The sequence below is a fragment of the Ornithodoros turicata genome, unplaced genomic scaffold (genome assembly GCF_037126465.1).
Source record: "Ornithodoros turicata isolate Travis unplaced genomic scaffold, ASM3712646v1 Chromosome11, whole genome shotgun sequence".
In the NCBI taxonomy this organism is placed as follows: domain Eukaryota; kingdom Metazoa; phylum Arthropoda; class Arachnida; order Ixodida; family Argasidae; genus Ornithodoros; species Ornithodoros turicata.
In genome coordinates, this window is record NW_026999295.1 from 1,094,093 (window position 1) to 1,166,181 (window position 72,089).

The 72,089-nt window shown below is 46.2% G+C and overlaps 1 protein-coding gene across 1 annotated transcript; it reads left to right on the forward strand.

The window, feature by feature from the left end:
• Window positions 1-36,255: 36,255 nt before the first annotated feature.
• On the forward strand, window positions 36,256-38,167 carry LOC135371441 (uncharacterized). Its single transcript, XM_064605496.1, has 4 exons — window positions 36,256-36,455; window positions 36,549-36,722; window positions 36,784-37,006; window positions 37,091-38,167. The coding sequence occupies exons 1-4, from the start codon at window positions 36,256-36,258 to the stop codon at window positions 38,165-38,167; spliced, it is 1,674 nt and encodes a 557-aa protein (XP_064461566.1).
• Window positions 38,168-72,089: the final 33,922 nt, after the last annotated feature.

Here is a 72,089-nt window from a genome sequence, read left to right on the forward strand (position 1 = left end):
AAGCAGAACCACATTTACTTTTCAAACCACGACCAATCAAACAGGCACCGTTCTGCGTACGCTCCTTCTCTACTTCTTATGTTTCTGACTTGTTTAATTTGTACTGCTCACATGTAAAGGGAAATCTTGTGCGATTATTTGATCACATATTCGTCCTGTAGAGCTACATAACTGACCTACTCCATTCCTGTTTCATTCGTAGGCGTGGCATCTCGTCTCTGAAGAGTAGACGCCGCAACGCGTGCGGGGCGCTAGCCGCGGCGCTCACAAGGACAACTGCGCTTCAACATGTTAAAAAGACGCTGAAAGTATACTTACTATACGTCGTCGTCTGACTACTAGGTGAAACTTTCGGAAATCCATGATATAGGCGCGTGATGATGATACCAATGTGTCTTCGTTTGGGGATAGAGAGGAACTCTTATGCTGACTTCTTTTATGTCCGAACCGTTTTGTTGCGAACCGGTTACCGTTATTATTTTTTACGGTTCTGCTCGGGTTCGGGTTCAACAGTGTAATGAAAATTTCGGTTCGGGTTTGGGTTCGGTTCCGGCAAAAATAACGGTTCGGGTACGGTTTTCGGTTCGGGTTCGGGTTCGGTTCGACACCCTGCTTCAGATAACTTTTTCGCCAAATTTTTCGCTGCGCTCATCGCAGTACGGGCTATGTAAGGCTTTGCACAATGCAATAGTGGCAATGCTAGCTTACGCAAAGAACTAAAGAAGCCATTCCCAGTTTGAAAGAGAGGTCATTTGTATGGCACTAAATCACCAAGTCCCGATCCATAATGGATCTCTGGCGCTTCTTTAAGATACATTTTTGAAGTGTAGAACTAGAGCTGTACGACCTGGTCCTCTAAAATGAAGTGGACGACCTGTCTCATCATACAACTTAATCGAAATTGACGTGATTTCGTTCTGTAACAGCTTCAAATATTGCACGTTATGGAAGCTGTAATGAATCTGGGGATCATCTTTATGTAAATATGGGACGAGTTTCAAAATGGGAAACTTTTTTGCACCTATATGAGATGATTCGATAATGTCACAATAAATCATGAAATTATGAAACAATGGTTTAAGATTGAGTGGTGTGGTTCCGGTGGTGGTGTTTGCAATAGACTGAATTGGTGCGAAACCCAACATATTACTCAAATATTCAGAAAGATCTATAGTTACTCCATCAAGTGGAGTGAAAGTAAACAGCTGTGTATCTTCATTGTACGTTAGTATAGCATTGCTGCCTATCACACCTCTGATAGCTTGTAGAAGCGAACGTGGTGTCTCGTAATAATTTGGTGGAATTTGGACTTCTTCCCTTGCAAGTATTACTTTTTCTAGAACAACACCAAAACTGAATGTAAATGGATCTCCAATGTATTGTGTTGTATTTTCTAACAGTTTACTGGAGTTTAATTTGAGGAGTCTCTTGAGTTGTTCAGGGATAACAAAGAGACGTGGAACCAATAATGTATAGGTATTGTTTTGAAATAGTATCTTTCCATCGATTTCATATCTTTTAAAGAAGCGATTTAGTGTGACAGTGATAGGGCGACCTGGTATGAATATGATTGGAGCATATTGTGTAATGATAGTCACCTCTTCCTTTAAAAGCATCTTTGAGATAGCTTCCTCTCCCATGTACATGTTCTGATGTGGAACTTTAGCACCTGCAACTTTCAAACCCTGTATAGTGGACACACCCATGGCTTGTTGCAGTTCTTCATCCAAAAACTTAATAGAACGAATTATATGAGGTAGTTGGAATGTGTACCTTCCATCAACATAACCAAATGCGATGTTGAATTCTTTTAAAAAATCTTGCAGCGCGTGTTCCAAAGTCGATATCACAACAACTTTCTTACGCAGCTCAATAATGCTTCTGGAGGTAATATGTATAGTAGCATCGTTAGTCCGTGGAACGTTGTAGAATACATTAGAGATGGAAAGTTCATGCAGGCCGACTTCATATTCTTCATTCACTTGTAGTGGTGCACTCAGAGTGATTGTAAAGTCATTGAGACTGTTGTTCGGGTGCATATCCATGCAATCATTGGATAGGAGATACATGTAAAAATCAGAACTTCGCGACATCTTGGGCTGGAACCCAGGAATTAAATGAGTCATCGTAACCTAGCCATTTCACTTTATAATGTGTGACACCGTTTATTTTCTTTCGACTTACTATGCGTTCAATCGGGTATGGGTCGTCTTGCGATTTCACTACTCGTTGCAATTCATTGGCATAGTAAGTTGCATCGTCTTCGACCCCATCTGGTCCAGCTATGTAAAACACTGGTGGATCCGAGTTCTTGTATCGTGTGATCGTGTAGACAACTAAGGACCAGTGCCCAATGTACCCCTTGTCAAAAATTGATCTACTTGTGAGTACGCACACCTGATCACCGATATTCAATGTAATCTTGTTTGGTTTGTTGTCATTTTTACTGTGAAGTCTATTGAATAGTTCAATCTCGTTATTTTTATCGACGTCGTTCGGGGCCATCTTGATAGTCGAGTGATATGATGAATTGTAGTCGGCGATGATCTTTGGGAGAACAGCAATGTACTTGTGATGACCTTTACTGGCAAAATAACGATAAAGTCTAGCTTTAATAGTCCTGATTGCCCTCTCGATTAAAGCACATTTGTATATCGATCTAGAGCTATACATGTGTATTGAGTGACGTTTACACCATGCTTTCACATGTTTGTTATAGAACTCTCTCCCTCTATCTACCTGCAGGAGATTTGGATAGACTTTATGGCTCCTATACAACTTGATCAATCCTTTCTTCACATCTTCACCACGCTTGGTCTTAATGGGTGTAGCCATGAGTCGTCTTGATAAGCAGTCTATCACAATGAGTATGAAGGAAAATCCTTTATTTTGTTTCTTGTACTGCAGGAATGAAATCAGGTCTGCTTGATGAAGATCGTCGATGTGCAGTGAGATGGTCTTTCTTCTCTTAAATCTACGTCTTCCTTCTTTGTAAAGTGTGTAGACATCATCTCGCTGTAGTTCTTCGATTGCCTGTTTCTTAGAGTTATTTCGACCTCTGCAGTATCGGGCAACCCCCCCCCCCCCAAACCAGCGTTTGGATCCCTATAACTCATTCTTCTTCTGTGATATATTCATCTGATGATGATGATGAAAGCAACTTTGTTCTTTGGGGCGATTTATACGTTTCCCAGAGTATACGTTTCCTTGCTTTCCTCTTCTGACGTATTTTGTGTGGCTGCAAAAACTTTGCCACTTTTCGGTACCAGGGAGGCTTCCCTTTCTTGTGTCCGGACAGATGCAACACCAATTCTTTTATATTAGAACCAGCGATTGTTTGGTTGTTATGAATGATTTCTCCCTTATTATTCCAAGTCAAGCTCCTAGGTAGCACTGAGACTACACGTCTTACTTTTTTAATGTTGACATTAGAAGGAAGCGAATTGTAATCAAATGAGCGTCCCATTGGAAGTGACTCATCAGTTTTTTCTTCCTGTACTGTGGATGCTGGCTCTGTTTCATTAGATGGTTTCTGATAATTTTTTATAATGTAGTACATAGCAGTTAACATTCGTTTTACTTTAATATCATCGCTTTCGTTAGATTCCAGAATTGATTCGATAGGAGTCAATACCTCAACCTTTGTAGCCATTTTTTAGACACCTACCGTCTTTGCTAGAGCACGACCTGCGACACCACCGAGCACACTGGTTAATCCCGTGAGTAATAAGGGGATTAGTGGCACTAATCCACCCCACTGACGATAGAGGAAGGATCTTAGTCTTTTTGGTGATTTGTGCAGCGTTTTATATGCAATGTATCGAATGGTGTGTTTATACTTTTCCAGCTCTTTGAACAATCTGGGCGGTAGCTTAATATTACCATTCAATATATTCTTACAGACTTCAGAAAGAGCTTCTATGCTATGAGGTGGCGCCTCCTTTAAAATCTCATCGCGCTCTTTAGGTGTACATGTTGCAAGGACTTTTAGAAAAGTTAAATGATGATGCAGAGTTTTCATTTTGGCAAGAAAACAAACTGTCGAACGTTTCCAGTAATGCCTGTTCGCAGACGAAATTGAGACTGCGTCAGAGGGTGTAGGTCAATCACTAGATAACCAAATGGTTTCTCTGTTGCCTGCTCAAATGCACTGATAAATATGGTAATTGAGCTTTGCCGAAGATCTGGCGTCCTAAAAGTTCCAGCTGCGTGTGTGACCTTAAATTATTAAATAATATTATATATGTGCTATTGTGAGATAATGTTCTATAGTTGACGTCGTTGTGAAATAAGTACTGACAAAGAAAAACAATGGATGCGTTCTTATGATGTGATGCTCTCGTATAGAGATGAACCATTTCTTGCATCACATTCTTCTCAGTCATGAGATCGTCGACTATAATCAAAGTAGACACGCTCTCATCCCATGTCTTTGGTAGCTCTTTCTGGAATGTAACATCATTTGCGAATTCATTTTGCCAGGTCGCATCATATTTGCTAACATAAAAGATTTGCTCTGGGACTACAGTGAATACTGTAAGATTTCTTAAAATGTTACGAACGAGATAGGTTTTACCCGACATGGAAGGACCGCAAATAATAACCCTTGCAGGGTGGATAAAAGCAAATCGACCTGCGTCAGACATCACGATGCAAAAGTAAATGAGACAAAGAATAAGTGATGGTGTGAGAAATGGATTTATTGTACATCTCACCAATTGATTTGATCGTCTTGACTTTTTGCGGAACGACGCTTCATTTCTATAAGACGCTCGTGTGCGAGGAACCTCCTCACAGCTTCTGCTTTTGCTTCATATATTTCTTGTTTAAGTCGCCATTTTTTCTCGTCTGCAGTCTCCCGCTCATCATCATATTCCTTTCCAAAACATCGAGTGAAAAGCTTCCATGCAGCTCCCATTTTGTGTAGAAAGTTGATAGGTGAGTTGATCGTTGGTAAATGACGATTAAAACTCCCCGCTCGGGGATGTATTAAAAGATGTGGAAAGGGAATAAGATGTATTTTGCATGTTCATGCATGTTCAAACGCGAGAAGGAAACCCCTCTCTACGCGCGGCCGCGAAACGCGCGGGGGCGGTCTTGGCTCGCGCTCCTCCTTGGGCGGAAAGTATCCTGCTCCAAATATCCTCCGATATTAGACGATAGCGATCGTCGAATCTATCCAGGTCGATTTAATCCTCCTACGTCTACTACTCGCACTTCTGTGCAAATCACGTCAGGCAGTGAAGCAAAACCTTGTCTAAGCAAAACAGAATAAGTTTGGTTCAAACTTGAATAACCATTATGTGTAAGAAAGCGCAAGAGGTAGCGTGAAAACGTATACCAAGTCAGTTTTGTAACTCTGCATTTGAATCAGCTCGTCAAATCACTTGGGAAAGAAGGCAGAAAGAATGCGACGTTTCGTTAAGGTTTCCCAAAAACATGCGCACCAGTGACACACGGATGTCGCAACATTAGCGTGTAACTTGTAAACTACATTCGTACACGCGCTACACACATAGAAGGTGTTAGCTGTAAGAGAACTGCAACACAGATGTCGTGTGCTTGCATGACTCTGATATTTCTGCAGCGCAGGACACTCGCTGCTTGCTCTTCCGGCCTCGCAACCGGTAAACGTGAAATTCACCTTCACGAAATGTGGTTGATCAAATACGCCGGAAGCTCGCAAATAATACGCGACAACTATAGCCTTCTCTTTGGACAACCCGGTTGTTCCTGCCAGAAGTATATGAGCAGCGTTCAATACTCTTTCGCCTTCAACGCATCGGGAATTAACAATGGAGTTCAGAAATCTCAAAATCGAAACTAAGCGACAACCTGGATACACCCGTCATGTTGGAGTTTACTTGCGCCACCTACAGGTCATGAAAAAGGCGAATTGCGAAACTTTGACCCTAGCATGACATTTCGGAAGACGATACAAAACTGTAAGAAACGAACATTATTTGCCGCAAGTCGTGACTTTGAGGAAAAGGTACGAATTCCATTAGGCACTTCCGTGGCGAAAACCCTTCAAGCTCACCTCTTACGTGCCGGTTGCAGTACTGTCGCACCCTCTCTCTCTCCCCCCCCCCCTCTAGGCCACAGCGCCTAACCTCCTTACTGCAATCCTCCCAGCTCGCAGATAAGTTGTTCAGCCTATACTGCTGCTGCATCTACTATGATAACAATAACTTGATTCACGTCTCGTCCTCATTCTTCATCTCGTGGTGTGGACGCAGACTTCAACTACATGCACCACTCCTCGTCTGAGGAGGAGGACTGGTGTCTTGCGGAGGAAGATGGTGTACCACGGGGCGGCATCCCTCGAGCGAGTCAGTTGGGTGGTCAAAATGCTGGAGTTCCCCAACACATGCTGCTGTAGTGGATCGGGACTCATGCAGAGGAACACAATCATTTGGACAGTCCGGACAGTCAAGGACATCCCGGGAAAACAGGAAGTTCATTTTTTCCAACTGCTACGCATGCTTACAGGCTGTGTGGAATGTTTCAGCTCACAAAATGCCGTGGTTTACGATACTCCGAATCTAAGACTACACTCGTAGAAATGAACTTCACCGCATAGCAGCTCCTAGCCAACCATCATCTCGAATGATATCGTTACCTGCCCTGATTTGTTGAAAACGGGAGGCGTACACCTTTTTTGTGACAACAGCATAAGTGTCACAAAAAAGGTGTGCGCCTCCCCATTTCAGCAAATCAGGGCAGATAACGATATCATTCGAGATAATGGTTGGCTAGGAGCGTGCTATGCGGTGAAGTTCATTTTTAAGAGTGTGCATCTCTGAAGACATCCGGTTTCGTTTTTCTCCCTCGCATACTTCTTGCCCCAAGGATAATCCATGTACGTCATTCGTCACGTGAGAATGACGTTCTCAATAGACACAGTAGGGCGCAGGAGTGCACCGTTGCTGGGAATGCAGAGATGAGTTTTCTTTTTTTCTTTTTTTTTCTGTGAGTGTACTGAACCGTAGGCCGCGTCGTGGTACCATGTGTATACATTGACACTACTCTGCATTTTACTTCTTGCATAAAGTGTGATTGCTACTCAAAAGTATCATAATGGGCAAATGCTAGCACGCAGCAACCAACTATCGCGCAAACAGGCATGCGCCAGTCACGTGCGCTTCTGCTCTTATGCACGTCACGCGAGAGCACGGTGCGGCCTTTACTCTGGACCAACTGTGGCATCGAAAATAATCGATTTTAGATAGCGCGATACCATTTCTTCTGAAATATTTTGCACTATATTTGTGAGGAATCATAAGACAGTGTTTCCCAGACTCAGATTTGTGCCCGTTCTCAAAAAAAGTAACTAAATACAGTTACCCGTTACTTCAGAAAAAAGTAACTAAATACGTTACTCGTTACCAACATAGAAAAGTAACGAGTTCTCGTTACTCACAGGCAACGAGTTACTTTTACGTTACCTCCGCATAGTTAAAAGTACTGTAACGCAGCACCCATCAAATGTCATTTAGTGTGGCTATTCGATAGTCCAAGCCAGCAGGACAAAAACTGCGCAAGTTTCATTCCAATCGACGGTGCAATTAATTAGAAAATCACAATTAAACATTATATGAGCAACACTGTACTAGGTATTCGAAATCAATCCGTACTCCTGCCACATACGGCGGCAACCACATTGCATGCGTATAACACTGGGCCCGACATAACCATCCACCACAATCCACCGTAAATCCGTCCCTGCAATCCACACAACGATCCACATCTGAGGATAAACGGATAAGCGAACTGAAATGAAATGCTGAGCCGTAAAAAATGTGTCAGACGTTCAAGAAGGCAGACAGCGTCGGGGTTTGTTTGTTCACAGAGATTCACAGAGAGAGTTAGAAGCCGCGAACAGAAGAAGCGCGCAGGCGCAGCAGAGAAGTACGGAGAGCCACCATCGAACAGCGGCCAGCGCTGGGTTACTTCGCAAAAAACACCGTTAACAGGGGTTTCAGAATGCATAGGTAAACAGGGAAACTAATAGTATGATTACTAAAATAACGAAGTTCCGATATAATAGTGTGTAATAGTGTGTACAGGGGGTTGTTTGACACCAAGCGTCGCACCGCTCCACTACGCCGCATTTTTCATGGCAAATTAAACAATATTTATAGCGCGTTGTCGGTCGTATGGTTCCGCATATGGTATTTAGAAGCAACAAAGTCTCTAGTCACATCACCGGCTTATCATGCTTGTCTACTGCTTTACGGTACCTTTAAAGGAGCCAACAAACATGTCGCTTCAATGCAGCACTGAGACGGGACGAAGGGTGGTTAAAACAAGGAGACAAACGTATCTGCAAACTCTCAACTGACAGGAATTTATTTGCGCAAACAAATTTAAACAATCAAGAAGGAAAATAGGTAGCGCACTAGCTACACAAAATTCTATGCCCCTAGTGTGTTCCACGTGGGCCCGCAAGGTCAACCCCACACTCCACGTTTAGAAACTCTTTTTCTAGGTCAGTCAGCACAAGGGACGGAGCACTGATACAATGTGTCCGTTTTCTGTGAATACAGAAGGCTTCAATAATCTCGCGTACAGTCTTATCAGAGTTATTGCACAAAACAGATGTTTTATGTTACTTTCACCAACTCCCCCCCCCCTTCCTCCCTTTGGCCAACAAACATGCCGTCACTTGTCTTCAACTCTTCCCAAAAATAGACGAGGGGTCGCGTCATAATTTAGGGCTCTCAGAAGCTTAGCAAAGACAAGAAAAGACTAGAAGTCGAAAAAATGGCTAGGAAGCAGGCGAGCTGGTGAAGATGATGCATAATGCAAAACCCCGAGACCAGGGAACACGAAAGGACAGACACAACACGAAGTCTCAAACACAGCTAAGAAGTCGAAACGTGTTTTTTGTAGCCATAGCACAATTGGTGCCCATTCTTGGGAAGGAGTGATGGTCGGAGATTACGGAAACAAGAGAAAAGACAACAACACATCCAGCGAGCGACCGCAACTACTATGAGTCACACGTGGTCGGGGATCGCGCAGGTCAGATCTGCACGCATTGCGCCACACGAAGTACCCAAATATGCTCCCCCGCGCCGAACAAAAGGAACCAGTAACATCGGTAACTAGTTACCATTAACTGATTCCGTTACCAGTAACTGACTCCGTCACTATTACCATATCTTAAAAAGTAACTGAATCGTTACTTCGTTACCAAAAAAAGAAACCGTTACCAAGTAACGAGTTAGGCACAACTCTGCCCAGACTCAAGTTTTCGACGTGACTGTCACTTTAAGTGAAAGACAGTGGGTTTGGGTAAACCGAGTAAACATACCTTGACAGTGGATATGCCGCCATGCGAGGCGATACGATCCCCATCATAAAGGTGTTAGGTAATGTGACACCCAAAAATTGTGTAACCATCACAGTAACATTGCAGATGTGTACAAGGTTTTACGAAACAATAATTTCTGAAATAAAGAGGAATTACGAATTGAACAAGAGAACAAGACTTTGACCGGTGGCCCTGCAAAGCAGCGACAGTCCGGGAAAACCGGAAGTTGATTTTTTCCAACTGCCACGGAGGCTTACATGCTCTGTGGAAAGTCTCAGCTCACAAAATGGCGTGGTTTTCGAGACACCGAATAAAAAGTACTCCTCTGAAGGCATCCAGTTTCGTTTTTCTCCCTCCCATACTCCTTGCCGCAAGGATCCCCTATGTACGTCAGCCATCACGTGAGCATGACGTCCCCAAGGCACAAAGTGGAGTGGAGGGCTACGCCGTTGCTAGGAATGCAGAGAGGTGTTTTTTGTATGGGTGTACTGAACCGAAGGCTGCGTCGTGATACCTGTGTTTACATTGACGCCGCTCTGCATTTTACTCTGCATAACGTGTGATTGCTACTCAAAATCATCATGAGCAAATGCTAGCACTCAACAACCAAATATTGCGCAAACAGGCTTGCGCAAGTCACGTGCGGCATTGCTCGTATGCACGTCACGCGAGAGTTCGCTGCGGCCTTTACTCAGGACCAACTGCGGCATTGAAAAAAATTGATTATAAATCGTGCGATATGATTTCTTCTGAAATATTTTGCACAGCGGTTGTGAGGAGTATTAGAAATCATAAGGCGGTGTTTCTCAGACCTGTGTTTTCGACCGGGCTGTCACTTTAAGCGTCTCTGACACAATAGACATCCAAAGATGCAGTCGTTTTTTTTTTATTTGTTACCTTTACTTAGTTTTCATACCTTGTATGTATTCAATAATTTCCTTTACGCAGCAGGGCATCGCATGAAGTCTCAACAGAAGGTATGGGTGAATGTAAATGTACTGCTCAGCTGCTCTGATAACATTTCACGAGATCTAGTTCTTGCCACACTTGATGACTGTACCTCTCCAGTGACTGTATGCGTACAAACATCAAACGGGCCACGGGTTCCTCGGGAACGTAAACCCCAGTGTGCGTGTCCTCGCAAGGCATCATGGAATTTTCGCATTTGGAATTGAACGCATCTTGGAAGTCTTCTATTACTGTAACATCTCATACGTCATTATCTGGCCTTACTGCCATGTAACCTATTTCACTGCAACTGGTGTTACGTTCACCAGCAACGGTGACGTAATGGATATTGTTCTACTTGCTATTTCCAGTACATCTACAATGGCATCCACCTCGGCAAGTTGGATGCGATAGAGCTCTCGCAAATGAACGGTTATACTGCCTGGAGATCCTCCGACAACAACATGACAATTCTAGAGATCCATCTCACATATCCCGCTTCACTGAACGCAAGCATCTTCCCAACGGTGAGTCGTCAGAGTAGTAACTCTCGCAAAGACAAAAGACAGGAATGTAGGACTGACAAAGGACTCCCCAATGCTTTCAACGAACGGCCAACGTCTAGGCCACGGCGCATTAAACATAAGTCCAGTCGGGTCGCTCTCCTATGTTTCTGCCACGAGAGTGGTACATTGGTGCTCCATAACGTTTCAGATGTTTTCGCCTGCCCTGGCTTAGAATGGCGTTTGGGTTGGCATGACACCTGCATAATATCTGGGAGTCTGTTAACTGCCGGATCCGACTGTTAATCGCCGTCTCCCACCGTCAAACCAGCCATGACTGTATCAAAAAAAGAAAGAAAAGAAAACAAAGAAATAATGACACTAGTTCCAAGTGCCACGAAATTGATAAACTAGTACAGTAGATCATACGCTATCGTAATGCTGAACAAAATCCACAGCCCACGAAACATATGCCGTAGTCTACGCCGTCAATATTTATGTCTGTCGGACGCAGAGCGATTGAGGCCCGGGGGCATGGCACGCCAGTGCGCTTTCCCTTTTGCCTACTTGCGATGTGCGAAACACTCGCCTGCGGCAGCGTGTAGCAGTACTTCCGAATACAGAATTACGCTATAGACCCTATAGCTCACCCGTACCCCCGGTATGAAATATATCGTGCACAGCAATCAGCACTCTGGTATCTCAGCAACAGCTCGACCATCCGTACACATTGTAAACAATCAGCCTGCGTCAATCACACCTTAGAGAAGGCCTTAGTCTTGTAATACAATACTGGACTACGGGGCTCTATGCCGCATCTTGATGTGCCTCCAATTTTAGCACATAAATATCTGGAGATTCCCGACAACGGTGGAAGACGCGATGATGTGTCGCGAAGTATGTTAGATACATGGTAAGCCCCAGGTGTGATATTTGTAGCGATTATATTCTTTCATGTCCTCTAACAGATGGGACAAGCAAATGTTACTGCAGACGGAAACTTGAGACCTGGCGGACGCCTTGTTGTCGTTGGCGAATACACCTCAGGCAGGTAAACACAAAGTAACATCAATGTGGGGAACGTGCACATTTTTGACTGTGTAGTCCAGTGAATATGGACATAAAAATGCACCGTTTACAAGCACTGCATGAGGCACTCCTCTTCTTTACCTGTCTGCCTTTTAGCGTTGTCATGTTCTCAGCCTGGATTCCATTAAATGTCAGCTACGCCGATATCGCCAATACCCGAAACGGTTGTGGTATGCTGAACGCCCACATCCAACTCTCCCTAAAAAGCACCATCATTCTCCCAGTTCGGTAGAGTACAGAGTAAGAAAGAAGACTAGCAAGAAACGCATAGTTCATTTCGAAATACACGTAGACGCAGCTAATGTTTTATAAGGTAGGTGCACCCGAACGCGCAGTGTGACGTGTGCGCGTCTTCGTACTTGTCAATGGATTCCAGCTACGGCTTTTCGTGGCTTCACGTATGTGTGCTTGAAGATGGCGTACACCAGGACACATTCGTGAACCAAGCTCTGTGCGATGTTGTGACTGGAATTCGTAGATCGTGTCCTAGGAAATTTACTGACATTTCGAGAGCCGTCTTGGCAACAAAATGCGGACAACGTTTTATCCTTGCAGAAAAAAAGGGTCATGTGTATATGATAAACCCCATAATGCTACGAGGCAAGTTTTACGCACGATTTATCAATGTGTAACACCTTCGACAACGACGAGCGAAGTAAACCTCAAATGACGTTTAAACTATTTGTGGGATTCTGTGTGTTTTCGGAAAGCTTCCTTTGAATCACGCACTCCCATGTCATGCTGCGTCGTCTAGCACGCTAGAAGCTACTGCACGTCATGTCTAACATCTGGATTTTGTCTTTGATCAAGACCGTGGAACGAAACACGAAAGCTCCAAAAGCCATGTTGTGGCACAATGCACGCAGACGCAAAAGAAATGTCGGAGAACATATTGCGTCTTAGCAATATTGTTTCGTGGGTCTGAAGAGTTACGGCACAGCATAAGTCCAAGAAATCAAATCAGCGGGTGCACCTTTTACCTCTCTAGAGTGCTATTTCAAATCAAAACTCAGCTCATAGGTTGTAAAAGTGATAAGGGCAACTGATGTGACTCTCATCCAGAGGTGGGGAAATTACTTATATATCGTAATGCATTACCATTACTCATTACTTGCATAAAAACTAATGCATTACACTACTCATTACTTTTTCCATGCTAGCAATGCATTAGTAATGCGATTACTTTAACAAAGTAATGGCACTCTGGCATTTCATTTACGTTTTAGGGCATAAGCCTCAAAGATGCTATGCATAAGTTTTCTTCTTTGCTTTTTTCTGATAGGGAATAGCTGCCCTAATATCCCCCAAATTGCTGCCACTACATCCCCGCGGAAGCGACGCTGATGGGCAAAAACTATAGATAAAATTTACTGCGGCATAGTAGGAGTTGATACTCAAAGTTGTCATCCGCTAGCCTTGCCCACTTCGGCCACAGGAGATCGTTTGCAGTACTGAACACTCGTTCAGCGTAAGTGCATGATGGAATTTCCATGGTGTAGTGCACGGGCAGTCTCTAATCAGAGTTGTGCCTAACTCGTTACAAGTAACTCGTTACTTGGTAACGGTTACTTTTTTTGGTAACGAAGCAACGATTCAGTTACTTTTTAAAATATGGTAATAGTAACGGAATCAGTTACAAAAACTGGTAACTCGTTACCGACGTTACTCGTTCCCTTTGTTCAGCGTGGGGGAGCATATTTGGGCCCTCCGTGTGGCGCAATGCGTGCAGATCTGATCTGCGCGACCCCCGACCATGTGTGACTCATAGTATTTGCGGTCCCTCGCTGGATGTGTTGTTGTCTTTTCTCTTGTTTCCGTAATCTCCGACCATCACTCCTTCCCAAGAATGGGCACCAATTGTGCTATGGCTACAAAAAACACGTTTCGACTTCTGAGCTGTGTTTGAGACTTCGTGTTGTGTCTGTCCTTTCGTGTTCCCTGGTCTCGGGGTTTTACATTATGCATCATCTTCACCAGCTCGCCTGCTAGCCATTTTTTCGACTTCTAGTCTTTTCTTGTCTTTGCTAAGCTTCTGAGCGCCCTAAATTATGACGCAATCCCTCGTCTGTTTTTGGGAACCGTTAGTGATCAATGGCACGAAAACCGGTGTATTTTCTTGTGTTTTCATAATCTCCGATCACCCCCACTTAGGAAATAAGGAAGAAAGTCCAGACAAGTTGATATAGAATCATGGTAAGGGGCCGAGAGACACACGAGGAACACGATGGACGGACGACAAATTCTCAGACGCAGCAAAAGGTTTATTACAATAACCCAGACTATATACCCAAGGCGCGACACAGAGGGGGATCACTAATCACGTTGCACCGTGTGGCGATCAGCTTCTTTTGGAGTGCAATTCCTCATTAATAAAGAGTTGAAGACAAGTGACGGCCTGTTTGTTGGCTCCACTAACTATGCGGCGGTAACGTAAAAGTAACTTGTTTCCTGTGAGTAACGAGAGCTCGTTACTTTTCTATGTTGGTAACGAGTTACGTATTTAGTTAGTGTTTTCTGAGGTAACGGGTAACGGTATTTAGTTACTTTTTCTTCTTTTTTTTTGTGTATGGCGCACAAGTCTGAGTCTCTTGATTTTCGGGAACCCATCTAGTGATTCTGGGCCACGATCCTTATGACTTGCACCGAACCGTAAAATGTCTCCCATCGCAACTAACTGGCTCGATATCATGCTCGATATACGCACTAAATTCGACCTAAGAATGGGACAAGTCTTCACCCTCCGGCTCCATGATGCCTTTTGGCTATGCCCAGCCCTACAATTCTGTCCTGGCAGAAAAACGACCTCTGACAGCAGAAGAGAAACTAACACAGTACCATACCAAAACAGCGAATCAGCACAGCAATTGTCACTTATTACCCTCATAGAGGCTATGTTTCTATTTCGTTGATTATCATTCACTCCAAATGGGTACAGGGGAAAACAGGCGATATCATCTTGTGGACCCTTGTGACAGACACCGCCGACTGTTGAAGTCTTGTGGGATTCCCGAGACCGGGCCCTACCCTTTCTTTGTTGCCATGAGCTCATAGTTACAGGCGAATTGAAAAAAAAAAAATATATTCTCAGTCTTGACGTGGCGCAATGAACATTCGACAAAAGTAATGACTGATGCCACCCTGCATTACTCAGTCGAAATGCAGTGCATTACCATTACCCATTACTTGCTGGCAAAATGTTATTCATTACCAGTACTCGTTGCTGAAAAGTAATGCCTTACTCCCGAACTCTGCTGTCGTTATGGGTGACATCAGTGGTCAGCCTCCGAATTAATTCAATTCGCATGAATTATTGCATACATCACGTCGTATTTAACCGTTCTCATGTAGAACACGATAAGCAATTTGTAAAATGCAACCACGTCTGCAGCATTCTCAGCTGCCTTTCACTTTTACAGTTAGAGACACGTTACCAAATGATTTGCAAAGGCCACTCTTACAGGGCCCGTGTAACTTGTTTTCATGGAAGTTATGCTTTAGCATCGCCATTGCACATGAAGTACAATTATATATCCGTTGACATCTATTATGTAGTGCGTCATGTAAACGTCTGAACCATATATGTGGCTGCATACGAAATTATTTTTATGTACATGCAGTATCTTCCTAGTCATTCACGTGCACACGAATAACAGTTTATATATAGAAAACTATACAAATACGTAGACAAATAAACAGCATATTCTATACAGGGTGTCCCAGAGAACGTGTCATTGAATTATAATAAAAAATTACGCCACCTAAAATCGTGCGGTCAACAGCATTTGTTCTTACTTGGTTTTTGCCAACTTTTGATGTGCATGTCATGTATCGTAAGTTTAATTATGTAGATATTAGCGAAATGAACTTAGAAATTTGCCAAGTCAATGCCACTTTTTTATCCCACCTATATGAAGAGCGTGCCGAATTAACTAAGGTTCATGAAGTCAGTAATATTCACGAGCTGTCCCATCGGAAAAAAAATAGCCGCACATCATACTTTTCGTAGCACCGGACCATAACGCACGACGGATTTTTGATCGCAATCACTCTCAGTCCGACAGAAGGAGGTTCCAAACCGAGCCCACAGAGTGATAGTAGAAAAAGTGACAGTTCCTGAAATTGGGAGGGGGAAAGTGCGATCCTAGCGAAAGGTGGGCGCGATAAGCCATACCTGTGTTATATCTTTCTACGACGCATGTGTGGGATTTGTTTCCAACCGCGTTTCGGCGGACTGACTCACTGACAAGGACTGCGCTGACTTTGTCGCGCGCTAGCTCCGTAGAGACTGATGTTCGGCTTTTCGTTTTCTGATGCTATTTATTTATTTATTACACCACCCTACTGCTCCACGTAAGTGGCATTGTGTAGGGGAGAGGAGATAACTTAACAACACAATCACAAAAGTTCAATTACTCTAACACATACAGGCATAACTTTTCACAAAAAATGGCACTTGGTGAAGAAACAAGATCTCGTGGAAGTCTATTCCATTCCTCAACTGTTTTAGGAAAAAAAGAATTTCTAAAAATGGACATATGAAAACGATAGGGTTCAACCTTATACTCATGGTCCACACGTTCTGAAATGTAACTCGGTGGGAAAAGATAACGCCCTCGAGGAATGCCTGTATGTCCGTGATATATGTGATAAAAAAGTTTTAATCGAGATTGTCTCCTACGGCATTCTAGTGAAGCCCATCCCAGCATGGGGATCTCAGATATGTTGATGTAACCTGAGGAGAGTAATTATTACAAACAAATCTAGCCGCTTGGTTTTGTAGTTTTTCTAGTTTTTTCCAAAGATTTATTTCAGTGGGATCCCACACCGCGCTACAATATTCTAAGGACATATGAGTTGTAGACAGTTTCTTTAATATCTCTAAGAGCCGTTTTGAAATTCCTTTTAACAAAACCCAATGTTTTACAGGCCCTGCTTGCAATTCTGTTGATATGTTTGTCCCATTTTAAGTCCTTACTTGAAGTAACGCCCAAATATTTATAATCGTCTACGGTATCAAGAATCATGTTATTTAATTGGTAAGAGAGTCTGTAATAGTTGGAGGAGAAAGCAACACATTTACATTTAGACGTGTTTGAAGTCATACCCCAATTTTCGCACCATAGTTCGATTTTGGTCAAGTCACTCTGAAGTACCCTACAATCGTCCTCAGATTCTATAATTATATAAATTACGCAGTCATCTGCAAATAACCGAATACATGAATCAACAGTATTAACTAAATCATTATTATAGATTAAAAACAATAGCGGTCCTAAAACTGAACCCTGTGGAACACCCGATGTGACGGAAGTTGTAGATGACGCGGCCCCGTTTAATAGAACGCGCTGTTCTCTATTGATCAAATAATTCCCGAGCCAGGGGAGTAGAAGATCCAACTTCAAAGACGTTAATTTCTGGTATAAAAGAGTATGATCAACAGTGTCGAATGCCTTACGGAAATCCAAAAAGACACCATCCGTTCGAACATGCATATCGAAATTTGAGGCGAGGTCATGATAGAAGGATATCAATTGTGTGGTGCACGAATAATTTTTACGAAATCCGTGCTGAGCCGGAGAAAAGAAATCGTTGTCCGTTAAGTGTCTGATAATATTGGAACGGATAATGTGTTCCATGATTTTACCACATATGCATAGAAGAGAAACTGGTCTGTAGTTCTCTACACATTTCTTGTCTCCTGACTTGAAAATTGCAACAACATTGGCCAGTTCTCATTCAGAAGGAACCATACCTGAGCCCAACGATCGGTTAAACAGTACAAAGAGAGAACAGTACAAAGCTATGATATCGGAACAAGACCTCAATACAACAGGGGAAATCTTATCAGGTCCTACACTTTTTTGTGTTCAGATTACGGAGTTCATTAACAATACCTTGCTTAGATAGCAATACAGGAGGCATAGGAAAATGTATGGTCGCATCAAAGAGAGGGGGTTGCATAGCACCATGACAACGAAACCCAGGCTTAAAATAGTCATTCAGAACTCGGCATCTTTCCGCGTCATCTGTTTTGAGCTGGCCATTAGATTTAATCACAGGAATACCAAGAGGTACCTTATTAATAGACTTTACGTATTTCCATAATTCTTTACTACTGTATCCTATCCTAGATTTCAACTTCCGAAAATAAGTCTGCTTGGCTTTTCGAATAGCATGACGAAGGCGCTTAGATAGCTTTTTTATTCTATTGTAGTTTTCTAATGTACTGTTCTTTTTGTGCGCTGCAAGAGCTCTGCTTTTCGTTCTGATTAAGCTTCTAATTTCCTTTGTAAAATAAGGCCTGTCACACTTTGTTTTAGGCTTAACGTTTGCTGTCGGCACATGTCGCCGAACCAAAGTCAATATCATGTGTTTAAATTCATTCCATAAACAATCGATTTCTAAACTTTCGCTCATTGATTCAAACCTGGAAAAATTAGCAGAAAGGGACGTATTGATTGCATGAAAATCGGCCCTAGTGTACATAAAACCCTCTCTTCCGCTTTAAGCATTTGTAAGGAATGTCTAAATTAGCGATTATACATTCATGGTCAGAAATACCGGGTATAATTGAAACAGATGAGATTATTTCACTCTGATTACATAGCAGTAAATCTAAAATGCTACGACCACGTGTTGGCACTAAAACAAATTGCTTCAAACAGTAGTCAGGGAGCACATCATCAAAAGTTCGATACAAGAGTGAATTATTTAAACGAAAGTGACCTGTCCTATCCCATCTATAGTCGGGAAGGTTGAAGTCTCCTGAAATTATTAATTTCTCGTCAGATATCGACGATATTTGTTGATACAATTTTACTATGGGTTCGTGGCTACTGTTTGGTGCTCGGTAGAAGGAACAAATTGCCACAGACGTATCCTTTAGCATTAGGCGGCACCATACATATTCGCAAAGATCGTCACGCAGATGCATTTCTACTGACTGAATACTGTTTCGCACACAAATGAATACTCCCCCTCCATGATTATTCCTGTCCTTCCGATATACAGTGTAACCAGACGGAAATATTTCGGAATCAATGACCAGAATTCAGGGACTCGACACAGAAAGTCGGCTTCGCGGGATAGCAGACAACCATGCAAGAAAGCCGACTTGACAGATTTGCACGAGGATATGGGAGGAGGAAAAATTCGGGGAGGGACGAGGATGAGATATAAGAAAGAAAACTTTTAACGTCATCTGCACGGCAATAACACCGTGGGCACGCGAGGCACGCACGAGAGCTCGTGCTCAGGTAAAAAAAAAAAAAACGCAACGCGTGGTTCAGAATAGGCGATTTCAGATATTGCCCTTGTGCTCCGCACGGGGGACCTCCGTCGCCCAAGTCACGCGCATCGCGCAATGCGTCGTGGGAAATGGTTTACATTCGTGCTCGCTGCCTGTTGCTCGAAGTTGCGGGAGGTGAAGGAGAAAGAAAACCGGAACCGTTTACGCTCTTCTTCTTCTCTCTGACTCATGAAAACTAAATCCCAAGGTGCAGCGGGGCTTTCTCAACACGGCGCTGTCTGGTGGACCATCCATGCAATTTCTGAAATCGTCTATTGAAATATGCATCAAGCCTTTTCTGTTGGTTGAATGTCGTTGCGAAATCAAAAATCGCGCTATAGAAGCTTGTGAAGCGAAATGATTGTTCCGCGTGAGAAAGGCATGATCTAAATATTAATAATTGGTGGCGCCGACTATGATCATGAGCGACGCCACAGTAGATAGATTGTTCTATTTGTTAACAATGTCATGATGCAAAGGCAGCTATGGCCTTAGTGTAACCTTTGGTGGAAATTAATATGAACGATGTACTCAAGAATATTTTCTATTGCAATTAAAAAAGAGTAGACCAGGGAGGTCCAGAGATCTCTGTTGCAGGCCTGCTGTTCGTCAATCAGTACTAATGTACGTAGTACCAATGCGCTAGCTGCTGGGCTGTCGCCGACACACTGGAGCTGCAACTACACAAGTTAAGCTAGTTAACGAAAGAGTCATATTGACGAATATTCAAACGTTCTGCTTCTACAGGGACAGGCATGAACTAATCCATACTTCCAGGTGTGGACGACACTGTATGCAACACTCAGTATACTGTGCTATCTTATCGAAACTACTAAATTACATCGCGCCTACGGTAGTGATCTGCAAGCAGGTAAAGCCGATTTTATGAGCAAGTATACCTGAATTCTAAGAAATGAAATAAAAATACTAAATGATATGTGTATAAAAAAAAGTACCACACCAAGTATTGAACCCAAGAACGCAAATACCCAACGCGCTCACTATACCACGAGACCAGCAACGCAACAACACAACGCGAAGAATTTGGTTAGAAATACTCTGAAAGCCATCGTAGGCCTATCGTGTACTTTTTTTCGTCGTGGGAAAAAAATTATGACCTCCTGCAACTGCGCATAAAGTTGCAGAGCGCACAAGACAGGCCAGTCTTTCATGTCCAATGTGGACACTTTTTGAGGAACGTGTTTAATACAATGATCTGAAAGGAGAGAAATGTTTTCGGTGGGTGTGTTTATTCCCGATATTATAGATCTATCGGGGTTATTTTTCTTGTGTACCTTAATCAATAGGTAAAATGAACCTGGAGTAGCATTTTTGGGTCTAATGATGTTTTGGGTAATGATCATGATGTCTTCATGTCTTCACCATGTCAAGCCCGAACGGAGTGGAGCATCTTCCCCGAATCGCCATAATCGGTAACTCCCTAATCAAGCTGGTACCCAAGTTTCTCAGCTCGCAAGACATCATGATCAAAGCCTTCTCAGGAAGAAAGATGCCAGATTTCATCGCCGTCGTGGATAGCCTCCCCCAAGGTTTGGACGTAATTATTCCTCGGGCTGGTTCCATCGATGTAGGTGAAGCATCAGTGTTCTCGTGTGTGGAGCATTTTGACCTGTTACTTTCGCACATCCAATCTTCCCGACCACACCTCTTTGTGGTATTGTCAAACGTCCCTCCTCGACTCCCATCCTGTTACGTCCACCAGGACCAACGAGCCTTTATCATTGATACCAACTACAAAATCCGACTCCTGAACCAACATTTTTGGTACCTGTCGATTGTAAATAACCACGTAGGCTTCATCCGACACCACAGCTTGGATCAGTCCCCATGGGATCTACTTGCGCTGGTGGGCCATCATCGGAGTCTTCGACGCGCGAAAGTCCTAGCTTCCCACTATAGGAGTGTAATCAAGCTGCAATTTCCTCCCACCGCTGTCGCCTCTGCAAGCCCAAATCGCAACTTGAACAGTTCCAGCGGCTTTCACCACCGTCCCGGAGACTTCCCTCCCATCGGTCAGCCGTCTGCTGCACCAAATGGGAGCTCCAACCCTAGTCAACCATCCCCAGACGGTAACGGTGCAACGACTACGAGGAACGGCCCTAACTCAGCGAGCCCAACCCGCAACCTCAACATCTCCAGCGGCTCCCACCACCGCCCCGAAGAATCCCCTTCCACCAGGAACCGTCCTAATTTGCCGCCCTCGCCTACACGGTCACCTACCACACGAAATGCTGCCGGTGATCATTGTGCTGCCCAGCCCATGTCCTGTGCCAACCCTGTGTACAGCCCTCATCCCCAAACATCCGGAGTGTCCTCAAACAGTAGCTCACCGTGTTCACCTCGCACCTCGGACGTCGCTGCCCAGGCCGACACCCCCATCGCCGCCACAGCTCCCTCGGTCCGCTCCCTGCCCAAGAAGCAACGAAGCGTGACCAGGACGTACAACACAAGGAGATATCATTGACTATGTGCGGACAATATAAACTCTACAACGTTCCTTAGGGCACGTAAGTTGTTGGATAGAAAAGCTAGATTTGTTTCTCACTTCCATTTCTGCTCTGATTGTATAGCACAGAATATTGTACCCAAAGGTTTAATGGTTGACGTTCATCCAACATTTAATTTCCAGTCACCGCGAAGTTCCACGAGATGGCATAACATATTAACGCATGCGTCTATAGAACTGATCAGAATTTTGCGAACAAAAAGTTCTTTCATAATCAAAGACATAGACAACCAGCTCCGTCAACTAGCTCACGCTCTGACGCCAAAAGAGCTGTTCACACTCAATCGTTTTTCTTCCCATAAGCTCGCCCAAGTACAGCGTACGAAGTGTAAGAAACCTTGTCGTGATAATACCCACCTTACCGATATTTCCAACATTAATCTATGTACTGCTTTATCAGACCAACCACAGACCTCTGTAGGCCCGCCGCTAACTGTTGTTTTTAACCTATCAAACGTTACTTTAAGCAAAGCCGAAACTAGCGTTTTATCCAAAGGACTGAGTTTTGTCCCCACTCCTGATGGTACTGATGAATTTGAAGTTCTAAACGATCTCCAAAATTTAGGTAAACGAATGCATTTGCAAACACTTTTTCACGGCAGTGCACACACTGAAGTAACGCCATTTAAGAAACCTTCCGTCTGGACCCCTGACCCATCAAAAACTACCCCTATGATCGACAATTATATTAAAGCAGTATCCAATGACATTAAAAGCCTTCTCAACAATTTAGATAACCGGGGATAATTTAATTTATCCAAGGAAGAACGGATAGCATTACGGAATCTTAAATCTTGTGATGACATCACAACCAGTCCCGCTGATAAAGGCGGATGAATTGTCTTGATGAATACTTCAGACTACATCAGCAAAGCAAATGAGCACCTCAGTAATGCTAGGTTTTACAAGCCTCTTGACTCTGACCCCGCTCCACTATTTTGTCGCACAATTAACCAGAAGATCAGCGCACTAATCTCTAACGATTCAATTCCACGTAACATTGCGGAGTTCATTAGACCCAAAAATGCTACTCCAGGTTCATTTTACCTATTGATTAAGGTACGCAACAAAAATAACCTCGGCTGACCTATAATATCCGGAATAAACGCATCCTCCGAAAACATTTCTCTCCTTTTAGATCATTGTATTAAACGCGTTCCTCCGCTTCTCCCCTCTTACTTAAAAGACACCAATGACTTTCTCCTTAAGGTCAATTTGATTAATAAGCAGAGCAGCTATTTGAGCAACGTCATCCTGGCTACTATGGATGTTACATCCCTTTGTACAAATATACCACACGATGAGGGTGAAAGTTTTTCTTGAATCTTTCCCGTCTGAAGTTCTCCAGACATCAGCTGTCCTCTCGCTTCTTGAGCTTGTGCTTATGTATAACAACTTCATATTTAACGAGAAACATTTTGTCCAAATTCAAGGTGTAGCAATGGCATCACGCGTGTCTCCCAACTATGCGAATCTTTTCATGGGGCAATTTGAAGAAAAAACATTAGCATCCTTCCCGATCAAACCTTTAGTCTTCTTAAGGTACATTGACGACATTTTCATCGTATGGTCGGGTGATGAACCATCCTTAATTGTGTTTTTCGAGAATTTTAATTCCGTACATCAGGCCTGTACTGTACGTGTAACTTTTCTGTAAAAAAGGGCCAAAAGTAACTTTTCTCAAGCATCAGTGAATTTTCTAGACGTGACTGTCTCTATACAGTCTGGTAAGCTGCTCACGAGCGTATACAAGAAATCCACTGACAAACGCCAGTACTTTCATTTTGACAGCTACCATCCTAATACTCAGAAAAGGAACATCCCATTTGGTCAATTCACAAGTTTAAAACGGATATGCTCTAACCCAGAAGATTTTGAGGCATGCGCTGAAGAAATGTCGAACGATTTTAGAAAACAAAATTACCCTCCCAACCTTTTAAACAATGCTCTTTGCAAGTGCAAATCTCTAGATCGGGATAAATTACTTTCACATGAACCGCGGCAGCAACAAAATCCCTTATCCTTCGTTACCGCCTATAACAAAGCACTTAGTGGCGCAGGATCCGTCTTCACCCGCTGTCTCAACATACTTCGCAGCGACGAAAGACTTAAAATAATCTTTCCTGCTACCCCCAATATCATATTCCACCGACCACGTAACATTCGTAATTTACTGGTTTCATCCCATCTATCCCGACCAAGTCCTGGTTGTTCCCCTTGTGGTAACAAACGCTGCCAAACATGTCTTCATTAGTTCATGTACATTTATCTCGCGCACCTCAAATTCTTTTACTTTCAAAATCCGACAGGGGTTGCACTGTAAGTCTTTTAACGTGTGTTACCTTATTGTGGGCACTAAATGCTGTATTCAGTATATCGAAGAAACCTCGAACACAATGAAGGAAAGGTTTTACGGCCATACCTCTGATATTGTTAATAACCATACTACACTCGTCTCTACACATTTTAACCTCCCTGGACATGCTTTGGATACAGACCTCAAAATTGTTATCTTTGAATCGGGTTCTAACAGTGACAGGAAGCGCAAAAATCGCGAATCCTTTTTAATCGTAAAATTCCAGTCTCTGAAGCCGCACGGTTTGAACATCCACGCAGGTCCACTGCAATTATTCAACCCGTAAATATTATTTCTCGCATAAAATAAAATAAAATAATGATAAACACGCACTCATACAAACTGTAAAACAACACAACATTTTTCTTTCCATATTCTCTTCGTTTGACTCTCTCCTGAGACACCCGCCTCTGTCTTCACGTTCAACCTCGTGCAGAGCTACCCGCCTGCGCCTGGGTATAGTGTGACGGCACGTGCCACTGTGCGGAGCACGGTCCCCTGGTTGGGCTCGGTGGTGGGCGGCACGGCCTCCGCACTGAATCACACACACAACACATATGGCAGGCAAATCCCTTAAAAAACCCCATGATCGGCGCCTGAAGAGGCGCTGCACCGAAGATAATCCAGCAACCGAGTTTTTCTACCAGAAACAGCCAGCATGGTTCCCTAGAGTCCTAGTTATACACGCAGATGAATCGACCCAGTCACTGTCAAAGCTGTCTCCATTTGCAACTGCTAAAGTTCTGGAACAGACGATTGGCAAAAATTACACTGCTCGAAAGCTCCGCTCTGGTGACATCCAGGTGGAGGTCCAAGAAAAGGAACAGAGCGTGTCCCTCCAGTCCCTGAAGGCAATTGCCGCCATACCTGTCACAGTCACTCCGCACAAGACACTAAACATCGTAAAAGGCGTCATCTCAGAAGAAGAGCTCCTGATGTGCCCTGACTCTGAAATTGAGGAGGGCCTCAGGGAGCATTGAGTGGTCAGTGTACGGAGAATAATTATGCGTAGAGACGGCAAAGAAATACCAACAAAACATGTTCCATTCCAATGTTCCATTCCATTCCAACTCCACACTCTTCCAACTACAATACATGCTGGCTACCTCAACTGTAATGTACGGCACTACGTTCCAAACCCCAGGCGCTGGTTCAAATGCCAGCACTTTGGGCATGGCTCACAGACATGCCGTGGACAAACGACATGTGCAAAGTGTGCAGCGAAAGACCACGAGTCGCCAACATGTGAAAATGCCGTAAAATGCATCAACTGTAGTGGTAGCCAGCCAGCATACTCCAGGTCCTGCCCACAGTGGAAGGACGAAAAGGAAATCCTGAAAGTTGAGCAGAATCTTTCTTATACTGCAGCGAAGGCACAGGTAGCATTCTCTAGATAGGGCTCGTACTCCGAGGTTATGCGCAGGGGAGTGGCGCCACCTCGGAAATCTGTGGAGACTCAGACTGAGTCCCCACACAACACTCCCAACACAAACGTTGGGGACACAGCTCATGTGTCTCCCAAGGGAAATGTGGCCTGCCCAAGGGCTGGCCACAAGGAGGTCGCCAGCCCCAATCAGGCTGGCAATACCTCTTCCGAAGGGAATGGGGGCGGCAAGGGCTCGGTCCAAACCGTACCCCAGCCGATGGATGTCGATGACTGCTGCACGCCGTAGAAGTCATCGCCAACCCCTCAGAATTCCCCAGACCAACAGAAGGGGAAACAGCCGGGTCGAGGCAGAGGACATTCGCAGAAGGTGCAACCGAAAGCACCCCAGCCATGATGCAAGCACCCTAAGTAAACAAAACATTCTGAATACGCAAAAGATTTTCATGCAGTGGAACTGCAGGGGAGTGCTTGCAAATGTTGATGATGTGCATGACCTCCTGCAGGCGCACAGGCCAATTGGCGTCTGCCTCCAAGAGACGTATTTGAACTCTGGACACACAAATCCGTTCCAACTATACCAAATGTTTAGGAGGGATCGCCCGGTGGTTTCGCGATCCTCAGGTGGAGTGGCGATTCTAGCATCCCGGTCTGCTGCTGCAGTTGAGGTGCCGGTGACAACAACATTGGAAGCCGTGGCTGTTCAATTGAATCTCTCTACACCACTTACGCTCTGCTCAATATATCTTCCTCCTGCAGCGGATGTGCGGCGACAGGATATCGAAGATCTCTTAGACCACCTGGCAGCCCCATTCCTCATTATGGGGGCTTTTAATGCACACAGCCGTTTGTGGGGATGTTCAGACTTGGACTCGAGGGGCAGACTTCTTGAGGATTTACTCCTCCGCCACTCCATCACACTCCTGAACACAACACAACCAACATACTGCAGCACTTCAACACGGACGTTCTCTGCATTGGATCTTTCCATCTGTAGTGCGACCATTGCACAAAATCTGCAGTGGCACGTGATACAAAACCCCATACAATCCATATCCAAGACGTCGTCCTCTCTGCCCAAACGTTCAAATCCTTGGTGGAACGATGACTGTAAACGGACGCGCAAGGAACAACAAAAGGCGTGGGCTCGTTTGCGTCGATACCCGACAGTTGACAACATGGTCGAATACAAAAGGAAGCGTGCTGCAGCCAAACGCGCAAGGGAGGAGGCCAAGCACAACTCGTGGAAGGAGTTCGTGAGTGCATTGAACTCGCGAACTCCAGCCAAAGTTGTGTGGGACCGTATCAATAAGATCTCCGGGAAATACAAATGGTTTACTGTGCCTTGTCTTAAACAGAATGGCGTTCCCTGTACGTCCTTGGAGGAACAGGCTAACGTGCTTGGCGGACACTTTGAACACGTGTCTAGCTCCTCCCATTACAGCCAGCGTTTCCTGTCACACAAAACTGCTGCTCAAAAACGAATCATTAAACAGCCTAAACGAGATACAGCACTTTACAATGTACCCTTCAAAGCACATGAACTTCAGAGAGCCTTACATGCAAGAAAGAACACTGCACCTGGCCCTGACGGCATACACTATGACATGTTGCGGCATTTAACACCCCAGTCGCAACAAATCTTGCTCCACTTTTTTAACCGTGTGTGGAGAGAAAGAACTCATACGTTGTTCTGGAAGCTAGCCGAAGTGGTTCCGGTTCTCAAGCCAGGGAAAGACCCGTCTGCTGCTATTAGTTATCGCCCCGTCGCATTAACCAGCTGCCTTGGGAAGACTTTTGAGCACATGGTAAATGCAAGGCTCGTATATGTTTTGGAAGAGGCAGGCATCTTTGACAAACACCAAAGTGCTTTTCGTTCCGGCCGGAGCACCCAGGACAACCTACTCCACCAAGAATCACAAATCAGAGAGGTTTTTGTTCGTGGGCAGTTCTGCCTATCCGTGTTTTTTTTTTTATCTCGAAAAGGCGTACGATACCACATGGCGCTTCCAGATTCTGCAAGATCTACACGCATGTGGTATCACAGGGTGCATGTACAGGTGCATTGAGAATTTCCTTAGGGATAGAAAGTTTCGTGTCCGTCTGGGCTCCACTTCATCTAACATATTTGTACAAAAGAACGGGGTTCCACAGGGGTCTGTGCTGAGCGTTACGCTATTCGTTGTGAAAATAAACTCAACAGCGAGAGCCATCCCACCTGGCGTCCAGTACTCCCCTTACGTAGACGATGTCCAGGTTTCCTACTCAGCATCAAGTCTTTCGACAGCTGAGAGGCAAGTGCAGCTCACGATCAACCGTCTTTCTAAGTGGGCTGATGAAAACGGCTTCAGGTTTTCCGCGCAAAAGACAGCGTGTGTTGTCTTTACGAGGAGGCAAGGCACATTTGCTGAGCCCTCGCTGCTCCTCGGTGGCAACACACTACCAGTTTCTGATGAGCAAAAATTTCTGGGGGTGGTGTTTGACAAGAAGCTGTGTTTTGTGCCACACATAAACTACATAAAGCAGAAGTGCCTGCGTGGGGAGCCGACAAAGTCACACTGTTGTGGGTCTACGACTCGGTCGTACGATCAGTAATTGAGTACGGGAGTGTCGTGTATGGCTCGGCGCGGCCTTCGGCATCGAAGGTTTTGGACCCCATCCACCACGAAGGCATCCGACTCGCCACCGGTGCTCTCCGGATGTCCACTGTGAAGAGCTTATGTGTTGAGGGCAATGAATGGTCGGTCGAGAGACGGAGACAATTTGAACATGTCAAGGCTGCCCTAAAGTACAGATGCCAGGGCAATGACCCAGTTGTACACTGTAGTGTGAACCCCGCTCTGGAGCGAATCTTCCTTGCAAAGCCCTCTGTTGTACCCCCGTTTCCGCTTCGCGTGCAGGCGGCGAGTTCCCGTCTGGGATTCAGTCCCTTTGGCGTTCCCCTGCAGCAGGCAGTCCTCGATGCTGCCCCTTGGCAGAGACATCTAATACAATCCAATTTAAAAATGACACAGTTTGACAAACAATCCATTGCACACACTGTCATTCTCCAGGAATTCCTGGAGATTCACCATAACTTCGGGAACCACCATGCAATCTACACTGATGGGGCCAAAGTAAGCAATGGTGTGGCGGCCGTTGCCCTTGAAGGTGATTCTATTATGACGGCACGCCTGAACACGAACGCCACATTTTTCACCGCAGAGCTTTACGCGATTCTCCTGGCTCTGCGGCACATTCAACGAAACGACCTTCAAAATTCAGTAATTTATTCCGATTCGCTAAGCTCTGTGCGTTCGTGAAGCTCTGTGCGTGAATAACCTCGTCAAGCGAGTACGAGCGCTTGCGACTGAAGTTTGTTCCCGAGGCTTTTCAATCTGTCTCTGCTGGGTCCCCAGCCACACTGGGATCCCGGGGAATGAACGAGCCGACCGTGAGGCTCGGCGAGCGTTGGCACAACAGGAATCAGCTCAAGGACTACCCTACCAAGACATCCTGCCAGTGTTAAAGGGAGCTGTCTACACACAGTGGCAGCAGGAGTGGGACATGGAAGAAAATAACAAGCTACACCTACACACAGCCACACGTTTCCCCCCCGCATCGGACTGAACACATCAACAGATCCTCCGAAGTTCTTTACGCGAGACTGAGGATTGGGCACACATGACTCACGCATCACCACCTACGCAGAGGTCAGGATCCGCCAGCTTGCGCGCACTGCGGTGACAGCTTGACTGTCTTGCACGTACTGGTATCCTGCCCTCACTTCGAACACCAACGCCAACAGCATTTCACCGCATTCTACAGATACCATGTCCCACTCCACCCAGCCCTTTAATGTTAATGGATACACAATCTATCGATCTCAGCATTCCCCTGAGAGCGGAACAGCGCTATACGTTCGCAATGACCTCGTTGCTGCACCCGTCGGGTCAGTTTGTCATCGCTCTTATGATTACGTCACCTGCAGGATCCGCCTTGGCCCCATGCTGTTAACGGTCGTCAGTATCTATATCCGTACCGCGGTACAGGTCCCGTGGAGTGACCTCGAACGCTTACTTAGTTCTCTGGAAGCCCCGGCGCTTGTGCTGGGTGACTTCAAAGCACATCACTCGGCCTGGGGAAGCCGAAGGACGGACGGTAGGGGAAGGAGGTCGTTGGAGGCAATGGAGAATAATAACATGTGCCTGCTGAACAACCGCGAGCCCACTTACATGCGATCCCCAAAGTCACTTGATGTATTGGACCTCTCGTGGTGCTCAACCGACATAATTCGCCACTTGTCGTGCGCCACGGACGTCGACACTAGAGGTAGCGATCATTTTCCTCTATATATTTCGCACGACAGACTGCCCCTCTCAGCCACTGCTGGACTGATTTCTTTCACAAACTGGAGACGTCTTCGTGCGGGCCTCAGAACATCTGTGCACACCGGTATGTCCCCAGAGGCTCTCTCTCAAGCAATTACCCGCGGTGTTCAGGACGCGGTGGTCATGTCTAAAAGGGTAACAGGCCATGTCGGCCATTCCCCAGCAATTAATCACCTTAGAGCATTACGTCGCCGAGCAGAAAGAACGGCTCGTCGGACAGGGCACTTTACGGGCATTGTGGAATACCGCCGGATGAAAGCTAAAGTAACACGAGAACTTAAGAACAAGGACAGGAAGCGTTGGCGTAAGTTTTGCCACCACCTTTCACCGTTTGATCCGGCCACGAAGATCTGGCGGACAATCCGATCTCTGAAGGAGGCGCCCCCTCAAAAGAATCCTCTCGCGGCCTTGCCTATCGTTAAGCGTGTAGACGAAAACACGCTTGCGACGGACTTCTCTGTGGTACTAACGACTCCGGCGGCTGCCTCGACCACGCCACTACACCGCAATTTTGTATACAGTTTGACGGCTGAACTTCACCAAGACTGGCCTGGTCCCCCGGAAGTTATGGACCGCGACTTCACACTAATCGAGCTAAAGGCAGCGTTGAAGCTTGTGAACGCCGGCTCGTCCCCTGGGCCCGATAAAATCACCTATGCCGCCCTACGAAACCTTGACGGGCGGTCACTCCAAGCTCTCCTTCATGTCTATAATATGTCTTGGCAACAAGGATTTTTACCACATACATGGAAGGAGGCATTGATTGTTCCCATCCTGAAAAGAGGCAAGCCCCCATATGGCCTATCCTCCTTTCGCCTGGTGAGCCTGACAAGCTGTATGGGGAAACTGATGGAGAGAATGGTTTTGCATCGCCTCGACTGGTGGCTCGAAAAACAACGTACGTTCCCTCACGAAATGGCTGGATTTCGTCGCCACCGGAGCTCCATGGATCCAGTTCTCGACCTAGTCTCTACAGTTCAACATGCTCGTGCCCATCGACGGATCGTCCGATCAGTTTTCCTCGACATCAAGCGCGCATATGATACCTTCTCGCACATTTGCGTGCTGCACGCCTTGCTCTCGTTTGGAGTATCCGGTCGGCTCTTCATCTGGCTCCAAGACTTCCTTACGGACCCAACTGTCGCTGTCCGTACGTCCCAAGGCCAAAGCCCTCAGCATCCTGTTCCTCAAGGAGTCCCCCAAGGAAGCATTAAACACCTTGAAACGAAAGTGCAGCGATCGCTCCCCGCAGTTCATGATCTTTCTGGCTCAGGATGGGGCTGTGATCAGCGTTCCCTGCTCGCGGTTCACGCGGCATTGGTGAGGGCAACTGTGCTTTACAGCCTTCCTATTCTGCACAGGATATCAACAACTTCATTGAATACACTTCGGTCCCTGTTTGCTCGAAGCCTTCGTCGATGCCTCGGAGTTCCAAGAATGGGTGAAACACGGCAAGTACTGGCTGAAGCTGGTGAGCTCCCGATTGAAGTTCTCCGTGAACGGGAAACGGCTCGGCACTACCTCCGTTTGCGTGCTCACATTCCCCGCCACCCGTTCCTCAGGAAAATTCGATACCGCCCTGAAAGCGACTTCTATCGAGTAGCGCAGAGGACACGCCCGACTATCACTGGCTTCATAACTAAGGAGACTATACCGCCGGAAGTCCCCTGGTCTCTACCGGTACCGCCCACTTTTGTACACCTCCCAAACCTTCTGGAAAGAAGAGATCAGGTCCCCCCTCAAGTCCTCCGAGCCCATTTTCATGCTCTGGTAGACGAGAAGTTTTATACGTTTACGGCAGCATATACGGATGGCGCATCCCGAAACAACAAGTCCGCCTCAGCATTCGTCATTCCATCCGAAGGTGTGGTGCACGGAAGACGCCTTTCACATCCAACCTCCTCCACAGCTGCGGAACTGTATGCCATGTTTTTCTTTCTACAACACATCTCTGATTTTACACCCCGGGAATGGGCAGTCTTTACAGACTCCAAATCTGCACTTCAAGCAATTGAATATTCCGGCATACGAGGCCCATCCGCACCCCTAGTCACAGATGTGTTAATGGCTTACCACACTATCTACGCCGCAGGCCACAGGCTAGTTCTCCAGTGGGCTCCAGCCCATTCTGATGTCGTGGGGAACGAGCAGGCCGACAGCGCCGCAGAAGCAGCACTCTCGAATCCGAAACGGACCCGTATTGTTCTGCTGAGAGGAGACCGCCGTTCAATTCTGCGACGCCTAGTGACACCCCTGGCTTCCCGCAAACGGACAACCGACATTCTTCCCCCCTCTATGTTGAGCAGAGTTGATCCAACGCTCGCTTTCCGCATGCCACGAAACACCTCTCGTCAAGATGCTGCATTAATCCACCGAATGCGCCTCGATGTGGCCTTTACAGCTCAGTGGCGTTACCGCTTGAGACAAGTTGACTCTCCCACCTGCTGCCACTGTGGTGCTCTTGAGGATCTTGAGCATATTCTTCTTCATTGCCCTTACTACCAACCTTCCCGAGCCACACTCTCCGAGTCTCTTTGTCAGCTGGACTCTCGCCCTTTCTCCCTATCGAAATTGCTTGGTTCCTGGCCCAATCCAGCCCAGCAACGCTCTGCACTCAAAGCTCTTCTGACATTTCTGGACGCCATCGGACTTCGATCGTTATTGTGAAGGGGCTCGTTATTTTATTCCTCCCATTCCAACCAGCAATGTGGTAAAGTATCGCCTGTGGCGATGAAACTCCCCACTCTCCAAGGTCGAAAATAAAGTTGTTGTTGTTGCACCCAGCCCTCCTACTGGGTGACACTCCTCTTGTGACGTTTAATAATGTCATCCAATTTTTGACCATGTGTGGGTTAGTTAGTCAGATGTAGATGTTAAGTATTGCTCCGCTTTTATCCAATTTCACCGAACTCCTCATGTAAATATCTCATCCTGGATCACCTGATGGCTCACACTTGTAGATAGCTTTTAACTGCCATACTCACTTGTTATCGTCATCCTCCTTTCTCTCTTGTTCTGGTCCATCTTATCGCTCATACATGTAGATAGCTTTTAACTACCACACACTCTCTCTCTCACCATCATCATACTCACCATGGTTTTGGCGCTCTATGGCCTTTGTGTCATTAAATCAATAACCTCTCTCTCTCTCTCTCTCACGTTCTCACAGTCCACTGGTCACCTTTGTACTCCGCAGCTGAGGTGTTGTTTCCAATGCAGCCCCCAATAGACGGATTATCTCCGATGAATAGAAGGATTAGCCATTGTGTAGGGTACACCACTAGAGGGCGCTACGAGCGACGCTTCACCACTGGGGGCCGCTGCTGTCACATTCCGCGGATGACGTCATTGCTCCTTCGGGGAGCATGGTGAGAGATAGCGGGAGGCATGGGATGGCGATGCGAAATAGAGCACCCTTGTGCAAGGCTGTGGGGGCGCTGCGAGCGATAGGACAGTCACTCTCGGCGGCAGCTCTCCACAGCGTTGTTATCATGGCTGTTATGGCCTCGTGACCGCGATACGCGGCGTTGGCGGCAAAGGGTTTTGGGTCCAGCGTTGTCTACCAGTCTTTGAGCGAGTTTATATTATTCTCACTCCGTTTATTGTTCAACTGATGGTTGTTGTTTGAGAGCTCAATTGCTATGAATACGTCGGAAAGAAAAAAAAAGAGACACTGTCAAGGAGCACGCGAAGAGGGAATCACACAAGTAACATGAAAAACGGTTAGGAGCAACTAAGATTTATTTGAACAAGAACTTTCGTGCAAGAGACTGCACTTCTTCAGGTATTGCTATGCTGTGAGTGTACCTTCCTTTCTGTGGTGGTCACTGTCACTAATAGGGATTCAGTGAAGCGTTGTAGCAATTCCAATGTAAACAGTCATCTGATATATTGGAAAGTGAGTGATTATAGTAGAAAAAGCATTAACAAACATGATACTTTCTACAATGTGTTCCTAAATGTCAGTATGACAAGGTTAACATGTATGTCCATGGCCCATATTGGCTCAGATTTAGACTTGATATCTGGTGTTGCACACTAGTTGTCCAGCACGTTGAATATAAAAGATGTGGAGATGTTTAAGAAATTTCAAAAATACCTAGAGGAGCATGACAAATGTGCAAGATGGAACAGATATTTGCAACCTGTTGACATGTCATCTGCCTTATGTTTGAGAAATTTCAAATATACCAAGGTGTGCATGACCTACTGACATGACTGTTGCAACTGCAATAATCGTCATGCTTTCCTTGCAAATGTGTTTGATTGCACATATCTGCATTTGTGTAGTTAATAATTTAACTACATACCCAAACCCAAACAGAGGCAAACCCAAGACCCGTTTTTTTTTTCTGAGTGTGTACAGGGAGGGGGGGATGTGGAAGAACTTGCTTTGGATAACATGCGCTTTGTTAACATTTCTTCATACCTTGTCATACTGACATTTAGGAATCACAGATGGTATTGTAGAAAGTATCATGTTTATTGATACTTTTTTTTACTATAATCGCTCACTTTCCAATATAGCAGATGACTGTTTGCATTGGAATTGCCACAACGCTTAACTGAATCCCTATTAGTGACAGTAACCACCACAGAAAGGAAGGCACTAACATTTTACTCATATCCGCCCAGTGATTTTGCAACCATGTGGTGCTTACAATATATCTTACAGCACTGTAGTGTCCTAAATTGCTTATACTGCAGTAGTACTAACCGCTAGTTAAATTTAAACTAGTATGTGAGAATGATATAATGAAGTGAATAAAGATATAAAGCAAATAGGAACAACTTTAATCCACTCTTGTCTGAACATATGCACCATCATCAAAATAATATTGCGCAAGTCTTGAGTCTTCTAATATACGCGCTCGAGTCGCAAAAGCGTTATTAGGCAATTAAAAGGAAAGTATCTAAGTATAATATATACACGACGGGATGCACACGGCTGTTTGTGAACGGACTGGTTCGCGAAAGTGCGTTTATAATATAAAGTGTAGCAACACTGGAAGAATAATGTGGCGTAATTTATCGTGCACGTCCTTTTGTTTATATTAATTTATTTATATTGTCGTATGACGTATGCTTGCCGTACACACCAATCTCACAGCATAGTAATTGAGCTCTCAAACAACAACCATCAGTTGAACAATAAACGGAGTGAGAATAATATAAACTCGCTCAAAGCCTGGTACACAACGCTGGACCCAAAACCCTTTGCCGCCGACGCCGCGTATCACGGTCACGAGGCCATAACAACGCTGTGGAGAGCCGCCACCAAGAGTGGCTGTCCTATAGCTCGCAGCGCCCCCACAGCCTTGCACAAGGGCGCTCTATTTCGCATCGCCATCCCATGCCTCCCGCTATCTCTCACCATGCTCCCCGAAGCAGCAATGACGTCATCCGCGGAATGCGACAGCAGCGGCCCCCAGTGGTGAAGCGTCGCTCGTAGCGCCCTCTAGTGGTGTACCCTACACAATGGCTAATCCTTCTATTCATCGGAGATAATCCGTCTATTTGGGGCTACACTGGAAACAACACCTACCGATTTCAAAAAAAAGTATGGCGATTCGCACTCAGATACAGAAAAAGCATCGATTACTGTAACGGACGCACCGTGCGGATTACGGAACGAATTGCAGTAACGAATTATTTACGTGTGCCTTTTCTCGTAAGTGAGGTGTCGTGGTTTGTGGCACAGTATAAATAATAAAATATTTGTCAAAGGAGAACATACCTTCTTGTGGCTTGGAGGGGGGGGGAGCGTGTGAGTAACGCCCACTTGCAGATAGTCCCGTTTCGCTAAATGAGATTGCATGGCACTCTGATCCCGCCTAACGCATGTAACACTTCCGGCCTCCTTAATTCGATAATCCGGATTAGGCGAAATAGAAATAGGCGAAGTGTGATGTAAGCGGTTGCCCCACCCCCCGATCAAGTTTTAAAGGATAGGATTCGGTTAAAACCCGATATGTACTCGAAATCGTTGCAGCCTTTCAACTTGTCGTTCTAGGTAAACCGTCGGAAAAGTGCATCATAATAGCAGCAGAGAGCAATTTGTGATAACCTGTTTGCCCAACTTTTATAATCCCGTTGTGCAGGAGTCAAAAGACAACCTTTTGTGGAGCTCGGACAAGCGTGCGAATATGGGAAATACAAAGATTGTTCCTTTTCGTTCCAGTGTCACAGTATTGGCTAGTTTCATATGCCTCTCGTTTCATCCGAAAATTCCACGATGACATATGAATAAAATATTGTAACGCCGATTTCTCCACGAATTATTCTCGCGTGTAAATAGCCCGCGATCCCCGCCGCTCGAACTTGAAAAATCATAAAACCCGAAAACGAAGATCCCTATAGGCCTGTTGCACTAAAGTTTCGGAGTACCTGTGGCGCCCCCTGCAGCGACAGCCATTTTCAACTGGGTAGGTGTTCGTCATAGTGTCCACATTGCCAACGTGATTGCGCAGAATGGAAAACGTGTGTGGCAGCAGTAATTGTCAGCGGGGAAGTGGTTACAACAGAAGGTACTGTTGTGTGGTTGGGTGTCACAACCGCGAGGGTGACACTGACAAAAAGACTGGGCTGCGACTCAAGTTTCATCGCTTCCCGGGCCGAGGGATGGAAGCCGAACGACGACAGCGGTGGGTAACGGCGATCCGACGATCAAGGTAAGACATGCCACCATTCCTTACTTAGTTGATGTGGCGTAAAATAGCACAGTTGAAACAGATTATGTTATATCAGTAGTTATCTCCCCGTAGGCATGACGGGGGCCTGTGGTCGCCAAACAGCAACACCCGCATATGCGCGGCGCACTTCGTAGGTGGTGTAAAAGCTGACGAAGAGCCGAGCCCCTCTTACGTGCCGTCGATATTTCCTAAAGTGTATGAAAGGTCCACAAGAAACCCGGATGCAATGACAGCGCGATATGCAAGGTGAGCTTCACCTTGCTCCAGGCAGTCAGGGTTTCTCTCTTATCACGTCCATAAATGTTAGGGCTGCAGAGAGAAGCAACAGAATGTTGCTGCATGGCGAAAAAAGTCCTGAGGTGCGGCCAGACAGACCCAGATACCCACTGCAAATGTCCTTGAAAAATGTGACTGTGGACATCCATCCAAAAGAAGACTGGTCTGGCCTTTCCGACCTAGCTGTTCCTGCGTCTCCACATCCACAAAGGTGCCAACAAGACTTCACTACAAGTGACTCAATTGACCACACAGTAAGTAGGATGAGTGCGAGTTGGTATATTGAATGTTATGTGGAGCAAGTAGCATCTTCCCATAAAACATTGTACTCAATCCAGGAGGTTGCTGTGGGTCATTCAACTGTCGACAGCTGCACACAGACGGAAGCTGATGAAGATGCCGGATGCCAGTTTTCCGTCCTGTTTGCCTTCGTGGGTCACGGCTGTGCGGAAACACAGCTCAGCCATGCCTCAACAGCTACAAAGGATACGCAGTGCATGCCCCTCGTGGAGTCTGCTGTTGGAGACAAAGAACGCGAGTGTGTGCTCAGCGGCTACAACTCCATAAAGGACGATCCTGAAGCCCTCGAGGACCTAACCAGTGTTTCAGCAAATGTCTTCGCTTTGTTGCTCAGCCTCCTGTCTGTGTTAAGGGCTCGTAGTTGCGACATCACAGCACCGAACGCATTGCTCCTTTTTTTAATGAAGATGAAGTTGGGAGTGTCTTTCACGTCGTTGGGAGCTCTGTTCTCTGTGCACAAGTCAACCGCTTCAAGAGTATTTCATCGCGTTTTGAACGTACTAACTGCTTCAACGAGAGACTGGATATACACTCCGCCCCCAGATGTCCGACAGGCAATGATGCCAGAATGTTTTAAACTGCACTATCCAAAATGCAAATATATTATTGACTGTACAGAAATCAAAACTGAGACTCCGCCAACAGTGGAACAGCAGCGAGCTTTATTTTCACGGTACAAAGGAACCTTCACATTGAAGTTTTTGGTGGGTATTGTGCCGAGCGGTCAAATTGCGTTTGTTTCTGCTGCATATGGGGGGCGCACCAGTGACTCAGAAATTACTGTTCAGTCAAGGTTCTTAGACCTGATACAGCATGGTGACATTGTTCTGAGCGATAAAGGATTTCCAACTATCCGATCAGCTATTGAAGGCAGAAATGCCATCCTGGTCATGCCACCCTTTGCATACGGGAACAGTCAATTTTCACAACAGGAGGTGGAAGGAACATACTGTATAGCCAGTGTACGCATCCATGTAGAGAGGGCAATACAGCGGATAAAAGTGTACAATATCTTGAACAATAGAGTGCCTGTAACCTTAATACCGGACATGTCAGATGTTTTTCACATGTGTTGCGTGCTAGCAAATTTTCAGCGGCCCATTATCAAGAAGTGAGGTCGAAAAGTAGATTTGTGCCATATTAATGTTTTGTGGCTTAATGTGCAAATATTTTCCCTTTCAGCCAATAGTGTAGCTTTCCTTTCTTTTGTAAAAACTGCAGATGGTTTGCCCATACATAAAAAAGGAACAAAGCTAGATATGTGCACACCCAACTTTTATTGATGGCTCTTTGGTAGGTTAGCACTTTTTATTCTCACATGACATAATAAAATTTAGCAGTGTGCTCAACTCTTGTGACTAGTATATATTTGATACATCAGTAAAACTTTCATAAAAACATCCGTGAAAATCCTTCCTAGTCACTATTTAGACTAGCAACATGTACGACTGGTGCAACCTAAAGGATACACAAAGCAGTAATAATGAGGTTTGAGGGCAAAGTTCTAAAAAAATGAGTTGTTCCTGGCAACAGGTACAACACCTCTTGTTCAGACAAATACACATCCTGTTTTGTTTTTGTGTCTCGTAGGTTATTTTTAATTCTTTCAGTATGTAGTAAAAGTTGGTGGTAAACTTTCCTGACTAGCATCTGACAAATCAATGCAAAAATATAATTGAAAATTATTCCAAGTCACTACCTGTGACGCATATGTACAAGTGCTGCAACTTAAAAGACACACAAAGTACTATGAGGGTTTGTGATAACTCATACAAAAATGACTAGCTGCTCCTTTTTGTAGGTTGTCGCATGTCATTCCTGCAGTACCTAGTAAAACGTAGCAGTCAACTTTTGTGAGCAGTATTACACACATCAGTAAATCTTTCATAAAAACATCCTTGAAAATGGTTGCCAGTCACTACCTGTGGCGTTTATGGCTGCTGAAACTTACTTAAAATATGCATAAAGCAGAAATACTGTCACTTTAAATACCGTCCATTTAAAATGGTTGCCAGTCACTATCCCATGACATCTAGCGCTGTTCAAACTGACTTAAGAGGTACACAAAGTAGAAATACTCAAGCTTCGGGATGAGGTCTGCCAAAAACGAATCATCTTTGGCTACAGTTACCGATACCTGTTGTTCAGACGAATACACATACAATAGTGTTTTCTTAATGTTTAGAACATACCCAGCCCCATGGACTACGCTACACGCCTTGCACAGTAGGAACATGATACATGAGAGCCAACAACTCAAGAGTCCAGGACAACATCTAATATCCTGACAACCATACTACAACAGGTTGGTTGCACACAAATTTGGTTACCTCCAAAGAGCTCAGCAACACTCTGCCTCTCGTCCAGTTGTGGCCTCCCTCTCGGAGCTCCCCATGATTGTGGTTGCGAAGTACATGAGTTGACTGTACTTTTGTTGACAAACGCTGCTACGGCAGCTGTGTGCTTGCACTGGCCGCTAATGCCTCCCCTGCAGGTACATGACGTGCGACTAATCCTGCGGGATTCAGGAAATAGCTGCGGGGAACACACGCGTTTAGAGCATATCGGTCAGTACTGCAAAGACACAAGGTAAAAGCTTACCTCGATGACAATGTCGTAGGCGTGTTTGCCGGTCTGTGCAATTCACGATCCTGTTATGACGGCACCTTCGTTCAGCTTGTCTTGGACTTCTCGAACGTCGTACACATGACGGCTCTCGTACAGCTTCAAGCCTTTTCTCAGGTTTGAACGTCTAAAGAAGTCGCATAACTTCTCAATCTTCGCAAACCCGCAATAAATCACGACTGCCATACCCCTACCGCTGCAAGCTTCCCGTTCTCGACAGCTGACCACCTACCCGGAAGGGAAATCACCACCCACGAGGTGGCGCTGTGTACTGCGGCGGAGCTGCCCCCTGGAGAAGTGCGTCTGGCCTATACAGTATACAGCGCCGCAGACACAGGAATCGAATAAACGACGCCTTCTTCTACAATCAGCGTCAGGATTCCTGGGTTTTGTGGGGCAGGTTGTGAACTTGAAGAAAGGGGTCAAACGGGAGACCTTGAAAGTTGTTAGAAAACACAAGGCGCAGTCTCTCGGCCACCTTTTTCAGGATGTGGGAAAACCGGTGGTAGAGTAGAACGGGAGGACAACAAGGAAACGGTTGATGTAGTAGAGAGAGGGGATATTTTCAGCGGGAAGAAGTTTGACAATCCTGTTGTTTATGCGAAGGGTAGCACGCAAAACCAAGTCTCTCTACCTGAGCGGACAGGGCTTTTAAAGCGAACACGTCAAGTCTTCGTGTTAGCAAAACAGGGGGCTTAATCACTTCCATCGTTCGCGAGCCAACGAGGGGCGGAGCTCTCGTTAACACGAACACGTGACGCGTTTCACGTGACACGTGACGCGCTTTTTTCGGGACAAAGGCGTAATCTCTTGCTCGCGCAACGACCGACGGTGTCGTCTGCCTAACGAATGTGTTCACGTGCTCACAGGCTTCATATGGCTCACATGCCTACATGGCTCATGATCTAACGAGGCGCGAGGCATTCTGGAGCTCGAGCACGTGGTGTATGACGCGCTCTTTTCGTTAAAGTGACAGGGGCGTAATCTCTCGGTCCAGTTACGATCAAATTAGATCGTTTGCCTAACGAGTGGGTCTACCCACTCGTTACAATGTGAAACACCTTCATTTGGAGATTTGCAGAAACGGAATTTCTGCAGAAACGAACATGTATTCCTCCACGACTGTGTACAAAATGACATGCTCCCCCTTTCATCGTATTTACACCAGCGGTTACATGAGGGCTGTGAGATATTCTCGAGAACATGCAGATGAAGACGAGAAAGAAGACGAAGAAGTGACAACGACAAGCCATTGACAAACCATAGACAAACCATGCGAGCTATCCAAACAAAATTAAACAACCTCATTGGTCGACAAGATTACAGCCTCGTTGACAGCTGTAGTTCGTTCAGGGCAGTGACATCACAACACGTAACGGCTCGTTACGACAACGCCTCCTCTATTTATAGAGGAGGCGTTGGTTACGAGCACGATAGCCTCAACGAAGAAGCTAAACGAGGAGCAGGGATTGTGCCACAATAGGGCGTCGATAAGTTTCTTCGTTTCGTTATTCGTAACGACACGCTGACGTTGAAGTTGCCCAAGAAAGATGGCGGAGTGATTCTTCGCTTGGGCGATCACACAAGCAGCTAACTGTGCCCCATGGACGTGATGGCGTCAGGATGCCTTTCAACTGGACGAGACAGATTCTGTAAAGTTCTTCCGTCCGCCAAGAAACACTCTCCGCACCGTTTGTGAGGACTTGTGACCGTGTACATCACTGCGTCTTGATAGCTACGGGTGTTGTGGTGAACAACAAAGGCGAAATGGATGCACTCTTGCTTCGCGCTGCTAACATGGAATTAAAACAGTTCACTGACGTTCTGTTCAAGCTCACTAGAAAACTGTTGCACTGCGAATTTATTTTATTTTAGACGTCAGGATGCCTTTCAACTGGACCAGATAGCTTTTGTAAAGTTGTTCCGCCCGGGAAGAAATGCTGTTCGCACTGTTTATGAAGCCTGACTGTAAGGCTGAGCGTTGTACTTCCATGCTTGAAGAAAAAGTTACATAAAGTTAATGAAATAAGTGTACACGTTGAGGAGAACGGGCAGCCTCCTCGTCTTTCTTCTTTTGATACTTGTGATACCACTACGTCTTTCCTTTCTGGTCTCGGACTCCCACGTGAACTAGAACTCAGCACACACTAGTTCTCGTATCATACTTAAAACAATTCTCACCCGACACCGTCGTCAGGGTAGGAAAATGATTTACAATTTTTTTTTTTTTTTTTTTTCGTATAGCTCGACGATTATCCTTACAGTGATGTACATGTTTGTTAATTATTTTCACACGACTAGCGAGCCATATATTGAGACGGGAAGAAAAAGAAGATGACGAACGAGCCTGGGAACGAACATTGGAACGCAACGAGCATGTATGAGAGCACGAGAATGCGAGGTATCGGAACAAATGAAACAGACCTATTGGTCAGAGAAGATGCAGCCTCGCTGCCAGCCTACTCTTCGCTCAGGGCGGTGACATCACAACACCTGAGCGCTCGCAACGTGCAAAATAACCACAAAGAAGAAGCTTCACGAGGAGCACAGATTGCGACCACGCAAAGCGTCGATAAAGTTGCTCGTTTCGTTAGCCTGAACGACTCGTTCAGCTGTCCCGTGCCGTTAAGTTGAACGTGTGAAACGATTAAGCCCCCAGGTGAATTATCTTCTCCGTCCGCTTGTTGTCCTCCGCCACCTTGTCTTATTCCACCACTGTTAATGTGCAAACTACATTTTTCCTGTCGCGGAGATATATATCTCTGACTGGACATCTTCCATTGTCTCTGAAGGAAATGCTGCAATATGCATGTACTGGGAGATCATTAGAAACATGATGAATCATGATTTAAAAAAAATGTTATATGATCAAATTAATAAAGTCGAGGCCGTCCGTGTGGCGATTCTTTACTAGGATTATTGTACACTTGAGACAAACGCATAATAATTGCTTTCTCTGCCCCCACACGCCACACGGAAAAGCAATCGCACGCACAAGAGCTACGACTTCTCTGCGTTGACGTCAGAACGACTGTATGCTGGGTTTGGTAGCCGTTTCAAAATTTAACATGCAAAAAATTATGCGAAATTTCATGACTGATAACGGAAGGCGGAGGAAGATTAGCCGTAGTGGCAAATTCGATTGGCTGTTTGTTTTTTTTCTCTCTAAAAGCCCGCGAACTGGCTGGGTCGGGACTAACCTCTCCATATTTTTCTTTCTATTTTCCAATCCAAAAGCCCGCAAAGGAATCGGAGATCGTGACGTTTTCATGTAAAACACTACGGCTCGGACACGACTGAGTCCGTCAATTTTTCACCTTTAAAGGCTCATGCAAAAATTAAGACGCCGCAGAAGATCCTTAGTAATTATTTCCTTCTCGGAGATAAGACAAGATCTTACAATACGAATAGATCTCGAAGAACGGGTATTCGTGTGGCATTAGGCAGAAGGTTCTGGACATCTTTGACGATCATCAACATCAATTGCTCCACCTCAAGAATATCTTTACTTATCAAAACATTTTATGTGTACAATTCAATTTACGTCGGGAATAAAGGTTAAGCTGAATTATTTCACTAGCAACGCGCTGTTCATGTATACTACATGATGCCAACTGTTCACGGTCCGTATCTCCTACGCACGACGTTGCCCCCCTTCCATGCAAAGTCAACAGGGAGGTTCTTAAAGAGTCTGCAGAGGCCCCATACTAACCCCCTTGTCCCCCACTCCTTCCTGCTGTCCTCTCTACATCTGTCCACATATGCCCACAGTTGCTTCGCGGCGCTAGCACGGAACCCTACCAAGCTAGCCCGGCGACTGTGTCGGCTCCAAACGGCGATTTTAACTGGTTGGCTGTAACACCTTTTGTATACATGAATCTGATAAGTCCATATCTTCACCAGGCATAGCACAGTGCTAGCCAACCATCATCCTCAATAAAAACGTTCTCGTTCCTGATTTGTTGAGAACGGGAGGCAGAGCCCATTTTGTAGCCATAATGTCGTACATAATGGCTGCATATTAGGCTCTTGTTATCAACAAGTCAGGAGCTAGAACGTTGGAGCGTGCTATGTGGTCAAGTTCATTTTTAAGAGCGTAGAACAGAACGTTATGTGTACCTCTGCGTTGGAACCTGGTTGGGTGCTACAGTTCTTCAAATGACGTAACAACAGATAGAGGTATCTGGATGGCGGTACGTCTACCCGCCCGTATCCGCGCTGCACATGTTATGAAGGAGAAGTATTGAACAATAAATTGTAAATAGAATTACGAAGCGTAGAAGAACATTATTGCATCTGTCACACCCGTAACTAAATACCTGCAGAGGGGAGTTCTTACCTCGTGTTAAAGGGACTGTCGCATCCGGAACCGTGGTTACGAATCCAATACCAATGTGTTCGGTACACTACCACGAGCTATTTGCCAAATTTTCTCCTTCCAAAACGGACCGGGTGATGAGGAATCGAATTTAAAAGATCCGGTTTCGTTTTGATCCTCGAAAGCGCCAGCGCCAACAACATCGCGTGACGCAAGGTCGAATCTGGCTAATCCGCTGTGAAGGACGCTGTCGTCTGCCGCCAAGTCTGGGGATGCTTTGTTTCTTTCCGGCACGTCGCCCGTATTCACATGTGACACTTTCTAGTGACTCGGATACTATCGCTACGCTTGCATCCTTCGCGTGGGATGTCGTTTGGAAACCGACGCAGCGTTCCCGACTCCAGGAAAACTTCCTTCGAAAACCTCGATGTTTAATTTCGCACGCCAAGGATACAGCTACAGCCAGACCCCAGACGAAGCGAAAGTTGGAAGCAGCTACATCACTAGCGGGTATCCAGATGAAGCAAGGAGTGTTCATGCTGTCCGTGTATGCTCCTCGCATTTCACCGATAATGTGTACTTGGATGAGAACATCATGGAAGTGCAACTTGGATTGACACAAAAAAGGAACGAATTGAAACTTGACGCCGTTCCGACAGTGTTCCACGAACAAAGCGAGCCAGTAACTTCGACAGTAAGTCACAATGTCTATGTAGTTTCCCAATCGGGTCTGTCACTCTTGCGCGTGAGTAACTTAGCAGCAAAAGACGAAATCGGTACAACGTAAGGTATCCCCTAATCTATGATTAATAACTAGATAAATAAAATACAATAAACAAGTTCAAGTGATGTCATTCATATGAACGTGATTGACTTTTCTCGTTGTCGGACGCGTTATCATGAAACTTTCACTGTTACTGAACCTGTGACTTTTGTGGAATGTGGTAGACATGATTGGTTTTCATGTGTGTTACAGCTGCAGGCAGTTCGACATGGTCAAGCGCAAGTGGTACGTATATTACTTAAATACATATAATGTGTTTACAATTTTTGGACACAGAACAATTCGCAAACTATGAACCCCGATCACTAAAAGGAAGAACTGACGCTGTTTGTGTGCTGGTGTTAGAAACAGGCACTATACAAACAGTACCTCTGTCCGTAACATAAGCGCCATAACCCACTTCCCAGTTACCTTTTATCTCTCTGTTTGTGAACTGTTTGTGTGCTGTAGGGCGGCGGTTTTTGCGGTTGTCGTAGCCAACTTGAGGTGCACTTTTGACGTTCTGTGTTATAGAAGGACCAGGTGCTGCTGATCAAGTCCCATCCATCCATGAAACGGCATCAAACAATGTACGTGTGTGCACGGCAATTTTGCTGAGAGACCTGGTTTTTACACTAATGCCTTTACGACGCCTCTGACAAATTAGGATCTTCCAGAACAGTGCTTTCTTCATCCAAGTTCAAGAAGTAAAGAGAATGACTTCATGGCTTCTACTAACATCTCACAGCTACATGCCAAGACAAAATAACTCGACAGCAGGAAATGAAAAAAAAAAAAAAAGGGTCCGTTTCAGGTCCACCCAAATCTTTGTGCAGAGGCTGACAACAACAACGCTATTGTGAGATGATGAATGATGCTGATGCAGCGTTGAGATTAAGCTCTTGTTTCCTTTTTTGCAATGCTATACATTACTGCTGGTTAAATGTAAAATGATGCACCTACCTCCAGACATTAAAGGGGCTACCAGAGATGTAGTGTCAATTCAACAGAAAACCTGCATGTTCTACGAGGCACTGTCACATAAGCATTGGCCAAATTTGCTGTCCTGTGAGCTTTGATAGGATATGCCGTAGATAGTAAGAGGCCTCTTACTGTCAAAGGGAGGTGCATTAATCGAGTAGTGGGGTCTGAGGCATGAGGGCCATTTCAGGATGTACTAACCCTTCTAAAATTTTAGACTTGGTTATGCCCATAGATCGATCCAAATCCCCCCCAACACCCCGAGTTTTTTTCCTGTGTACCACTGTTATAATGAAACCGTCCAATTTACTGTCCAATCGTCCCGTTTTCATTGCAATTGAAGTACTTACAAAACTGTTTATTTCATTTTTTATTTTTGTGAGTCCCCGCTTCAGATCCCAAGGGACATTGCCAGTGTGGTGCACGCTGATAACTGTCTGTGCATAGCAAATAATAAATATCTGTGCATGAAGAGTTGGATGTGGACTTGTGCAATGGCTCTTGAATGGACAACACTCAGTCAACACAAAGATTTATTCACATTTGCGTAACTTATTGCCTGTCATTATAATAATTATTATAATACATAGACAAGAGGTAATGCTCTGCCAAGGATCTCTGAAGTTACAGTCTTGGAAGCTGTTTTCAAGACAGTGGTGCTAAAAAATTGGATCAATGGCAGGTATCAAAATTTGTTTTGCTGTATCAAGGCAGAACAATCTTCCGTGGGAATGACAAGTTTTGGACATTCCCAGACAGATGTATCACTTACTATGATAATGAGGTGTAACTGTACCATTAGTGAGTTATGAAACGTTACCTGAAATTATTTGACGTGTTATATCCCTCACATGCTATAATACTGCCAACGATAAGAAGCATTACACTATCATTAAAAGTATAACTGTCACTTATGGCCAGGTAGTTTATTGCTCCTGCCTATTCCTTTGCACTTCTCGGGATTACTGTGGTAACACAGATTCTGTTTCACACTTCTCAATTGGAAACTACGCAAGTCTATTATGGTGTAGGTGTGAACAGGAAATGAGGCACACTAAAGATGATAGTCCTGACAGGACCAGGATGGAAAAACGTTGGCGAATCATGCGGACGACACACCCAGGTATCTGTCGTCTGTTTTTCGGTCCAAGGAATCTCCAAACTCAGCTTGTAAACACACAATAAGCAGTGAACCTGACGTAGCTGTAAAAAGAAAGGACACTTTCCTAAACACGTAGCATAGTAATTTCCTGACAATCAATCAATCAATCGTGTGTGCAAACAACGACGACAACTACGAAAATAAGGATTGCTCGACGTGCCTATCTATCGTGGGCACAGTAGGCGAAGACTGTGATCGTCGCTGCAATACTGCGGTAGATACACCACTAGAAGTTCTGGCCGATGACAGGGAGCTGGGAACAAAGTGTGATGCGTGCCGTCATTGCACAACTCTACCACTTCATCAGCACTGCAGCATATAGGTACTCATCCAGTTCCTGAGGAACACAGACGCCGCACAAACACTTGGATTGTTTCCTGCGTCGTAGTGTGAATGTCACGGGACTAAGTATTGAGCACTCCGATCATGAACGTACCTAAAGCAGTGGTCCTGAGGCTCGTTCTGTTGCGCTAACGCAGCTGCGGCACGTACATCACCAGCGACTTGCAGAATAAGCGGATCCGTCGAATATTGGCCGTCATCAAACATGTATATTCGTCACGGGAGCTATTACTAAAGGCATTTGAACAGCACGATTCGCCACTTCCGCGTTCCGAGTCCGCCATCTCCGTATGTGCCTTCGCCTTCGTCTCCCTGACCTTGCTCATGCAAGCTGCAAGCCGCGGGGACTCCTCTGGCTCGCCGCGTTCTTATTGGTCAGATTCCATGTGACGTTGCTAAAGATTCTCAGCAGGGAGTTCCGCTTGACGCCCGCTTCCGTCGTCTGCTGTAGCGCCGCTTACACACGAATTACGCAAAAAGTATTCCGTCGATCGGAACGGGACTTTCGGAGTCATGGTCAGTGAAGGACGGGGAATCGCATTTCACTGTGGTTTCGGAATCGATCTGTGGTCGATGCGACTGTCCCTTTAAGGGGCAATGGACAGGTATACGACGCACACATTTTTTTTATACATTGTGGTACATTGCCGACGGTGACCGTTAAAAAAAAAAACAGTTGTTGCAAAAAGTAAATAATGGCTCTAAATCGACTGCACTCTTTCGCCCTCATGCCCCGCCCTGCAACGTCGTGCATTATCAGCCATTTAGAATGCGGGACGCTAATGCATTAATTTTGTTGTAATATCGAGAGGTGAGGTCGATTCTAAGCACATTCCCACTTGTCAAATCCATGGTAGCCGGTTCAAACCGTACCAAAAACCCTCGAGATACTATTTCTCGTGCGCGTGATGTTTTCATTGGTGTATTGCTCCCCGATGTCACCGCGATAGCCCCTCAAACAGTTCCCTCGCGAGTTGCAGCTTGTCTGAGTGAGATCCTTCATTGGCTAGGAGAGCCAAATCTCCCCCACCTCCAGCGCCTAGAATTCGGTGTTGCTATACCTTGGAACATGATGACGTGTCCTGGTTCTAAGGATCAGCTGATCCTTAGAACCAGGACACGTCACCATGGAATGCATTCCTAGGAACGCGACTACCGAACGCGAACCGAACTTACGAACGCGACGTCGGTAGGAACACGACTTCCAAACATTTCAGGAGATGAAACAAGCAGCCATTGTTGCGTGCAATGTGTTTAAACTGCATTAAAAATGCTGGTCGCTATGTATATGTATGACATTTACAGCCTATACAAGTACGAGGGGGGACCCAAAAGAAACCGGAATTATTTTCTAAAAAATTGTGTTTTTATTGTTGCATGCTCTAACTTCAAACACCTTCAAAGTAATCTCCGTTTGATGCAATGCACCTGTCCAGACGTTTTTTCCACTGCTCAACACAGTTGTGGAACTCGTCGACGTTGATGCTTTTTAGTGCTTGTGCCGTTTTCTGTTTCACTTCTTCGACATCGGCAAAACGTTTCCCTTTGAAGACTTTCTTCATCCAGAGGAACAGAAAAAAGTCACAGGGGGCGAGATCAGATGAGTAGGCAGGGTCGTGCACAGGGGTCATTCCGGTCAAAAACTGCTGAACACTAAGCGCGTGTGGGCAGGTGCGTTGTCATGGTGAAAGAACCAGTCACCTGAATGCCACAGTTGGGGATGTTTCTTCCGTAGATCGTGGCGCAACCTTCTTAAAACTTCAAAGTAAGAGCTTTGGTTGACCGTTTGACCCGGCGGAACAAATTCCGAGTGCAGAGGCCCCTCACATCAAAGAAACAGATCACCATTGTCCTGACGTGCGACTTCACTGGTCGTACTTTCTTGGGTCGTGGTGAACTGGCTGTTTTCCATTGGCTAGAATGCTGTTTCGTTTCGGGTTCGTAACCGTAGCACCAAGATTCGTCTCCTGTTATGATTTCAGAAAGAAAGTCGGGGTCCGTCTCCAACTGGTCCTTCAACGCACGGCACGCAGCCATGTTCAGCTCTCTCTGTTCGGACGTGAGCAGTCGAGGCCAAATTTCGCTGCAGCTCGTTTCACGTGCAAATCGTTCGATAAAGTTCGCTGACATCAGCTCTACAACATCCCTGCCAACTCCACAAGCTCATCAATGGTTCGACTGCGGTCTTGCAAGAGGGCTTGACGAATTCTGTCGACATTTACTTCAGTGTGGCTGGTCGAAGTCCGTCTGGAACGAGGTTGATCGTCAATCGACATTTCGCTTCGTTTGAATCGAGAAATCAATTCGTACACTTGTGTTTTGCTCAAAGCAGCCTCCTTGTAAGACGTCTGTCGCATAACTGCCGTTTCTGATGCGTTTTTGCCCAACAGGAAACAAAATTTCACTGCCGCATGTTGTTCGTGCAAATCAGCCATCGCGAAATAGGCAAATGAATTGAAGGGGTCTAACACTAGAATTCACTGAAGCCGAACGCAGCGTTGCACAACAACGCCATCTGGTGCCATGATGCAAAACAGTTCGTAAAACACTCACCTAGTGGTGGAAGCCTGTATTACAAGGGATCCGCCCTCACAAGGACCATTCCGGTTTCTTTTGGGTCCCCCTCTCGTATATTTTCTATTTCTACTGGACCAGGTGGATCTGCAGAATTTTCCTGCTGGACACAAGATGTATTTGCTGGACCAGTAACCGAGTCTGCTGGTTCACTAAACTCGCTTACTGGGCAAGAAGCATGTTTAGCTGGACAAGCAACCAAGCCTGCTGGTCCACTAGCCTCGCCTGATGGACCAGTAAGCAAGGTCTGCTGGTCCAATAGCCTCGCCTGCTGGACCAGTAACAAATTCTGCTGGTCCACTAGCCTCACCTGCTGGACCAGTAGCCGTTTCTAGTGGTCCAGCACGAGTTACTAATGGACCAGCAGAAAATCTTGATGGATTTTTCAATAGGGCGCGGATTATGCTCTTTGAATGGCATTGTCTCGTGTTAAAGACGCTCGTTAGAAGCAAAAGATTTGTATATTTGGATATTGTTCTGTTATTGATCGTAATACCTGCAGAACGTTTATCGACCTGTTTTGTGCCCCTTCTATTAAATGAACTGAAAGCACTCGCTCTACGTGGTACTGTATAACTGCACAGTAAATATGTGTAAATTGAACTTGATGATGTGTTCGTGAAATGTGTGGCTTCAAAAATATTCCCGTTTCATCGCTTTTAACCTTTTGCAGTGTTTCGTGCAAGGTGAAAACCGGTGAAAACGACACACAAACTCGCGTGATCACGTCAACCTCATCAGGCCACGTGACGATTGTGCTCACTATGTCTACCGCCAGACTCACATGTCAAGCGGAAAACAAGAAGCAATGGGTGCTGGAGGACTATGAGATGGACGGCACCACTACAATCGCGATTACCGGCTTCAAGATTACTTCAGTTCACCAGGTGGGTCGATAAATTAGTGGCGCACATACACCATCGACTGCCGCAACACAATGTTCCACAATGTTCATGTGATTTCTCCTTTCTTCTTATTATTATTATGATTAATCGTGATGTTCTTATTATTTAAGTTATTTAGATGAAAGTGTACTCGATTATTTAGACACTGTTTTTGAAGACTTTAATGGTCGCGGCGTGCAAAAATTAGGGGATAAGTTTAAGGAAGCCTGCCTCTATTGCATAACACACTTTATTCTTAACAAAGTTGAAGTACGCCATCACCGCGCACACCCTTGGATGACGAGAGAGATTTATTTATTGATTGATCTTTATTTATCTAATCCCACATGGCCGGAGGCAAGAATGAAGGGAGAGACAAATGCCCATATACAATGAGCATGATAAGGAGGAGAAAATAGAGAACATATCATCAATGCACTTCACATTAGATAGAAAGTGTCGTGTATGGCGTCTTTGACGGTGGGCGTGTCTCTCTGATGACATCGAGGTAACGGGTAAGATGATTACATTCCAAGGCGGTGCTAATAAAGAAAGAGTCGGCGAAAGATTTAGAGTTTGCAAAGTGAACATGCACTTTTTGAGAATGGTCAATGCCATGGGAAGGGTATTGGAAATGGTATGTAGGAAGAGAGTTGGGGATCCTTATTATAATACACCTAATGAGATAATGTTTGGCTATAGCGATTTTACGGCCATAAGATAGGCGAGGTAGACCATTTTTTTTTTTTTTTTTTCATTTGAGTGACACTCAATGTGCGGCTGTAATTGGACAGAATAAAAGTAGCGGCACACATGTGTGAGAGTGCCAGTAGTTGAATCCCATTACGGCGATTGCGATACCATGATTTAGGGCGAACAAGAGATGTACAGAAATGAAGCTTTACATTTGAAGTAACTCGATGAAATGAAACACAGGGACGAATAAGCGCTGTTGCATATATGGGTGATACGGTTTTGCCATCACGACGGTGCCATACGGTTTTGCCATTGCAACGCATGACTGCTTCTAAGGCGCTTGCCTCTTTGCAGACGCTACACTGAAAGTGCTTCTGAAAATCAGTTCTCATCAGTACAGGACGCAAACAGTCTTTTTCAACATGTTACTATAGCATACGTAATTAATCTACACCCGTCCAGTACCGAATAACGAGTCATCACTACATGCACATATTCAGGTGCACAACAAATGAAAGAAAGAAATAACTGCAAATGAAAAGATTTAATTGGGTAACCTGGCACTAAGCAGAGGCAGGAGCACGAGGACGTCACAATACAGGCACTCCAACTCTGGTGAACGACATTCAGTTTCAACGAGGTCCCTTTATAGTCCCTTTACAGTCATCAGGTACGTTGTTGCAACTCTCTGTCTCTCTCTCAGTGAGCCGAACCACCACAACAACTTTATAACGAGATGATGTATGGGAGTTTCATCGCCAGGGGCGACAATCTACCCATTGCTGGTGGTCATGCGTGGTATGAAATAATGAGCACATACACAATAAGAATATAACTCCTGTGGTATCCAGAAAGGCGAAGAAACTTTGAAGGCATGGCCTTGGTGGGCTGGATGTGCCAGGGAACGAACAATCTTATGAGAGAGAAGGGGCGAGAATCCAGCTCATTAAGGGATCCGGAGAGTGCGGTTCGAGAAGGTTGGTAGTGTGGGCAACGGAGAAGAATGTGATCTAGACCTTCTACAGAAACCCAGTCACTGCTTTTTGAGACTCTCCTACTTGTCTCAAGCGCAACTGCGCGGTAAACGCCATATCCGAGGTGCATTCGATGAACTAATTCGGCACCCTGACGAGAGGTATGTCGAGGCATGCGGAAAGCAAGCGCTTGATCAACTTTGCTCAACATGGCTGGGAGGAGAATGTCAGTGGTCCATCGAGGGGAAGCCAGAGGAGTCACGAGTAGTCGAAGTACGGAACGACGATCTCCTCTCAGCAGCTCAATACGCGTCCTTCTCCGAGACGAGAGAGCTGCTTCTGCGGCGCTGTCGGCCTATCCATTCCCTTCGATATGGCAATGGGCTGGAACAGTTGGCTTCTATACTGCAATGAGCTGGCGTAGACAAGGTTGTAAGCCATTAACATAACCATCACCAACGGTGCCGATGAGCCACGAATGCCAGGATTCCCAATTGTTTGGAGCGCAGAGTCAGTGAGCACGACCCGATCCCGCGGGGTAAAATCAACGATATGCTGTAACGAAAGTATGGCACAGAGTTCCACAGCTGTAGATGAGGTCTGATGCGAAATGCGTCGTGCTTCCACTACGCATTCGGATAGGATGACAAATGCCGAGGAGGACTTGCCATTTTGAGATGCGCCATCGGTGTATGTTGCGGCAGACGTACAAAACTTCACGTCTACCAGAGCATAAAAATTGGCTCGAAGGACTTGAAGGGGAACCTGATCTCTTCGTTCGTGGAGGTCCGGAAGACGTACGAAGGTGGGTGGCACAAGGAGAGACCAGGGGGCGTCCGGCGGTGTGACGTCCTTAGTTATGAAGCCAGTGAGAGCCTCACCGCTACGCGATAAAAATCACTTTCAGGACGGTATCGAATTTTCCTGAGGAGTGGATGATGGAGAATGTGCGCACGCAAACGTAGGAAGTGGCGGGCCGTTTTAGCCTCACGGAGAACTTCCACCGGGAGGTCACCAGCTTTAGCCAGGACTTGCCGTGGTTCCACCATTCTGGGAACTCCAAGGCACCAACGAAGGCTTCCTGCACACACTGTCCGAAGGGCATTTAATGACGTTGTGGAAATCCTGTGCAAGATTGGAGCAGCACTGTGCTCTAAAGCAGCGTTTCCCAAACTTTTGGCGGTGACGGACCCCCGGAAGCGATGAGAGCTAATTCACGGACCCCCCCCCCCCACACACACACACAAATATACCGGGATACGCACTGTGTACACTCTGCATTGCAGTTGGAACACACTACTACGCCATTCCGTACTTTTTCTTCGATGGTGCACTGCTTGTCAACTCTCAAGATTGATAATACCAAACAGAGGTATCATCTGTAGTGCCACCATCGCTGCAAGAGGTCCGGAGGCTGCCAAATATAAAATGTGCTAAACACAGGAACACTCTCAGTCAGTTCGAACTCGAAGCAAAACGACATGACGCACTGTATTTCCCATGCTAGCCAGTGCATAACCAGCAACCTCGTCAGCTGCTGCGTGCTTTCGATACAGCTTCAGAAACGATTCCGGACTGGTTTCTTCTTCTTGTTTGTACGTGTATGACGCGGACAAACGTGCATTGCAGAACTTTTCTATCAGAAATTAGAAGCTAGCCGTTGAAGCATGCTTATAGCAATTTTGGAAGTTCTGGGTGTTTAAAAATCGGGCAGCATGTATACGAGCGAGTGTTTGTGGGGACGAAAATTTTCACTGAAATGTGAGAGACGGTCGCGGACCCCCACGGACACTCTCGCGGACCCCCAGGGGTCCGCGGACCACACTTTGGGAAACACTGCTCTAAAGCACAGTTACCCTCACCAAAGGGAACGTAAACCGATAGGAGGGAGAGCTTAACACAGCCCCATCCTAAGCGAGAAAGATGTTGATTTGGAGGGAGCCGTCGCTGCGCTTTGGGGTCGTGGTGCTTGCTGTGGCGAGCCTAGCACAGGTCCGAGCCCATGACCACACCAAGGAAGCGATGGGAACGTACAGGCTCGAGCATTTTTTGAACCAACCCAAAGAGAGAAATTTCTCATAGCCTTGCGGGTGAAAGGGAGCTCGACGCACTTATCAGGCGAAAGGTTCATCCCAAGTCGCGTGAGATACAGACAGTGGCGTAGTCAGACCTCCAAGGTAGGGGGCTCGATACGAAAACTCCCCCCCCCCCCATTGACCCTGGGTGCGACTACACAGATATACTTGGCCACAGCGCAAAATGCGGTTGAAAAAAAAAAAAAAGAACGAAAATAATTTATTTGGACGTTCACAATACGATTACATATATAGGCTGTCACGTCCAATGAGGTGGTGTCACGAGATTGTAAGTACTTTGAAAAGCTCATACTTTGAAAACCATTCACGAGTGCTGCTTAGATAGCCGCCATGAACTGCAAGAACTTTCGCGATCGTCACATTTGTCCCCCCCCCCATATATTATTTTCTCCTCGGATTTGCACGATTTGCGTGGGTCGGGTCGTGGCAGGTAGGGGGGCTCGAGCCCCCCCTAGCCCCCCCCCCCCCCCCCGTGGTTACGCCACTGGATACAGATGTACATTATTTAAGGCTAGCTACAAACGACGCTGAATGGCTGGTCGTGACTTGCCTACTGTCCAAAGGGCAACATCGATGGCATACACAGAGAATGCTGCTTTGCGAGCAATTATCGATTTAGGCCTGCCTTTACCACATTAAAGGGTATTGGACTCAGAATGCTTCCTTGGGGTACGCCTTGATGAATAAGATGCTTAGGTTTTGGCAGTGGGATGTGCGGACAGCGACAGTACGGTTCGTAAGGAAATCGTGGAACCACTTAAGAGTAGACCAGATACTCAAAAAAAAAGCGTAAGGCTTGCAGCACACAAATGTGCGAGATGTCATCATAGGCGCGCTTGACATCGAGGAAAACTGATAAAATGATCTGCCGATGTGCACTGTAAAACGAGGTCGAGAACTGGATCCATGTTGCTTCGGCGGCGACGAAAGCCTGCCATTTCGTGAGGGAACGCACCATGTTTTTCCAGGCACCAAGATTGCGCAGTGCGGCATAATTGATGTTATCTGGTAACTGGGATTCACAAGTCTCAACACTGTCTTTAGCTCGATTACACTGAAGTCATGTCCATAGCATCTGGTGGATGGGGCCAGTCTTGGCGAATTTCTGTCTTCAAGCTCTGGACAAAGCTGCTGTGTACCGCAGTCGTCGAGGCAGCCGCTTGTGTCTTTAGTACTACGGAGAAATGAGAAATCTGTCCCTATCGTGTTTTCGTCTACACCCTTAACGCTAGCTAATGCCGCGAGAGGATTCTGTTGCGGGGGCGCATCTTTTAGAGCTCGAATTGTCCTCCATATCTTTGTGGCCGGGTGAAACGAATAAGGGTGTTGACAAAACTTATGCCAAAGCTTCCACTCTTCATTCTTCAATTCCCGTGTTGCTTTAGCTTTATCCGGCGTTATGCTACAATGTCAGGAAGATACGCAGTTCGACGAGCCGTTCTTTCTGCTCGGCGACGTAATGCCCTAAGGTGGTTGATTCCTGGAGAATGACTGACATGACCTGTTACCCTTCTAGACAGGACCCCCGCGTCCTGAATGGCACAAGGAACGGCTTGCAAAAGGGCCTATGCCGGTGTGCACAGATGTTCGGAGGGCGGCACGAAAGAGTACAGTTCGTGAAAGTAATCAGTCTGGTAGTGGTGAGAGAGACAGCCTGTCGTACGAAATATATAGGTGAAAGTGGTTACTACCTCGGGCGTCGACATCGGTAGCGCACGACAAGTGGGAATGTCTTCTGAGCATCACGAAAGATCCTGTACATCGAGTGACGTGGGTGATCGCATATAAGTTGGCTGTCGGTTGTTAAGTAAGCACATGTGAGCATTCTCAACTGCTTCCAACAACCTTCTTCCCCGGCCGGCCGTCCGTCCTACGGATTCCCCAGGTCGTACGATGAGCATTCAGGTCTCCCAGCATGAAGGCTGGTGATTCCAGTGACGTGAATAAGCGTTCGAGGTCAGTACACGGATCCTGTACCGCGTGACGTAGATGGATACTGACGACTGTGAACAGCTTGTGCCCAAGGCGGCTCTTGCAGCTGACATAGTCATAAAAGCGATGACAGGCAAAGTGACGGAGCAAGAAGGTCATTACGAACACCGAAAACGGCCCTATTCCTTTCCGATATCTGAGAGTGACACGTCCAGCGACGAATGCCACCTAACAGACTGCGTTGAACCTGGGGTTGTGCGCCATACAATATATATTTCTTTTATTTTTTTATTTTCTTATTTATTTTTTTGCGGCAGCGACACGTCACTGAAGCCCCTGGCGTAGTCAGCGTGCCAGCTCTCTGTTTCTGTCGGCGGCGGCGTGTGCTGACAGATGGCGCGCAACTGCACTTGGCGACGCCCATACAATAATGTATAATATAATATAATCTATCGATAGTAATCTGAAGTTTGTGAGTCGCAGGCGCGCCAACTTACAAATCAGCGGCAGGTGTAATATAAACAGTAAATGTATCCCACGTAGGGGTATTTTCCTTCGTTTTGATGCTATAGCAGCTGTGGAATATTACCGGAGGGAGGGGGAGGCATAATTTGCTTCAATTAAGTAACATTACTTATTAATTGGTTTATTCAATCTGCATCACGATATCTCAACAAAAGATTTTTTTTTGTATAATTGGGTGTTTACGTCGCGAGACAACTGAGATCATGAGCGACGCCACAGCGGTCAGTCTGTGGATTGCTTTTGCCCACCTGAGGGTTCTTTAACGTGCGATGAAAGCTCATCACACGGCACCCCGTATTTAACGTCCCTCGCGGAAGACGGCGTGTCTAAGCAACTTGTACCCTGCCACCAAGTTGCTGGCGTCCTCGGCCGGGTTCGAACAGCGATCTCGGGATCAGAAGGCGAACACGCTACCATCTGAGCCACCGAGGCCAGTTCTCAACAAAAGAAGAAACACATATTACAAAGGGGGATTTAGCAAACCATTCTGTGCGCACATCACAGAAGGAAGGTAAGTAAAATGCAACAAAGCAGAAGCGTCCACGCCCGTAATCTGAAACTTTGGCCCAACAAAAAAGGCGCCTGAAAACTTCTTACCATTATTTCATGGTTCTACTCCGACTCGGGAGCACGCTGTCTTTGCATTTGGCAGAACAACAAATTCGAATTCCTCTTGTGGTTTGGTCTTTGACAGTCATTCAAATTTTCATAAAATCTTAAAAGAATTGCAGCAAAAAGAAAAAAAAAAGAAAAGCAGAATTTCGCAAAGTGGTAATACAACACCACATTGTAGTGCCCGCCGAAACTTGCGGCGGCGGCGGCGGCGCCACGGAAACGAGTGGCGCGCAGCTCTAGTTGAACCTACGTTGAACGGGCAGACCGTCAAATTGTGATGTATTTTACTTATTCGAAACATCCATGCATCTCGATATGCATTTAATCACTTTGTTTCCGTAAGGCGTTTTGAACGTCGTGTTTCGTAGTTGCCCTTCCCAGGAAACGGCCAGCACCTAGCTGTTGCAGTAATGAGCCACTTGACACCAGGCGAAGCCGGATTCCGCGAAGAGCTGTGACAATGAGAAGAACAGCAAGACCATGCCTACAGAGGAGGCAGATTAGGGACAAGTCCTCCAACGCAGGAAACGAGTGACCCACTTCCCAACGAGAGAAAGGCGTGGTCACTGCGTGGTCACCTTTGTATTTCTTCATCCTGCTCGCTTTTCCTGGGAAGTATAACACTTTCGCTGTCGGTCCGTGGAATTTTGCGCTTGCAAAGAGGATCGAAGTCCCATGGTATCCAAAAATGTAAACAGAGCTTTGAGGGCATAGCATTGGTGGGCTGGCTGTGTCCAGGGAACAAACAATCTTATGAGAGAGAGGGGGCGAGAGTCCAGCTCGTTAAGGGATCCGGAGAGTACGGTTCGAGAAGGTTGGTAGTGTAGGCAACGGAGAAGAATGTGATCTAGACCTTCTACAGCACCTCAGTCACTGCTTTGGGGAGACTCTACTTGTCTCAAGCGCAACTGCGCGGTAAACGCCAAATTGAGGAGCATTCGATGAACTAATGCGGCATTCTGACGAGAGGTATGTCGAGGGATGCGGAAAGCAAGCGCTTGATCAACTTTGTTCAGCATTGCTGGGGGAAGAACTAAGGTGGTCCATCGAGGGGAAGCCAGAGGAGTCTCATCAATCTATCGATATCATCTATCCTCTGAGAGCCGAACAGCGTTACACATTCGTTGTGACCTCGTTGATGCTCCCATAGGGCCAGTTTGTCATCGATCTTATAATTATGTCTCCTGCAAGGTCCACCTTGGGCACATGCTCTTAGCCGTCGTCAGTATCTATCTATCTACGTCCCGCGGTACAGGTTCCGTGGACTGACCTCCACCGCTTATTCAGTTCGCTGGAATCCCCAGCTCTTGTACTGGGTGAATTCAATGCTCATCATACGAACTGGGGAAGCAGTAGAACGGACGGACGGGGAAGGAGATTGTTAGAAGTAATGGAGACTGCTCACATGTGCCTCCTATAGACCTGTGTGCCGATGGCAGTTTGACCGGCGGCGGCGTCAGGCCGGTTTTTCGGTCGGCGGCGGCGCGAGCATGCAGATGCTAACCGTTGCCATTAGCGTGGGCCAGCGTGGGCCCTGTGGTACCTAACATGGGATATAGCAGTAATCATCTGGTTATTTGCGTGCGAGGAGGCACTACGCGCATAAACGCGTGTGGTTTCCTATTCCGCAAAAAGCAGAACTGTCAGACATCAGACAGATGCTTCTTCAAGATACTAACTTTTCAAATGATTTGTCTCCGTCCTTCTCCTTTGCCCGCACCAGGCACTCTTCACAGAATAAATCAGAACCGATGTTCCTCTTCTTGTCACCATCTTGCAGAACAAGACCACCAAAGTAGCGCCAGACCCCGCTCGTTTTTGTGGCCTTTGAACTTTTATCGATAGAGAACAACGACACTTTCCTTCGGAACGGACAACTCGTTTCCGATGTCATGGCAACCCTCGAAGGCAGCACCGCGCAATCGTTTTGAGCTTCCCGCTTGCGCTCGTCCACACACGAAACGAGATTAACCACGGAACGCCGTACCGAACGCGCGTGGTCCCTCGGCGCGCCGGGCTGGCGCCAGCGGCGGCGACGGCGTGAGGCAGATCGGCGGCGACGGCGGCGCGAATCGGCGGCGCACAGGTCTACTCCTAAACAACCGACAGCCAACTTATATGCGGTCACCAACGTCACTCGATGTCCTGGATCTTTCCTGGTACTCAACAGACATAATTCGCGACATGTCGTGCTCTACCGATGTCGACACCCGAGGTAGTGATCACTTTCTCATCTATATTTCGCACGAAAGACTGCCTCTGTCACCCACTACTGGAATGATCTCTCTCACGAATTGGGCACTCTTTCCTGGGCACTCTTTCCAAACATCTGTGCACACCGGCATGTCCTCAGAGGCCCTCTCGCAAGGCATTCGTTCCGCCATGCAGGACGCGGTAGTCATGTCTAAACGGGTCACAACAAAGTCACGTCGGTCATTCTCCCGTAACTAACCACCTCAGTGTATTACGTCGCCGAGCAGAGCGAAAGGCTCGCCGCACTGGGCAACTTCCTGACATTGAGGCGTACCGCCTGATGAAAGCTAAAGTAACACGAGAACTTAACAGAGAGGACCGGAAGTGTTGGCGCAAGTTTTGTCACCACCTTTCACCATTTGACCCCGCCACAAAGATCCAGAGGACAATTCGAGCTCTGAAGGATGCGCCCCCACAAAAGAATCCTCTCGCCGCATTGGTTGTCGTTAAGGGTGTAGACGAAACCACGCTCGTGACAGATTTCTCCGTCGTCCTAACGCCACCAGCGGCTGCCTCAACGTCTGCAATACACCACAGTTTCGTCAAGAGCCTGCAGACAGAACTCCACCAAGACTGGCCCCGTCCACCGGCGGTTATGGACCGCGACTTTACTCTGAGTGAGCTGCAGACTGCGTTGAAACTTTTGAATGTGGATCGTCCCCAGGACCAGATAAAATCACTTACGCCACACTGCGAAACCTTGACGAGCCGTCACTCCTAGCTCTCCTTCATGTTTATAAGTGTTGGCGACATGAATCCGTACCATCTACTTGGAAAGAGGCTTTAGTTGTTTCAATCCTGAAACCAGGCAAACCCCCAGATGCCCTATCCTCCTTTCGACTCGTGAGCCTGACAAGCTGTGCGGGAAAACTGATAGAGATAATGATTTTGCATCGCCTCGACTGGTGGCTCGAAAACGAAGGTTCGTTCCCTCAGGAAATGGCTCGATTTCGCCGCCACCGAAGCTCTATGGATCCAGTTCTCGATCCGGTCTCTACAGTCCAACATGCTCGTGCTCATCGACGGACCGTTGTATCGGTCTTCCTGGACATTAAGCGCACCTATGATACCGTCTCGCGCACATCTGTGTCCTCCACGGGTTGCGGTCTTTTGGAGTATCTGGTCGACTTTTCAGCTGGCTTCACGATTTCCTTCCGGACCGAACTGTCGCTGTCCGCACATCCCACGGTCAAAGCCCCAAGCACCCTGTTCATCAAGGCGTACCCCAAGGAAGCATCATCAGTCCTACACTTTTTAATGTGGTCATGGCAGGACTAAAATCGATAGTCCACGCAAGGTCGCATTCTCCGTGTATATGTCGATGACGTTGCCCTTTGGACAGTAGGCAAGTCACCACCAGCCATTCAGCGCCGTTTACAACAACCCTTAAACAACCTTCATCTCTACCTTATGCGACTTAGAATGGACCTTTCGCCCGAAAAGTGCGTCGAGCACCCTTTCACTCACAAGGCTATGAGTAATTCCCCTCTTTGGGTTGGTGCACGGAAGCTCGAGCCTGTGCGTTCCCATCGCTTCCTTGGTGTGATCCTGGACTCCCACCTGCGCTGCGCTCGCCACATTAAGCACTTTGAAACCAAAGTGCAGCGATGGCTTCCTGCCGTTCAACATCTTTCTGGCTTCGGCTGGGGATCAACGCTCCTCCCTCTTAGCCGTTCACGCGGCTTTGGTGAGGGCGACTGTGCTTTACATCCTTCCAGTCTTACATAGGGTTTCTACAACATCGTTAAATACCCTGCGGTCCCTGTTCGCCCGAAGCCTTCGTCGCTGCCTTGGCGTTCCAAGAATGGCTGAAACACGGCAAGTCCTAACTGAAGCTGGAGAACTCCCAGTGGAGGTCCTCCGTGAGCGGGAAACGGCTCGACACTTCCTACGTTTGCGTGCGAACGTTCCCCGTCACCCACTCCTCAGGAAAATTCGATACCGTCCTGAAAATGATTTTCATCGCGTGGCGCAGAGGACACGCCACGCTCTCATAGGCTTCACACATAGGACTGTCACACCGCAGAACGCCCCGTGGTCTCTGCCTGTGCCACACACATTCACACGTCTTCCTGACCTCCAGGTCCGCACAGCTCAGGTTCCCCCTCAACTCCTTCGAGCCCATTTTTATGCTCTCGTAGACGCGAAGTTTTGCACCTCTACCGCTGCTTACACCGATGGCGCATCTCGAAATGGCAAGTCCGCGTCAGCATTTATCATCCCCGACGAAGGCGTAGTTCAAGGACGTCGCCTTTGGCATTGTACATCATCCACAGCTGCGGAACTCTACGCCATGCTTTTCTTTTTGCAGCGCATTGTTCCAATCCCCCCCACCGGGTGGTCTTTGCTGACTCAGCATCTGCGCTGCAAGCAATTGAAAATTCTGGCATCCGAGGCTCCTCCGCACCGTTGGTTATGGATGCGTTAACCGCTTACAAACTTGTCTACGAAGCAGGACATAGGCTCGCTCTACAATGGGTTCTCGCCCATTGCGGTGTCGAAGGCAATGAACTGGCGGACAGCGCCGCCGAAGCAGCTCTCTCGTATTGGACACGGACGCGTATTGCACTGCTGAGAGGCCATCGGCGGTCCATACTTCGAAGCATTGTGACTCTTCTGGCTACCTGCCAACGGACCGCCGACATGCTACCCCCCGCCATGCTGAGCAGGGTTGATCCAGCGCTCACTTTCCGCATGCCAACACATATCTCTCGTCAAGACGCCGCATTAGTTCATCGAATGCGCCTCGACGTGACCTTCACAGCTCAGTGGCGCTACCGCTTCAGACAAGTTAACTCTCCCCACTGCAGTCACTGCGGTGCTGTTGCAGATCTCGAGCACATTCTTCTCCATTGCCCACACTACCACCCTTCCCGCTCCGTACTCTCCCCCTCCCTCAACGAGCTAGACTCCCGTCCCCTCTCCCTCACAAAATTGCTTGGCCCCTGGCCGCATCCAGCTCATCAACGCTCTGCCCTCGAGGTTCTCTTCGCCTTTTTGGACGCCACAGGACTTCGATCCTCATTGTAACGGGACCCATTCTTTCATTCCCCGCTTCACCTCCAGCAATCGGGTAGAGTATCGCCCCCAGCGATGAAACACCCCACCCATCATCCTGAAATAAAGTTGTTGTTGTTATTATTGCGCTTGCATTTGATTCACAGAAGCTCTGCAACCCTTGCTTGGATAGCTCGCCACACGTCAGTTTCTGACGATATAATTGAACGAGAACTTGAGAAATGGAGTTTGTCACAATTAATCATGTATGAATGGGTTGGAAAATATGAGGTCACATGGTGGGTAGCACGCGACACTATTCCGTCGAGAACCCATTTAAATAAGCGAGCGTTTGCCTTGTGTAAGTTATTGTGGATATCAACCTGAAGTCTGCTTCCCACCAGACGCCATGTAGATGCTGTAAATAAACTGTTGTTTTCATCGACCACTGCTGAGTCTTGGTTGACCGCGTCCACTACCAAATCATCATCGGATCACCACCACCGATCCATATCTTTCACTCAAACGTTGCGATCAGTGTTGCTAAACTGTCCAGCAAAAACGTAATGGAATAATAGTGAACGTAATAGTGAACTTACTGTACAAATACCTTGAAAAATTATCATTACCTCTATCGTGTGATTTCTTCGTAATTTTGTATACGATCCGCAGCTGATACAGAAGCAGAGACACAATAACGTAACGCACATTGCTCCGAAACTGTCGTATTGAACATGCGGCGGGAAGGAGAACACTAGCTTTTGGGCGGTACCTTTTATACAGGTTACTTTGGAAAAAAATAATACACAGACGAAGGAAACGCAAACGTGGAATTCGTTTAAAAGTTACAATATCCCTATTAAGTGTACATTTAGAAGTTCTGACAACTGCATTTGGGTTGAAGTAACTGAAGTAACTTCTATTGCTCATATAATATCAGGTTAGAAGTCGCGTTGAACCTCTAAATAGAGGTGCAGGAAAATGCAACGCGGTATTCACAAAATGTAATACATATATCTGCCACACAAAGATGTGTGTTTAAGCGATGGCAAAGCTATTGCATGCCTGCGGGACCATTTTTTTTCGCCTTTTGCCAACGAGACCCTTTTTTGCGAGAGAGAGGACAGCAGGAAGGAGGGGGGGTTAGTATGCGTCCTGGTCCGACTTCAGGGGGAACTGTGCCGACATTCGTCTGGAAAGTCTTCGGAAAACCCAGGGAAAACCTCAGACAGCACAGCCGGGTTTAGGATTCGAACCCACCACCTCCCAGTCTACAACACGACCTTGGTTTGCCACCAACGAGCGGACGCCTTAGCCCACTCGGCCATGCCGCTGGTAAAGACTGGCTGTGCTGTGACTGTCACTTGCTGGAACTTAATATAATGGGAATGTATACACTTGTCCTACAGTCATATATTGAGCGCAGTTGGCATCACAGACGCCATAACTGCAAAAATAAAAGGGGACACTTTGTGTCGTTTCAATAGATCCGAGGCATTCAGAGTTCGTTGTTTATTGAGACCACATACACAAAATACAAACAATCTTCTCCTTGCTGTTAAAATGGATCATATGTCTCGTAAAGAAGATCTTATTTGTCTCAATAATGGTGTTTCAACAGTGGAGGAAACATACAATGTACAAAGGCAAACACATACAACAACAGGTGCAACATCAGCTACAAGCAAGTCTGTGCTGCTATTTGTATTGTGCTTGCTTGTTCAGAGTCATATATTATTGAGGAAACTCTTTTACATACCTGCATGGTCAGGGACTTATGTATTTTTCTGTGCTCATTCTTTATAAGCTCCTCTCTTGACTTCATACTGCGCATTGTAAACAATCTCACTTCCATTATCATTGCACCATTACATGTCAAACAATCACCACCACCAATGCCTAAAAACTCCCCACAGCTGATGCCATGCTATAATATGCCAGCTGAGGCTTTTACTTTAGGCTTCTTGTTTAGAAAGAATTTCTATGGTGATGTAGTTGTGGTTACCACTTCACTCTGACACAGATAGATCAACTTTGACAGTAAAATCACATGAGAGGCCCGTGTGACCTCTGCTTCTCCTTTGGCAAGGCTGCTCTGAGAACTGCCACTGTCCAATTGTGCAAAATAAGTTATTGCATGATTACACCAGCAGCTCTATACATCGTTCTTGAGAATTTTCTTTTTTAGCTTTTCAGTCATGCTATAGTTATCTGATTGTTCCCAGTTTTCTACACTGTCCTGTATTGCAGACAACCTGAAATACAGATGGTAAAGCTCTGAAAAATGTGTGCATGTGCCCCATGCATTTGTGCACTGCGTAGTTATGCAGTTATAAACTGCACAGCTGTGTGCTGAGAGATTGTGCTATTTCTTGAGAAACAACACCGTGGAATATCAAAGCAAGGCACACCTAGAGGTGCTCATTCTAGCATGAATTCTCGGTGTCACAGCAAACAGCTGCACTGATCATTGTCTGCTAGCTTTCTGTATTGATATGTAATGGACAGTAAGTGGAAGTCTGCAATGGACAAATGAATGCAATGCAAATAAGCTCATATATAGAAAAGAATGAAACTTGAAATCAGATGCATCTTATCTACAATGTGCTGCTATTATTTTTTAGGAAATACAGGATTGTATATCTTTCTTCCACATTTTCTGTTATCTTTTGAGACACTTTGGCAGTTGTAACTTTGCAAAAGCCGACATATTCATTCAGCTGTGTCAGCACAAAGCTACACAACCAGACAGTATATTAGTGTACTGAACGCAATGTACTGCATCATCAAGGACAAAGTCTGGGAGCAGAAATGTGGGACATTGAATAATATGCAGCAAAATAAAATAGATGCCTTTGCATGGCTGACCACCTAACTTGAATAGCCAGTGATGAACATGTGATGTCTTCAGCTGGTGTATTCTGGAAACTAATAGGTGATGTAGGGGGGGGGGATTGTTTGCAAGTTAACAGCACCCAACAGCAACAGGAGTTTCACAGATTTTGGGCAAACACATCTATGTTGGCACACATGAAGGGCATATAGTTATTTCATTCCACTTTCTTGAACTTTATGTACCCATAAGGGTGCATTACAAAAACAAAAAAAATGGGAGGGGGCAGGGTTACAAAAATAATCAGAGGTAGAGGTAGTGCGAAACTCCTCTTTAGAAGAAAGGAAAAATTCCACACACACAACCACAATATTCCTGAAGCAATGGCTTCTACTCTTACAATGACACGTTTTTCATGCATTTAAGCAGGGTTAGTCACGTTCAAGCCACATATCTTTACAACAATTAGTTTTCTTCACGTATTGCATTGAAGAACTGCTTTCCTGAAACAAACTAAATAAGAAGGTGTAACATATGTCACAGGCATTTTGTGCCGGTTCTGCAGTAAAACTAGCATGCTTGAGGCGCCACATATTCTCCTGGTGATGATGTGAAGGAAGGAAGCTTTAATCTTTCGAAATGTAAATGAGTGCCGTGGTGTCTTGCATTGTAACAGCATCTAGGCACTCTTTCCTGTGGGCTTTCGAGTGACAGATTCATACATATTAGAATCATTTGTAATGATGCTGATCTCTATAGTGCTACCACACGAGAAATCGAGAGACTTATGTTTAGTAACGTATAATATGCATAAGTTTTTTCACAGATACGTACTTGCTTCGCTTCACCCCTTAGTGCCCTTGTGTTATACTCAGAGCTTGATTGTATGTAGTATGTAGATAATTATGTACTGAAGAGCCATTTCTCTTTCTATGCATTTAGGACTGTCACTGTCCACCGGGGGCCCTGTGCCATGTCAAGCCTGCATATGCAGCCTTTTGCACAGAGCCGACCCGCATTGTATTGTACTCAATGTGAATATTTAAAAAAATATCTTCTCGTAAGTGCCCGCGCAGATAGGATGCCCACGAAAGAATGATATTTCGAAACTTTTGCAACCAATCGCGGCCAATTGGTATCAGCTGTGATATCTGACGCAGTAATACCACGTAGTTATGATATGGAACATTTTTTAGAGCCGAAGACGGGGGGCTGTAGGGGCCTGATTTGTACGAAGGTGATGCAGCCTCCCGAAGTCGAAGTCCGGGAGTCGTCATGACGGATACGGTCACGTTCTTTCGACACGTAAACGCCACTCAGCCTCAACATCACTAGTACCAAATCTAATACAAATCGCGTTTCCTCGTCAGGACTCTGTTTCCGAAGTCCGTTTGCTTTCCCTGCCGTCAACGTTTGTGCAAGGATTGGTCCCTATTCCGTAAGGAACAGATATTGTGCAGTCTAATCCTTCCAAGCCAAAACGTGCGGAAAGTTTTGCAAAAGCCTTACTTGTTATCCCGGAACCACAATTGAGGTTTCGCATCGGGCTGTGTACGGAAGGAGGAGAGCGACTGCAGTGGGAGAGAGTGTTGACAGGTCCTCGGCCAGCTCTAGTACATTATTATGATGTATCTCCGTGGAGGTAACAGTATGAAACCTGATGTACCCCTTCATAAAATACTATATTAGTGGACAAGGGATGCTTTGCACAGCAGCGCCGTGGCACAACACAGAACCTCCTCTCTTTGGAGAAACTTTTTAAAAATATATCAACCTCTCCATATACTGTTCTGGTTTCCCGCACTCTTTCGCAGTTTCTTTTGCAGCTTCGACACAGTGTTTCTCGATTCCTGTGCTACATCGATGTAATGTTACTATGCAGTTCACTGGCATGAGCAAGTGGGGAGACAACTGCTATTGAGCCCCTCCAAGGCCGAGCACCATCGACGACTCGACTGGACCGAACCTAAACCGCTATGAACAAGGAATCTGTTTTTGAGTGCAGTGTGTGATTTCTTAGCAATAAAATATTTGCTGGAATTTTGTTTCTCTTCTCGCTAGTGAATATAGTTTCAAATATAGTGCATTCACTTTCATTCGTGCTCTACACTCTCAGAAAAAAGGGAGTCGAAAAGGAGTCAAATGACGCTTTGACACCCTAGAGTGCACAAGGGGTGTTGCTGTGATACCCCTGAATAGCCGTATTCGAAGTGGGTGTTATTCGAACTCTCTCCCTGGTAGGGTGTTACGCAAATTCCCCATTGGAGGGGTTTTAGCAGAACTCCTTCACTAGTGGAGTGTTGGGCGAACTCCCGCCCTGGTAGGGTGCTAGGTAAACTCCGCATTGTGGGGTGTTAGCTGAACTCCTTCACTAATGGGGTGTTAAGAAAACTCCTTCCTGGTAGGGTGTTAGGTGAGCCCCCATTGGTGTGGTGTTAGCTGAACTCTTTCACTAGTGGGGTATTATGCAAACTCCTTCCCTGGTAAGGTGTTCGATGAAGTCCGCAGTGGTGAGGTGTCATGGTGAACACCGTTACTGGTGGGGTGTCTGCTGAACACCCTGCTGATCGGGTGTTCGCTTGATGCTCTCTAACTGAAACTGTCTTTGCTAAACTTGTTCACTGGTTGGGTGTTAGGTGAACTCCTCACTGGCGAGGTGTTATGCGGGCACTACAGAGATAGGGCGTTACCGGAACACCCCACGGGTTCGAGCACAACTCCCTTATTGAGGGGTTGCGGCCTGACTCCCTAATTTCTGTCTTATGACCAACATGCATCGTTTATTCATTTATGTATAATCATACCTGAGGGGCGCGTATGTAATTGCGCGTTCAAAATTTTCTTGATGTCTCAAGGTGGACACAATGGACACAAAAATGATCTGCAGAAGCAAGTGCTGTTGTTTACAACTATGTACAAGAAGCCAAAAGCGCGATGACACCTAAAAACAGCAGTGAAATATGGAGATATGTTTGGCTGCAAGGTCACACATACCAGCAAGACCAACAATAGCATCAAATCCTCTGCAATTAAGCATTACGACATACTTTCATGCTACTGCGCAGCTAAAAGATTATTTCCAATTTTGGTACAACCATCCCACCAAAACAAACGTCTAACGTCTGAAATGATGCTTCCTCTCCAGGCATACTGAGCACAACAATACCAGTATGACGGAGCTTATAAGCAAAAGAGTGTCGAGAAAAGGTTTCAATGTGCATGTGCTCCAACTGAATACACAATCTGCAGGAAGAAACGAAGTGCTGCACCCGTGAAAACTGGCTCATTCCCGGTTGCCGTCACCAGCACATCACCTTTCGAATATTCAAGGCAGTCAACATTAGCAGAATCTCCAGTGTACACAGCCCAGATAACACAGCCTTCACACAGACGTGCAACGTTGAGTAATCAGCAGGCCTCAAGTTTGTCGTTGTCATGCTTCTTTCTAGGATACTACTGTTCAGGTGATAGCTCTCAAGCTGCTGGTGTTTCGGGCAAGTGTCCGGGGAATATTGATAGAGGCTGCGTTCCAATACCCCGGTTAGTCGACTGCCTAGCGGTCTAACCGGAAGTGACGCCATGTTAAGTCTCGTTCCAAACCTCGCCAAGTCGGCTACCGCCTAGTGCGCATCGATGCAGTCTAGTTATACGCCTGACCATCTGACAGCCGTGATGGCTGACAGCGGGAAACGCTAGTACGTGCTGCGCTTGCGCCGTACGCATTTCTCGCGTGAGCAACGAGATGGCGCCACAGCCGCCTTGGCTAGGCAAGCATGTTCCAATAGTGACAAGCAAAGGAGTCCACTCAGCTGCCTAGCCAGGCGGCTTCGCGGGCGCGAGGTATTGGAACGCAGCCAACGTTGTGCACCCTTGACGCATGCTGCCTAAGAAACTGGTGCTTTGCCTCAAAGGGAAGGCACCACTACTGCTTGAGCGGCCCAAGTTCACGAATTATACGAGGGTAATGTACAATGTAGTGCAGTTTGGGAAGCATGTAAACATCTGGATACAATACCAGAAATCTATTCAGAAATTCCGCTATCTTTCCCTCTAGATACTCTGTGCGTCCGGCTGGTATCTTGTCAGCAAGCAGAATTTCAGAAATTTCTCTGAAGCGAAGAAACGTTTCCAACTTTTCGTTTCCTTCAGGAACTATAGCACCGAGAATCAATGGCAACAAACGGAATAGGCACTACTTCTGTGAGGCAGTACCTCGTATCGCTCGGGCATCATTTAAAAATGCTGTGCTCATTTTTTCGGGTTTGTTTCTTTTATCGCTGATGGCATATGGGAACATGTCCACACGAAGGAGGTCATCGGAATTTAGAACTTCAACTTGCAGAAGTCCTCGCAAGGTATGGTGCATGACAAAGATGAAAGTTCCTTCAAGCATGTCATGCATGATGTCGGGGGAAGTTGATGTGTGACGTCAAAGCCTTGTATCTGTAGCAGCGCGGACTTCTCGCGTACACCATAAAGGTGACTCAAATCTGGATTGACTTGAACGACCTCAAGGTGAGCCGCATGCATTTTCGCATTACGCACAGCACCGTTCACTTCACTTTTGATTTCATGAAGGTCACTTGATCTCGGAAGACAGAATCGACAAACCCATCCACTGCTGAAAGTACACGTGAAACCACCCATGGCATGCATTGACAAATTGTCACCACAGAAGCCAACAACTTGTGCAAAAGCATTCCGAGCACCAGCTGGGGTGATAACAACAACTCCACTGGAAGCTAGAAAGTTCAAATCACGAACAAGCGGTGAGAGGACTACGTCAAGCTGACCTTTCGTGTCCGGGTACTTGGCTATCACAGACAAGTGAATATGTTTGATATGTGATCGAAACCGTGGATGAAGATCTAAAAAAATATATCACAAGAAGTTTATGGGCGCCACGCTTGGGCCCACTGTGGTTGACAACCTTCTATTCATCTGAGTAGAGAATGATGTACACGGTGCTTGAAAGTAGATCATCCTACAAGATGTTTCCACGTTCCTCGTGTAGCGTGCCACCCCGGAAACTGCACATCATCCCTGGGTCGGGAGGGGGGGGGGCGTTAGCGATGATTCACCAGTCGTTGGGTATTCGAGAATGTTTTTGATTACTTTCTCGATTGGCACATGCTGGAAGGACTGATTCTTGTCATTTGCGTACTGGTATTGCTCTGGCTTTACATAACGAAGGTGCTGCTTTGCAAACTGTTTGCGCTGGTGTGTCGTCTGAACTGAGGAAAACATAGTTTTCACAAAATCACACTTGAGTAAGTCTTACAAGCTCTCTTTGCTAGATAGAACGTCTTCGCCAATCGCCCCACGCATTGCATTGAAGAACTCTTCCATCATTGAACTCATCAAACAGTGCAACAGCTTCAGTAAAATGTGTTAGGAGTATACCCTCTCAGCAAAAAGAGCCGGGGGAACACTCCCCAAAAGGGGAGTAAGGAAACACACTCAAAAAGGGGAATCAAGGGAACACCCCAAGAATGGGAGTCAAGAAAACACCATTGCAAAGGGGAATCTAAGGGACACCCTCAGGAGGGGGAGTGAAGAGAACACCCTTACAAAAGGAACTAAAGAGAATGCCCCCAGAAATGGGAGCCAAGACAACACCCTTAGAAAGGGGAATCAAGGGAACACCCTTAAAAAGGGAAATAAAGAGAACACCCTTACAAGAGTAAAGAGAATGCCCCCATAAAGGGGGTCAAGGGAACACTCTCAGATATGGGAGCCGGAGGAACACCCTGACGAAGGGTTTAACTTAAACACCCTAAAAGGAGTCATATGTGTGACGAGCGTGAACACCCCTGAAGGAGTCTAGCATACTACTTCTTTTCTGAGAGTGTACGTTACAGGAGCAACGTGAGGACATTTAAGATGCTCCCTAGAGTCGGTCCACTTTCTTCTTTCCCAGCCTACTCCTCAAGTGACCAACCTCTGAGTGGATTATCCGCAAGAGAGGAGTTCACATCACTTGTTGACAGCTGCGGAATGAATCCCTAGACGACAAGTGAGCTGAAAACGGCAGAGGTGTCGGTCCACAGGGGGGGGGGGGATCACAAACAAAAAGAAAAATACTGGAGACTCCCTAAAATTTAAAAAGGTAAAAGCTTTCGCGCAGACCCTGTGCTTCCTCAGGTACAAAAAGTACTCAACACAGCAATACGTATATATGACAAACTAGCCTCTTGGGAAAAGAAGAAACTGAGAGGGTGGCAAAGCCATAAACACTTGACCTCAAATATGCAGTTGGCGTGAAAAGGGATGTACTCAAAAGGGTGAGACTAAAGGTTGGTCCTCACTGATGCGTTTTGACGCACAGGCATCCGTTCCGTTGGTCTGTATCCGTCAGTTACCATGACAACGAGGTAACCGAGAGCTCCCACGCACGGATATACAAGAGTTCGCAACTTTTCCGCACAGCAGAGCGTTCGACGCAGCAAGGAGAACAATAAAAGCGG

Bases quoted from the DNA above. Each gene is read 5' to 3' on its own strand.
- LOC135371441 (XM_064605496.1), top strand. From the start codon at position 36,256: ATGGAAAACGTGTGTGGCAGCAGTAATTGTCAGCGGGGAAGTGGTTAC. The intron at 36,723-36,783 runs GTGAGCTTCACC...CATAAATGTTAG, and splicing joins ATGACAGCGCGATATGCAAG to GGCTGCAGAGAGAAGCAACA. The intron at 37,007-37,090 runs GTAAGTAGGATG...TACTCAATCCAG, and splicing joins GTGACTCAATTGACCACACA to GAGGTTGCTGTGGGTCATTC.